Source organism: Rhipicephalus sanguineus, chromosome 1 (assembly GCF_013339695.2).
Source record: "Rhipicephalus sanguineus isolate Rsan-2018 chromosome 1, BIME_Rsan_1.4, whole genome shotgun sequence".
Classification (NCBI taxonomy): Eukaryota; Metazoa; Arthropoda; class Arachnida; order Ixodida; family Ixodidae; genus Rhipicephalus; species Rhipicephalus sanguineus.
The window spans coordinates 287387875-287459963 of record NC_051176.1 but is presented as its reverse complement, the minus strand read 5'-3'; the positions used below and the strand labels follow the sequence as shown (position 1 = coordinate 287459963).

At 46.5% G+C, this 72089-nt stretch overlaps 1 protein-coding gene across 1 annotated transcript; it reads right to left on the bottom strand.

Annotated features, from left to right (window-relative positions):
* Window positions 1-16850: 16850 nt before the first annotated feature.
* On the bottom strand, window positions 16851-56756 carry LOC119379204 (uncharacterized). The gene is made up of 3 exons (XM_037648424.2): window positions 56406-56756; window positions 53778-53889; window positions 16851-17404 (listed from the first exon to the last, which is right to left on the bottom strand). Exons 1-3 carry the CDS (start codon window positions 56512-56514, stop codon window positions 17305-17307), a joined length of 321 nt encoding a protein of 106 aa, XP_037504352.1. The 5' UTR covers window positions 56515-56756; the 3' UTR covers window positions 16851-17304.
* Window positions 56757-72089: the final 15333 nt, after the last annotated feature.

Here is a 72089-nt window from a genome sequence, read left to right as displayed (position 1 = left end):
AATAATAATAATAATAATAATAATAATAATATCTGGGGTTTAACGTCCCAAAACCACGATATGATTATGAGAGACGCCGTATTGAAGGGCTCCGGAAATTTCGACCACCTGGGGTTCTTTGCTAGATTCTGCTAGTATTTCCTGTCATTAAAGCAAGCCAACTATATATTAGGCCTGATTTAGCGTCCCCTAAGACAGCAAAAAAAAAGAAAGAAAAAGAAACAGCACTTAGGTAACTGTCACTGCACGTCTAGAAGACAAGATAGAGTTAACGAAAAGCCGCGACACATTCACCAAGCACAACAGATAAATCGAAGACAAATATGGCATGCGGTATACCATAATACGCAAGTGTAGTACTCACGGATTCAAACGCGACATCAGATTTTTTTAGTTTAACGACTGGTATGCGCAATAGATCGAGATAACCATGCCATATCGCGTCGAATCTGGTCTCTAAAGATAGTGTTGGCTCTGATCTGAGCGTTCAAATCGAAATTACGCCAATATGACCCGAACTGAAGACGCTGTAAACAAAAGTTTGTGTAATATTTAGCCCTAAATTGTCCTGTTTCAATCCGTGAGTACTGTACAGTGTACACATTTGAGACGTGTAATACATGGCGATAAAAAATGTTTTGCTTTAGAGTTCAGCGACAGGCAGAACAGCTAGAAGAGAGAGAGAAAGGTTAAGTGAAAGGCAGGGAGGTTAACCAGAAGTTGTTCGGTTTGCTACCCTGCATTGGGGAAGGGTAAGGGGGATAGAAAGGTAAGGAAGGAAAAAGGAGTAAAAAAAAACGAACAACTGGTCGATAGCCAATTATACTGGGCCACCAGAGGCGCATTGACGTCACGTTTTAATGTTAAAAAGTGATAGTATGTTTTGAAGCATTGAGGGCTTAGTAATGCAGACACACGGCAAGTTATTAGGTCTTGCCGACTTCTCAGAGCATAGGAGTAATGATATCGAAGCTGGTGACGTTATATTTGCCAGTGTTTTGTTTAATGCAGACGAACAAAAATATAGCGCTTACAGCAAAATCCACTCCCACAATAACGTCGTATAAGTTTTTCAGATGTGGAATGCTCCTAATTATCCGGCGAATCATTAAGAGCCCTTATGTCGTTCATGCTCAAGCTGTTTTCCACAGGGAAAATCACAGTTTCCGTTTGTCTTCCTTTCGAAGCGGACAGACACGGCACAGTCCTCGCTACACCAGTCATCGTCGCGCAAACGGTATGCGAACGCCGCACGGAAAAGTTGAAAACTCAATAAGAACAAAACTTTTACAAGTGCACCTGAAAACAACACTTAATTTTCGTCAACAAATCATACAGGCAAACTAAAACGGAGACGGCAACAGAGCACGCCGCGCATGTGAACAGTGTCAGGCAGCCTCGAACGCAGCACAACTCCAATAAGCACTGGAACTTTTATATTATACCTCAAAAATTGTTTTGGTCGCACTGCACAGGTACTAGAGAATTCTCTTCGGCATAAGGGGATGATCGCAAAGGTTGTTTTCTCTTCTTTTCTTCTTTAAAGTTTTAATTTAATATTATTATTTTGTTTTGCAATAGGAACCCACAAGTTTCTCGGCACAAAAACCCCTGAGGCACGACGCGCTTTCTCGCTTTTCAAGCATTTACGCGGTGCAGGTATTCAGAGAACGTTGCTCATCCCGCGATCACGTGAATTTTAGTCATGAAAAGTAAACCTTAATTAAGAATGTGGTGGTTAGTTCACGTACGATTAAAAATAATGTTACAGAAGTCCAAAGGAAAGTGAGCAGAGGACTGTGTCGTTCGGCGAGCGAGCTTGAGAGCTTTGAATGCTAGTGTAAGTACAACCAGAAATAGTGATACGTTGTGTTTTCGTTTTGCAACATGTTTATTCCATATTTTAGTAACAACAGACCTGGCGTGGTTAAGTCATCCCAAATTAGAAAAAGAAATCCTAATACCACGCAGAATCATCGCTGCATGCATCCCCAAAATGAACTACTCTGTGCTTGGTGTTAGTAAGTGATATTTCTCCGGGTCAGTCGTATGTTCCGACGGAAAAAGTCAACAGCTACTGTATCTCATGAAAGAGTGAGAGGGGGTGAGGATGGGCAGGAGGGTGTAGACGGGGCGACGCTAGATCTAATTGTAGAACTTGCCTGCACGTAAACATTTGCTTGCTATTATTATGTTGTGTTACTTTCTTGGCTGCCTTTGCCAATGTTTTGACCCTACTTCAATTATTATTACGCAGCTGCAAAACGTATACTATTCGCAGCTGCGTGTATCTTACATCAAGTATAATAAAACAGCTTAATGTTCGAACTCTGCTCATTTTTTTTTTTGTTTTAAACGGATTGTTGTGGAGGCAACTACTGGAGTCTACATCACAACACATATGCTGGGTTGACTTTGCAGACTATGTAACCTTCGATGAAGCATTCGATTGTTCAATAAACATGGACAGAAAGCCGGAAGATACCATCCAGGCCGATCTTACATTGTAGGAGCACGAATGGAGTCGTCGCATTCACCGGTATACAACACCATCTATCAAACCCTGTGCAGATTTAAGAAGTCTCTTAAATAGGATGTGCCTCTTTTGTTATGTTGGCACGTCGAGGTTGGGAATAGTTTAGATTTAGTAAAGGGAGTTTGTGCAGTACTTCTATAGTTTGCTCACTAATGTTCCTTGCGCGGAGTCTTTCGGGCAATCAAGATTGGCGTGGGAAACGTTCTCCATCATCAGGCTCACTGCAGTACTTAGGAGAAGTAGAGAGACGAATCCTTTAGGGAAACCTATTTGCATATACAGCTTCTAGTCGAAGCTGATGAATGCATGTCCTGATGTGCGGTTGCTACGTGCTGCTATGCTAAGTTTTCTACGTTGGTGAATTTCATACACCAAGAATTCCACCGCCTGCGTTCTTGTAAATTAGCCGCTCACTTAGATGAAAAGCAGTAGTCTAGCATATCTGCTCCGTAATATCCATCATGTGTGCCGTCATAAGGCATAAAGCGAACAGGTTGATACATGGTAATACTGCGATGTAATGTGAGCAATCGCAAAATGTGAAAGTGCCAAGTTTTAAATGTCCTGTTTCATGAACGAATTGTTAAATACTATAGGGTCCGGCGGTCAGCTGCCATCTCGTGGAAAGATCACGTGCTACGTGACGCTGGCTGGCAAAAATAGTGTTCCACACTAGCCGCCATGGCTACGAGTTGCGCTGGCTAACACTCCCAGGAATGCACTCCCAAGAATACCCAATAAACTGGACGGGTGAAGGACCACCGTCGCAGCTCTATTGGTAAAGTATCAAACGTGTTATGCGGACGTTTCAAGCGCGTAACCGTGTTCCTCCGAGAATGAGGGCTTTCCATTAGACAAAACTACGATAGGTTCTGTGGTCCCATGTCACCCCGCTGCCCAACTTCACTTCCTCCGCCTAGCTCTTTCCACCGCCGAACTATATTTCAATATATATGATCTGTAAATATAGTGTATAGGAGTGAGCTAACGAATGATGAACTTTAGTTAAAGCAATTTCAAAGTAATTTCATTACTTTTGAAATGCAATATAAATACAGGGAGTTTCAAGAAGTGTGTCCAGTATTTTTTAAAAATCACAGAAAGGAGGTTTCTGTGTGCTACCTGCGGCGTTACCTTTACTGTGGGAAAGGCATTTTGAGATGCGTAGAAACATTATTTACGGCAGTAATTATAGAAGTTAAGAAAATTAACTTTTTAACCAGGGGAAATAAGTGGTCGAGTCAAATAGGCGAATGGAAGCCCTTCTTGAGAGTAGCCCATAGCCGCTTTGAAAATTTTGAAAGGCGGCCACTGGTAATCACCGCGGAGCGATGAAATCTGACTAATTTTGCTGGCGATACCGAAACCTACGCACCAAAAAGCGCGTCTGCCATTCACTGCGGAAACGCCCTCAGTGACGACAGTTTCCCTTGCACGGGGGGGGGGGGGGGGGGGGGGGGGGGGGTAGGATGAGCAAACGCCGTTATCATCCGTTGATCTAGGTACTTCGTTTCGTTGCTGAGAGAGCCACAAATTCTCCCTCCCCCCCCGTGCGAGGGAAACGGTGTCGTCACGGAGGGCGTTTGCGCAGTGAATGGCAGGCGCGCTTTTTGGTGCGTAGGTTTCGGTATCGCCATTAAAATTAGCCAGATTTCATCGCGCGGCGGTGACTACCAGTGGCCACCTCTCAGAGAGAGAGAGAGATAATAAAATGAGAGAAAGGCGGGGAGGTTAACCAGAATTGTAGCATCCGGTTTGCTACCCTACACTAAGGGGAGGGGGAAAGGGAAAGAAAGATGGAAAGGACAGCGGAGAGAAGAGCAGGCGCACGATAAAAAAAAAGATATAAACAAAAGGAAGCTGTAGAGCGGGAGTACTAAATCCTATTCAATAGGCCACTGGCACGCAAAAAGTTCAGTAAGGCCTTAAATGATTTTCGCTGTGCAGACAGTTCGGGTCGGCATTCCAGCACTGACTGTTCCGACAGGGGTCTGTCGTCAAGGCGGGCCAACACAGTAGCTAGCGACAGTCTGTGCGAGCTGTAGCGAGGGCAGCGACAAAGAACGTGGTCTATCGTTTCTTCGCTGTCACACTGGCTGCAAGTAGCACCCTCTGCCATGCCGATTCGGAAGGCAAAAGATTTGGTGAAAGCAACACCAAGCCACAGTCGACAAAGCACCATTGCCTCGAGTCGAGAGAGTCCGGACGGAGGCCGAAGTCGACGACACGGGTCCAGTCTATGCAGTCGTGTGTGCTGTAAACTTGGTGTGTTCCACAAGGCTTTTATTTCTTCATTGGCAATCTCTCGAATTTTCATCGCAGCATCCGTTCTTGATAACGGGATGGATTCTTCTACGCCGTCTTCGTGTGCAGTTCGAGCAGCAGCGTCGGCATGCTCGTTGCCCAATATGCCGCAGTGACTTGGAAGCCACTGAAAGGTGATGTCGTGTCCTTGCACGAAGAGGTGATGGAACAGCTCTCTAATTTCCAACACGAGTTGTTCGTGAGGTCCACGGCGTAAGGTGTATATCAGGCACTGTAAAGCTGCCTTGGAGTCCGTGAACACGCTCCATTTCTTGGGTGGTTGGTCATAAATTACTCCAAGTGCGCTACACAGAGCAGCAAGTTCCGCAGCTGTCGATGTAGTCTGGTGGGATAGCCTAATCTTCACGGTGGTTGTTCTCGGAAATTTCAAAGCGGTTATGGGCTATTCTCAGGAAGGGCTTCGATTTGCCCATTTGACTCGACCGCTTATTTCCACTGGTTAAAAAGTTAATTTTCTTAATTTCTATAATTACTGCCGTAAATAATGTTTGTACGCATCTCAAAATGCCCTCTCCCACAGTAAAGGTAACGCCGCAGGTAGCACGCAGATACCTTTTTTCTGTGATTTTTAAAAAAATACTGGACACCTTTCATGAAACACCCTGTATAATGTCTTAGCAGAGACTTTGTCTGGGCAAGTTGGTGCCACATTGCAAAAATATAACAGCACGAGGGACGGGACTGAAGACACAAAAACCACAAGACGAGTGCTGTCCTTACTTGTCCTTACTTCCTGCCAGCCGTAATTTGTCATGTAATTTAATTACAATAAAGATTTTAGCAAAATAATAAGTAATGTAGTTGTTGCTTTTTAGAAGTAATTTTGCCGTCTGTGGCACCTATCAAAAAGAGAGCTCCGCGATAGGGCTCCAATAGAAGCTTCAACACCGGAGTGCGCAAGCTTCTCGCCCAGTAGGGGATGATGGACCACGTCAAAGGCTTTGCCGATGTCGCAGTGCACAGCATCGACTTGCTCCCTTTGCGTGACGTGCGCGCAAACCTGTGTCATAAAGCTGACAAGGTTGGTGGTCCTTCCTTGAGCGGCCGGAAATAAATCGCCTGATTTGGAAAGAGAACATCAAGGCGCGTCTTTGTGCCAGAGTTTCGGTCGACATGGTCAAACGAATTTCGGGCACTCCTAAGGCTGCTTCCACAATTTCACTTTTGTTTGCTTCGTGAGCAAAGTTATCGGGCGAGCTGGCACATGTCCAAAAAAGAAATAAAGACGAGCATGTAACGGTACGAACACCAGCAGGACGGATGTCTGCGTGGCTGCCCATGTCTGTATGGCTGTGTGCTGTATCTGTCTGCAATAGCTTCAAGAATAGAAACCATTTGTAAAGCAGCACTGGTTCCGTCGTATTGCTAGTTTCGCTATTTGGTTGCTTGTTTACTTTTTCTTTTTATCGATGTACGTTGTAAACTCTTCTTTTCTTAGAACATAGCCTAAAGAAAAGTGGACAAGATCCCTTTGCTTTATTCATGTATGTAAGCTATTTTGATTTTTCATTCAATTTTTTTTTGGAATGCTGAGGAACTGACCTTTGAGAACTGTAGATCGAGTACTTAAATCTGAAAGGTCGCTCGCAGTGGGGTTCCTACTGGTTAGAAACGTACATCCAAGCAGTTACTCCGTTGCTTTTTGCGCTAACGAGCTCACATCGCATGCGTTCATGGACAGCCACCGTAGAGCGTAGAACATTCGCTCTTTTTCTTCAGAGGAGTTCCGGAGGAAAGTAACATACAGCCCAAATGACTGTAAAGCACTTTCTGTAATCTTTTCACTTCCTTCCGTTCCTGCAGTAGGGACGGAAATTCGGCTAATATTCTGGACAGCAGCGCCTTCTCAGCGCCGAATTGCAATTCGCATAGATATAAAATACTCGGAGATGAAAAATAGCCTCGACTTGCTTTTCATTCATCTACGAAGACCCAAGAAACGCTGCAAAAAATAATAAAAGAACAGCCCTTGCACACACTTAAAAAGTGTTGCAAAGTGAACGTTGCATTCTTAGAAAAGCCCTCTACCATAGTCCGTTCTTGGACAACCGATGGCACAACCTAAGCGCTGTGTCGTACATATAAAAATGAAATCCCAATGCGAAGAACAAGACAGCGCAGCAGAACAGTTGTGAGTCATCGCATCAGTTACGAATTCAGCCCACGCCGGGAGACTTCGCGATGTATGGCTCATTTAACCGATGGCAAGGCGAACGCTTCCCGCATATGAGTAAGCGCTGCGCCTTCAGTGTCCTCTGGGCGCGTGTGTACTTTATGTAGAGGCTGCTTTTTTTTTAGACAATAAATAATTTTCATAAAATGCTATGACAGTCATGCACCTGTCGTCTCCACAGACGAACGCTACGTCGAGGCAGGAACACTTCGCTGCTATCAAAGTTGCATTGAAATGACTAATTAACGAAACTGATTAGTTTTTAATTATCGTTACGAGGGCATTTGTTTTAAGGGAAAGTTGTAGGGCGTCACTATATATGGCATGCTCATTTTATAGAAGTACAAAAAGTCGCACTTAACTTGAGATACGCATCATCGGTTCAAGGCCCCACTATCAAAACCGAGCGCGCCGAGAGAGCAGCGCGTGACCGCTGTGTTACGTCAGACCGGAACTTCCCGTGACAAAGTGACGAACTCTGGATGAAGGCGCGTCGCGGCAGCATCTTGTCACGGAAAGCGTCAAGTCATCGCGTGAGATGATTCGTGCTTATTAGTTTATTTATCGTTGTGCGCAAGAAAACTGCAATTTTATTAATTTATTGCTGCGGTTTTACGTGCCATAACCACGATATGATTATGAGGCACGCCGTAGTGGGGGACTCCAGATAAACGTGCACCTAAGTCTAAGTACACAGGTCTCTCGCGTTTTCACCTCCATCGAAAATGCCACCGCCAAAAACTGCAATTTTCAGACATAAGAACAGTCGGTTATGCACTGAATCAAGCTCACTAAAAGCTTGTTCTAAGGCGTTTACTTGTTCCGGCTCAAATTTGACTCGAAATACGATAATTTTGATTCGCTAGGGCCGCGTATGTTTTGCCCCTCAATCCTCTGGATACATCCGCACAAATAAGGTGGTTGTGGACATTTACGACTCGCGTGGGGGCATGCTGGTTATTATAGGTATATATCACTGTCGCTTGGTGTCCCACAATTTCTTCTTAATAATAGGGTTGTGGAACTGTGTTCCATCAGAATCGTTACCTTTTCTTATATAAGGTTCGCATATTGCACCAGTATTTATAAACCTCATTGGTTTTGAACTCAGGAGTTTTATGTGGAAGCTAGCGCGTTGTGTACATGTGTACACTGAAGGTGACATGCAAGTCGTTCGTGTGCATGTAGATCGATGAAACCCAAAGGCAGAATTTTACGAATGCGCTTTCAGCGCATGTATACGTGTCGATGGCAGGCGGGCATATCGCGTACTGGAGTCATACACGCTGCAGGCACGGCGAGGAGGCGGTCTCTCGAAAGGCGGTCTCTCGAAAGGCGGCGATGGCCGTTCCAGCGATAACACTTCCGTGTATGAAACTTTAAACCATATATACGACAGCGTTGGCATTTCTTTCGTTCTGAGTGATAACGCACGATCTGGGGACGTGTTGGCGTCATATTTTAGCCAAGTGGTTTAACTTATTTCTGGAAGGCCGGCAATTCTGCCGCCTTGGGCGTTGATACCGCGCATCGTTAGTTGCGTATGATCTGCGAAGGTCTGAGACCAACGCTCTTTCGTAAAGGCTGCTGCTGTCGAGACGAACGCAAGGCGTGATCAGTGAATACGCAGCGTTTGGCAAAGTAATTGGACCGGGAGAATCTGCTGTCTACTTTGATTCGGCAGGTTGAAGATGAGGCTACATATAGAGTTAGAAAAATATCAGAGTTGCGTTACTTTTATGATAGAAACTGAAAACTCATAGGGCGAAGACAGAAAAGAGTCTTGAGACACACGAGCGCTGGGTCTCTTCTCTGTCCTCGTCTTACGCGCTTTTAGTTTCTGTCATATCTATACTAACATACCCAAACAGCCACCTTAGTTACTTCCTTGGCTTGACTGCGTACTGGCAATGGTTCGAACTCGGCGAGACGTCCTGTCAGTTGCTCGAACACCTACACCGGTCGGCGGTACCAGTACGGGCCTGTCATGATGGAATGGCTAGTAAGATACCGCAGCAGAAAATAAGGCCTCAAGAAGAAACGACAAAGGAGCACGAGAACTTGTGCCCCTTTGTCGTTTTTTGCGTCGTCATTTCCTGCTGCACGATGCTACAAGCCATTCTATGACCTAGGAAAGCATTCATCGCCGGGGATTTTATACGTCAAAATAGAATTCATATATCGTTTTGATAATTGTTGTATTTTGTGCTAAAATTGAAACTAAAGGCTGACGTTCGATATATTTCACGCATCATAGGACATGGGATCGTAACGTCAACGAAAGCAGCAGTCAGCGTGTCCAAGGTGGAACTCTATTTGGCCTAACTTGTGACCGGGAAACGTAAACTCAAACTACGGCAATATACACTGTACACTGATAGCGGCGAACAGAGCGTCGACCGTCGATAAAGTGAACATCGCTGGGATGCGCCGTGTTTTATACATCACGCATCGAACTTTCCAGCCTTATCATTGGTGGTCGCGCGAGCTCTGGAATAATCTTGACTATTCGCGCCATGTGCGCAAGCTTAACAAAATGATCTACTACAATCTGGAATCTTCCCAGACATTCTGGCGCCCTTTGCGCAAGGCAGCCGCTACACGTGCAATGGGCCGGTAACAGAAAACATAGAAAGAAAGGAGCGTGTGCGGCATTGCCCCCCTCTGAAAAGGCATCGTCCCGATGCTTGTAACTGAACATGGAAGGGGAAAACAAGTGCATACACAAGGGAAGTACAATAATAAAGCAAGAAAGTACAACAAGCAATAAGTATGCAAAATTACAATAATAAAGCAAAAGGTACAGTCCTCAAGTTCGCTAATGCGCATAAAACGGCTTAAGGCGCACGATATAGACTTCAGGTCGTGCACCGCGCCGTTGAGAGTTCGTAATGTCGTCAGGGACAACCTCGTAGTCGAGTGCGCCGAGGCGTCGAACTACCCTGTACGGTCCGAAGTATCGTCGAAGAAGCTTCTCACTAATTCCCCGTCGGCGTATCGGCGTCCAGACCCACACACGGTCACCGTGTTGGTATTCCATGTGGCGTCGTCGAAGATTATAGTGACCGCTGCCGACCCTCTGATGGTTCTTGGTGCACAGGCGGGCGGGCTGTCGAGCTTCTTCGGCGCGTTGCAAATAAGCAGCGATATCGAGATTGTCTTCGTTGGTGGCAGTTGGCAGCATTGCGTCGAGTGTCGTTGCCGGTGTCCTCCCGTAGACCAACTTGTACGGCGACAGCTGCGTCGTTTCTTGTACTGCCGTGTTGTATGCGAAGGCCACGTACGGAAGGATGGCATCCCATGTCTTGTGCTCGACGTCGACGTACATGGCCAGTATGTCGGCGATGGTCTTGTTTAGACGCTCGGTGAGGCCATTGGTCTGTGGGTGGTAGGAGGTGGTCCGGCGGTGGCTTGTCTGGCTGTACCTCAAGATCGCCTGAGTTAGCTCCGCAGTAAAGGCCGTACCTCCGTCGGTGATCGGGACCTCCGGGGCGCCATGACGCAGGACGATATTCTTAACGAAGTACTTGGCTACCTCGGCGGCACTGCCTTTGGGCAGGGCCCGTGTTTCGGCGTAGCGGGTCAGGTAGTCGGTAGCTACGACGATCCACTTATTACCGCAAGCCGACGTTGGGAACGGCCCCAGGAGGTCCATCCTGATCTGCTGGAACGGTCGCCGAAGTGGATCGATCGGCTGAAGAAAGCCTCCTGGTCTTGTTGGCGGTGTCTTGCGTCACTGACAGTCTCTGCATGTCCTTACGTAACGAGTGACGTCGGCGGCAAGGCGCGGCTAGTAGTACTTTTCCCGTATTCTTGCGAGCGTGCGAGAAACACCCAGGTGTCCTGCCATCGGGTCGTCCTGCAGGGCCTGGAGGACCTCTGGTCGCATGCTGAAGGCACCCCGAGAAAGTACTCGGTTCGAAGTGGTGAGAAATTCTTCTTTTGGAGAACGCCGTTGCGTAAGAAAAATGATGCTTGAATACATTCGGAACGACGGTGGTCTCGACCTCAAGGTATTCCATAAGGTCTCTGAGTTCCGGGTCAGATCGCTGTCATTCAGAGAAGTCGTCGGCACTTATATAAGTGCCGACGACTTAGGAACCATATGGTTCCTAAGTCGATGACTGCTTCTTAGTGATGACTGCTTCTTAGGAACCATATGGTTCCTATATGGTTCCTAAGAAGCAGTCATCATCCTGGTCGTCTTGCGGCGGCGGGTCCACGGGGGCACGAGACAGGCAGTCGGTGTCAGAGTGTTTTCTTCCGGACTTGTAAACGACGGTAATGTCGAATTCTTGAAGTCTTAGGCTCCGCCGTGCGAGGCTACCTGAAGGGTCCTTCAAGTTAGCTAGCCAACACAAGGCGTGGTGGTCGCTCACAACATTGAAGGGCCTGCCGTAGAGGAATGGGGCGAAACTTTGATGTAGGCCAGATGATGGCGAGGCACTCCTTTTCTGTTGTGGAATAGTTGGCCTCTGCCTTTGATAGAGACCGGCTAGCATAACTGATGACCCTTTCCTGCCCGTCAGTCTTCTGCACAAGGACGGCGCCGAGTCCTACGCTGCTTGCGTCGGTGTGGATTTCCGTATCGGAGTATTTATCGAAATGCGCTAGTATCGGAGGCATCTGAAGGCGTCGTTTCAGTTCTTCAAATCCTTCGATTTTCGCCATTTTCCACTTGAATAGCACGTCGGTCTTCGTGAGGTGCGTTTCGGCGATTCGTGAAAATTCCATGATGAAGCGTCTGTAGTAGGCGCACAAGCCGAGAAATCGGCGTACGGCCTTCTTGTTGGTGGGTGGCGTGAAGGCAGCGATGGCAGCTGTTTTCCGCGGGTCTGGGCGAACACCATCATTGCTGATCTCGTGACCCAAAAACAAGAGCTCCTCGCACGCGAAGCGGCATTTTTCAGGCTTCAAGGTGAGTCCAGAGGTCTTGATTGCTTGAAGTACAGCTTTAAGGCGCCGAAGGTGGTAATGATGACGCTGGAGAGAGGCGGAACGGTGATGTGTTTTTCTATAACATTCAGTGCGTAGTTCCCTGGCGTCGTGTGGGGCTGCAGAGCTCTTTCTGAGGTTAATGTTATTGACTCGGACCTCAGATTGATGACGGCGCCTTGGGGACTTAAGGAAGTCCATCCCAAGTATCACATCCCTGGAGCAATGTTGTAAGATTACAAAGCTCGCAGGATAAGTCCGGTTGTTGATGGTGACTCTTGCGGTGCAGACTCCAGCCGGCGTTATTAGATGGCCTCCAGCTGTCCGGACTTCGGGGCCTTGCCAGGCAGTCCTAACTTTCTTCAATTTTGTGGCGAACGGTCCACTGACGACGGAATAGTCGGCTCCAGTGTCGACGAGAGCGGTGACGCCGTGGCCGTCGAATAGTACGTCGAGGTCGCTAGTCCGTCGCCTTGCGTTCCGGTTAGGTCGTGGTCTCAGATCACGGCTACGTCGGTTTGCTCCGCTGCTTCCACTTTGCGTCGTCAGGTCTTCCTCGGGCCTCGAAGTTTCGACGTCAGGGCTCCGTTCGGCTTGCGGCGTGTTCTTTAAATTTCGTTGGTCATATATGACCTAGAATAGCATTCATCGCCGGGGATTCTATACGTCAAAATAGAATTCGTATATCGTTTTGATAATTTTTGTATTTGTATTTTGTGCTAAAATTGAAAATAAAGGCTTATGTTCGATATATTTCACGCATCATAGGACACGAATTTTTAAACAAAAACGGCGTGGCATAAACGTATCATGGTGCCCAGAATAAGTAAACATCGTATTCCGTTTGTATTCATTAAATGTATTTATCCCTCACTGCTGGATGCTGGAGGCGTTGCTTTGGCAACCGTGGCATCTGGAATGTTGCTATGATGTGCAAGATTATAGGCGACGGAGCTATTTTAACACGCGCTCAACCATCACAAACTCGCTCACTCAGACCTTTACGCAGGTGTTTTGTGGCCCATGGAAGCAGCTGGACGCGATGCCCAAGGAACGAGGCCTAACGCACGAAATGCAGAGCACCGCACCGATGACAACCTGCTTCTTAGAGAACCAACCAAGCACCGATTTATTCTGATAAGAGTGGGAAAAGACAGACGGTGCAGGGCTGCAAAGGCTTGTGCTTTGCCGATACACCAATAGTGCCCCATGGTGCCGCCTCTGATCAACCACATTAAAAGAGAAACGGAAACACATCACCTAAACCTGAAAAGAGAAGTAAGCATCAAGTTTCATTGGTCCGTCTGGTCTGAGAAAGGTGATATAGACCCCGAAAAACATAAAAGAGACTTATTGTCCCACGAGCCTTTTCTTTCTACTTATTCATGCAGTGCTCGTCCATCTCTCGGGACATTGAATGGTCCATCCGTTTGTTCGTCCATTTATTAGCCAAAGGCCTTGCGGGCTGTGCGTTGCGGGGTTCCACATCCTAACGTTTGGCAATCGAGAAGCGTCGCTTGCGGCCCACCTGCCTACGTTTCGGCTGCCTTCTTATTCTATGGATATATTAGCAAAGTGAAGACCTAAGGAGAAACTAAATCAAGAATGTGTATTTCGCACAAGAGGAAACTCAGGCGTATTTCCTTTCGCGTGGGTGTCATTCATGCAGTGTCATTCGACTGGCTTGCCTCCACATTTTCACACACACAAAAAAAGTCATATTGTAAAACTGAAAGAGAGCCGAGTTCTCAACGCGACGCTAGGAAAATTACGCAAGCCCCCCCTTTGTGTGCCGCTGGAACTTATTCATTTATTTAAAAGCTACGCTACCACGCCTTCTTGCATTTCGCCGCCTGCTTCACGCACATTCTCGCGAATAGGCCGCCCTGCTGAGGTTTCGCCAAAGCACGTTCCAGTTTTCGTCCTAGCCGGCTTTTGCTCAGAGTAGGAGGCAAATCCCGGCCCAGCTGGGCCCGTGCATGTGACGACGCAAAAGAAGGCGTCTTGGAGCGACACTGTGCGCGGAAAGGAAAAAGGAAAAAAGAAAACGAAACCATCTACAGCAAACCACACCAGCTAGTCTTTGCGGAGCGCGAAAAAAGGAACGGGCGAAGTGGCACAGATGGGCTGATCTCGATGAGCGGGAAACATTATGCCGACGCCCCGCGTCTCTCTGACGCGTGGGCGTGTAGTGAAAAAAAGTTTGCTTGCGCCACCGTCTAAAAAACCGGACCGCTTACCGAGAGCGCCAAATACAGAACACGTGCCGGAGAGGAACAGTACAGCTGCGAGAACTCTGGAGACAAGAAGATAAATGATGCGACAGACTGCAGACACAACGGCGTTTTCTTGCGGTTACGCATCTGCACGTTCATCAGCGTAGAAAGACTCGCTCGCGAGCAGCATTTAAAATGCTGCGCGAGTTCCGCTGAACGATGACACATCACGTAGTTGATCGAAGGGATGTTATTGCGAGAGCGACCTTTCCCCCTCTCCGGGACAAAGAACAACCGCACGTGCGTCAATAGATGCCGTGAAGCAAAGTCCAATAATCTTCCAAGGAACAATTGAAAGTAATCCGAAAGGGAAAGCGCACGAATGTGGGAAGTAACAGTCACACGTTTTTACACGCTATTTGTGTTTCTTTCCTACTCATATTTTGCTTGCAAATTCAACATAGGAAATGTGTGATTTTTTGTCATCGTTCTACACGAATATGACATTTCAAAACATCGATAAACTGCTTGATAGTGTCTATTTATTATCGTCAGTCGTAAGTCAACAAAGAGCCGATTAATCAGTTTTCGCTTATTATCATATCCTTAAAAACGCCTCTGTGACACAGACTGCGCCTGACACGCCACGGTGGCTCAGTGTCTACATGACCTTGCGATACTCAGCCTGTCGTTGATGCCCCGGTCTCGACCTATGGCCACAACTGTCACACAATAACCGATGATGGTGACGTATGCCGTTCTCTGGGCGCACATTTAAGAACTACAGGTAGGCCACATTAGTCTGGAGCCCAAGACTACGATGCTTCATAGGCCCTGTGTTGTTTTCACTGCGTACGGGTACTTACCCGTCGCCTTTAGTTTACGGTAAGTTTATTGATAGCATAAAGCCGCACTGCCGTCATTGCGACAAGAGACGTTACCACACATGTTCTGGCAATGCACGGCGCTGCGCGATGGCGCGCCTCTCAGCACAGAGAACACCTGGAGGACGACAATCATCAGCTCGGAAAGGGAGGTCCAAATCTGGGCTGGCCAGAGGGCCTCCAATTTGGCGGAGGTGCTCGCCCTTCCTGTCCCCACGTGGGCGCGGCCCACAGCCGCCCCCTGAGGGGAATCGGCTGCTCAGGACAATTTTTGAATAAAGTTAATTGGCTAACTTACTTTTGGCATTCTACGCCGTATGAATCAATTTCGCTAGAGCCAATAGCTGTTTGTGGATGACTCCTTGTAACCAAGGCTCTCTCAGCGTGCGTAATCAATAATGCTAGTAACTGAATCGATATTGCGCGGAAGTTCATTGATCATACTGAAATGACCTAGATGTAATAAACAGAGGGAAACAGAGGGAAAGAGAAGAGGAGAAGAAAACATGTAGAAAACATGGAGGAAGGAAAACGCAAGACCTTCAGGTCTTTTCATATTGCTCTGTATGTTTCCTCTTCACGTACTAGGTGATATTTCAGGTCTTAACTCTGGGAACAGTTTGCTAGGGGATGCAACAAACGCTCGGCATGAAAGTTCCAGTTCCACAGATCAGTTGTTCTTTCTAATAAGTATTTCTACCCAGCATTCATACGTAACTCAAGGTACTTGTTAAGTACCGTCGCGATCAATATGTGAACTACCAGTGATACCTATTTTAATACAAGTTATTTCATCTCATCTAGACGTGGACGCTCAACCCGTCGCCTCCAGTATACAATCCTATAGCTAAACTGTAACGTTGCAGAAAAACTTCGCTTTAAGGATCTATGGGCGTTGGCGTTACTTAGTAGTCATTACCCCAATTACTTCAAACCTTTAAACACAATTATAAGACAAAGTTCATACGGAAAGTTGGTTGTCGCAGGGTTCGGAAAATCGGCGTTGAAATGCCCCGTTGGAAAGCTCCTTATCGAAGCCTCATTTTTATTCCCCCCCCCCCCCCCCCTCGCACTGTGTTCAGGCAGTCATGAACTCGGTCTCGCTGCAGAAAGCTTTTCGCCGTTGCCGGAGGCTGCTGCGTCGATGAACGCTCGCCCTTGAGATACACTTCACGGGCGAGCGTGGCGTGCCACTGAGGGCCTACCATTCTCTCCGTTGAGCATTGCGTGCGTGCGGTGCAGTTTTCAGCAGTCCTCCTGTGCACGAACCGCGTTCATGCCGAACGTTAGTTCTCCTCACCAACGAGAAAGCACCTCAAAAGCCACAGTTAGATTATCAATAAAGGAAGAAGGAACGAAAGAAAAAGAAAGGCTATATTGGCGATTATATATATATATATAGAAAGATTGGCCGTGAAAGCATGCGCCAGTTCGATGCGGACGCAGCGTTTTGTGCAGCCGATTTTTCGCGGAAGTCAGCGGCGTAAAAACAAAGCTCCATTCCTTTGGGTGCCCGCGGATGCTTAGCTCGGCATCGATCGCGCCCATGGCTGCTGTGGTGAGAGAAAATAAAACGTGATTTTGCGTTCTTACGCTTCTGTGACAGAGAGCAGCCCGCAGGGCGCGATTACAGTACGTAGCTTTTACAACGATGACCACAGGGAGGCGTGGAAGATAAGGTACGTTCTTTGACAGCAGCTTGACACTGCAGTAATTCGCATTGTTAAAAGCAGTTTCTCGGATAAGTTTCTGCTGCATGAAATATTCGGTACGCATCAGGAGAAAAAAAACAATTGTCTTTATTTGATAGTTTTCATTTATTTTCTACCAACAGTGAATAGAGACTTGAGTAAATAAAGGAGGACGTTTTTAATGGGGACAAAAGGATAATTTGGGGCGAGCTTCCGTCATCGTTTGACTTCAGATAGGTTTTCAAGCGATATTGAAATCCGAAAGAGAGAGAGAGAGAGGGAAGGCAGAGAGAGAAAGGAGAGTGATATGGGATATGAGACATCTAGCTATATTCTTAACCCGTTTAATGTGAGAATAGTTGCCGTAGGCACTAGAATATACTACATGGTATGAATTATCTGAGAAGAAGAATGATGCTAACGACATCAGGAATAGCAATGACAACAGGCGTTTGCAATGACCGTCACTAGACATGAATAACGTGCTGGCCCTGTAGCTGCACTGCAGTGATGCCAATGTCGATGATTTTCGCTTAGTAGGCGCTCAGTTCTCGACATAAACAGGCCTCGGGCAGCAGGTCGGGTAGAGGCCTTCCTGGGACTCCATGCGGCAGTTGGCTGACGGGCAGTAATATGTCGTGCACCTAGGAGAGACAGAGAGAGAACGTGGACGTCATGGATGACAATTGGGTATTTTCGTATTGTCTTCATTTAAGGAGTGTGAGCATAAACGCGACGAAACTGTAACGGGGGGCCGTATAACAAACTATTAAATTTTCCGCTAAACCGTATATAAGAAAGAATGTTTATTTTGGATTTCAGTCGTCGAACATGACGCACGTCACAGAGATTTCGCCTTAGACCATTAGCGCAACATTACAAGAAAAATACTCGGAATTCTTCCTTTATGAATAGCCAAAAAGGTGTCCCCCACTGAGACTGAGACCTCAGTATCGACAACCTCACTGCAGATACCGTGGTACTCCAAGCATCTACAGATCACGCTGTGCTAGAAACAGCGCACTGCAAGAGAAACAGTATGACCGCTAACAAGTTTCCTTCCGTTGTTGTTTTTGTTTTTTATGTAGTGCTAACGAAGAGGCCGCTTCCTTTTGATTTGTCGTTGCCTTGCTTACAGCTCTTGCAGTAAACAAATCAGAATAAGCTGTCCCTTGCCTCACCTTGTCCGCTGTTTGCCTCTTAGGGGTTAAAAAGAGATGCCCGGACAGTGGCCTGATATGCTCAGGTCTGTGCTGTTTCAGTCGAAGGTCGCAGGGTCGGTCCCTGCCAGCGGCAAGTTGTCTTTTCGTCCACTTTACTTTCTTCGCATCTATATCACAATTGTTACAATGCACTTAGAAAACAGTACAACTAACGTTCCCTATACCTCCCTTGGCTTCATTATCTGCTCGCTTTCATTAGAGGTTGTGTAAAACAAAAAAGCGAGCCCTCAAAAATCCCCTTCCTTCATTTATTCAGAGCAACATGTATCACCAGAGCATTTAGATCGGTATTATTACAAAAGTACGTAGGATTTTGCAAAATTATTTAACGTGTAGCATTATTTGGCTGGTCTGCCCGAAAAATCCGTATGTCCGTGGCCAAACAAAATGTGGGTCAATCCCAGAGGTATTAAAATACTGGGCCGACTCACTGACCCATTTCCCAATACAGGTGTAGAAGGCGCAGTCTAAATCCACTGGATGTACACTCGACTGTGGCCGGCAGTTGGGGCGCTTTAACGACGCATAATTACGTGTCATACTTGAGCACCTATACACTAGTACTGAGTACACTGGGACCAAACATATAAAAGACGAAATACGCAGATGGGCTATAGCAGACACACGCAAGAGAGAAAGAGAAGATAGTCCGAATATCAGAGCGCTGTGGAATCGGAAACACCACAAAAGGGGTTGCAGACATAATGATATGTTTGATATGTTGCCTTTGATATACCATACGGATGCGCAAGCACCACTTTTCCCCCAACACGTATATAAAACAGCCGCAAGAGCAACAGAAGCGAGGCGAACGAACACAATGCTACGGATATGTTGTATAATTCTCGTTCAAGGAGAAAGAACGGGAAGGGGGACCTATATATATGACTCACCTATATATATGATTGTTCGTGCCTAAGGTTGTATGTGGGCGTCTATTGGCCTCGAGATCTTGGTGTGACGTCAGAGCGGGGACTCCGCTCTCAACTGCGCTGCAGCAGCCGCTGCTCCTGCATGCGGATCGTCTGCTTCAGGCGGGAACGAACAGCCTCGCGACGGTCAACTAACGCCTATAACGAATGTTTTCGAGTGTAATCTTGAACTTGTTTTAGTTGCGGCCCAATCGGCAGGGCCAAGAAATCCCCCGGATGGCTGACGAGTGCGCCGATGCCACCGACCGCATTGCTGGTAAGAAAGTGAAACTATGTGTGAGTGTTCTCGCTCGTTATCTTGTTTCCGCCGTACGATACTAATTAGTTTGGGTGTTTCTTTCGATATTTCAGTAAGCGTGCCGTTCTCCAGCATCTAAAAGTATGTAGATAAAGCTTGTGAAAGGTCACGGTGCCTCATCGAGGGCGAGGCGGTGTACGACGCAGGCCACGTTGTTGAATGCGCGGTCGAGGCAGTCAAAGGAGATCGCATCACCGTCGCAGCTCTCGTCCTGCAAACAAGTGCGCAAGTGCTGCCTTGTTGGTTGCACACCCCCCTGCCGATGCCCATGATCGCAGTTTGTCCCTAATGTTCGTTCAGTGAGAACGATATTACGTCGTAGTACATATTAACACCGCACAGGGCCGTCGCATGGTTAAGGCAGGTAGCGCAAAGAGACACGGACACAAGCGAAGAAAAGTGCACAGGACAAGCGCCAAGTTTGAAGTTGGCGCTTGTCCTGTGCACTTTTCTTCGCTTGTGTCCGTGTCTCTTTGCGCTACCTGCCTTAACATTAGTTCCCACAAACTAGCCCAGTTATCCGTTCTCGTAACCATCGCATGGGTATTAGAATATAACAAATAGTTAATCGCTTATTATACCACGCACAGGGCCACAGAGATTAACGTGACAAAGGCAAGCTGGGTCGAGTTTCACGCCACGCAGCCTAACGAAAAGCTAAAAGAGCTCCGCTTTTAAAAAAGTTTCTGCACTGCCTCAGGTGAAAATTTTAGAGAGTGTGCACTAAACAGCGGCAACAGGTTTCGCTTATGAATTCATGATAAGCAGTCCGCTAGGCGCGCTCTTGCCTTCTTAAGTAAAATACGTATGTACACCATCCAAATGCAGCCGTAGTCTCAGATATCCTGCGCCAATCAGCTGAGCTCACGAGGCGCGCTTTCCTGCGAGGCGATTCGGAGGCCGCGTTGTCGGCTACTTGTCTAGGGGCCTTCGCGGCAGGTTGTGGGGCGGCACTGCACCCGGTGTAAGTCGCCTGTGCTTATAGCCTGCGTACAATAAACTTAACTTAACTTAACTTAAACAAGCTTACCTAAGAGTGGCGCGTACGGTGGGTAGCAGAAGTCACTGTCCGCGAAGTGCTTGCTGCACACTGTCGATGAAGGCGTGGGGCGCTTTCCCATTCTGAGATTGACTATCCAATTCTTCAGCTTCGGGTCCTTAGGACAGTTGTGAAAGCTAACGCCTTTTTCATGAGCGGACGAAGTACACTCAGGCACAGCGCAGTACTTCACCATTGCGCAGCACTCACCGCGGAGACAAGCGGCCGCAGTTCTAAGAAACAAAGAGCTGTACTTCTAAATGAACGTTAAAAGCAGACCCACGGTTGTTCGAACAGCGTCAGTAGCCACCATACACAAGATAACCAAGCGAACTGCTTTTTTGTTGAGATTTACCACAAGTGTGGTTTCAACATGGCGCTGGGCCTACGTAGCAGACGAAAGCGCGCGAATCCCCACTCTGACGTCATACAGGCGCCGTTCGCAGCGCCGCCATCGGTCGCACACCACGCCAATATGCATATCGCATCACAATGCCGTTGGGGAAAGGTCTGAACACTACCCAGAATCTCACGCAACCCCCCACCCCTGGTTAAGTCTATGTCAAGACGGTTAGGGTTAATTTTTTTTAGTTTTTTACTTGAACGACGTACATGTCCGAAAGTGCCTAGAATGACTGCTTGTATTAAGAAGAAGCTGTGGCTCTGGAGCTTCTATTTAGGTTCACGGGAACGGAGAAATAGTTTTTATCGGTAACCACTGCGTGAAATTTTGTGAGGCTCGTTGCATTTAAAAGAACAAATGAAAATACACGAAAGAAGGGGAATTTTAAGGGCTCGTTTTTCTTTGCTAGACACAACATTAATTAGAACTGACAAGAAAGCCAAGGAATGTATAGGGGATGTTATTTTTAGCAATTACGATGTAAATGTGAAGAAAGCAAAGTGGACGAAAAGATACTTTTCTTGGATTTCTTGTCTGTTAGTTCTGTTAAAAGAAAATACAGTGACTACAGCAAGCAGATTGTTTATTGTGATTCTCTATTGAAAGCCGCGTTGAAAGCTATTGAAAGCTTCTCGGCCCGTGGCAAGACAGCTGTTGTGCGATGCGCAGCACAAAAGCACTTTTGGTGTTTTTGAGGACCACTCGACTTAAGGGAACATTATGAATGACTCTTTTGTGTATATATGCGTGCTTGTGAGTGTCCGTATTATTTGTGTGCTTATGTGATCATTGTATATATCATAGTCATCATGCGACACCTGGAGTAGCAAGCCAGGCGATAAACCAGGCTAATACCTCCAGGAATTTCATTAAAGAATCTCTCTCTCTCTCTGTCGAAAAAAGAAAGAAGCAGGATCTTCGACAACTGCAAAATTCCTTTGATCTCGAGTATCAAATGGGAGGAGGAGGGCATTGTTGGCTGCAGGCGGAACTATATATAGCCTCGCAAGACAAGCTGTCAATTTCCCCGCTATGGCACTTATTTCCAGGAAACCTTAGAGAGCTTGGACATGATTGAAAAGCACTACGCGGACGGCGAACCAGACGACATGCAGGGCGTCCCGGAACACTATACGCGACGCTGCAGTCTGCGCCGGGCCTCCAACCCCAGACGCTCTGAAGTGAGTGTGACAATCATTCCCAACTATATAGTGTTATTCATATCACTTAAGAAATTCACAAGTGGTCGAGACACCTCTCTCACGAATTTCCTGTGTCCACGCGGAAACACCACATCATTCACTCTGGCGTGTGGAGGCCATACAGACGAGCTGGACTGCATCGAACAAATATTTGTGCTTTGTAACGAGTGTTCGATACGAACTCTAGAACTATGCGCTAAGCAATAAATAAAAATTAATTGATTCTGTAAATCATACCCAATTATATTAGAAGATAAAAAACGTGATGTGTTGCACAGCGATCTAAAGTATACTACGGACCAGGTAACGTGACTTTTGCAAAATCAACGTAAACATTGCAACAATTAATCTCGCGTAAAAAGTAAATCCATGAAGTATAGCCGCCCATTTTTTTAACCTGAACGCGCGAGCGCCGACCTCCCAGTCGATAATCGCCGTTTAACGGAGCACAGCAGTGAAATGAACGAGAATACGCGCATGCGCATGATGGACAGTCCTGTGCAGCTGTCTTCTGCTAGGCTCTTCCGAGAACCGGACGTCGGGACAGTGGTCGACGCTCGCGTGTTCAGGTTAAAAAAATCGTCGGCTGTACATTTGTGTGCTTGGCATGGTCAGAAACATGCACTTAACAGAAATGTGAAGATCCGTTATTTGGCCCTGGGCTAGGGTTTTAGCAATTTCGCTATTTTATTTTGTTTCTTTCCTTTCCACTGATTTTCGACAACTCTAGCCAACGAATTTCAGGCTTGGGAACATTCTACGCCACTGAACCGGTAGAGCCGGTAGAGTTTTCGCTTAACACAGGATGAAATGCAACCAATTTTATTTAAATCGGTCCAGTGGTTGCCTCCTAGTGGCGTTAACTTTTTGACATCTTAGGTGAATAAAATAAGCTAGAGCTCCTTCTTAATTGACGCCTGAATACCGCAGTCGTGCAGTAGGTTCGCAGTTTCGGTAAGACCAAACAAAACATGGTGCATCTTGTAAAACCACGGCCGCTCGTTAAAAGAAAGAAAAACAAAGAATAAAAAAGGCAAAAAATAAGGCCGTGTTGAAAACATTGACAGGCACTTTACAGCCGTAAGCGGCAGTGGAAAGCACTGAAGCTGCACGTGCACCGAAGCTCGCGAGAAACTTCGTCTTCTTCACTAGGCTGGAGACACCATCAAATCATGTGACTGTACATCTCCATAAAGGCGGGCCTTGACCCATGCCTCAGCGTTCTATGGGGGTGGTCCCTGAGCGCACTATGGAGCGATTGAGCATGCGTTGGCCCTTCCAACAGGCTCTGGCTGTTTCGGTATGGGATCCTACCTTGCTCGCTCCGGGATGAGACCCGTGCTCATCTCTGCCTCCTTTTCCTGCTGCCTGCCTTCTTGTCCCTACCCTTTCCCCTTTTCCTCCTCCTCGCCCCCTCCCTCCCCTAAACGAAATCGAAAATCAGACTAGACCAAGAAACGCGTGTCCGGTCTAATAACGGGATGGCAGTTGCTGGCCTCGGACTCTTTGTGGCTCTAGTGGGGCACATTGTGGTTAGCATCGGACTCGACAAGCAGTCTCGTAGTACACAAAGAGCAATAGCTTATGCACAGAATAAGCACGTGAGTGGCGACGAAGAATGAAAGCCGTCCTCCAGTCAATCACTTTCTCTCGCAAGATTATCGTCATTACATGCGTTAGCGCATGTATGGAAACCTCTTGCGAAGTCCGCCGTGGAGGAGCAGTCCCGAAGGTCGCGGGTTCGATCCCGGCCGCAGCGGTCGCATTTCGATGGAGGCGAAATGCTAGAGGCCCGTGTTCTGTGCGATGTAAGTGCACATTAAAGAACACCAGATGGTGAAAATTTCCGGAGCCCTCCACTATGGCGCCTCTCATAACCATATCGTGGTTTTGGAACATAAAACCCCAGATATTATTATTATTATTATTATTATTATTATTATTATTATTATTATTATTATTATTATTATTATTATTATTATTATTATTATTATTATTATTATTACCACCTTCCGCAGTGATCGGGACTTCTGTGCAACTAAACAAAAAGGTGGTGGTGTATTGATGGCTAGAGACAGTTCTCTAAGATCTGTTAGACGCAAGGACATAGAAACAATTTCTGAATCAATCTGGATCGAAATTAGTCTTGAGCACTGTGAAAAAAAAAAAATCGCCTAGCGTTTCACCAATTGCTTTTAATCAGATCGTCTCTTCTATTGAAAATGTGGTAATTTCAAATAAGAAGCACAAAATTCTTGTACTTGGCGATTTTAACACACCTGGAATTGATTAGACCACACTTAATTTTTCTCATTATCATCATTTCTTAAAGAACAAATGCAGCGTATTGTTAGATTTTTTCGCTTTTAATTCCCTACAGCAGCACAATAGTATTGCCAATTCCTGTGGTAACGTCTTAGAAGTTAGATCTGTGTATTTCTAATAATCAACCTATCGAAGTATCACTCTCTCACATCTCTCTTGTTCGTCCTGACAAATTTCACCCACCACTCAAACTAACACTCTGTATTTCACCAGAAAAAACAAACTTTCCCAGAAAAATCGACAAAACGCCCAGATTTGCCTTTAAGCGAGGTGACTACGTTGGCTTGTACTATGACTTGTCCACCTCAGATTGGTCACTGGTAACTGACAAACCCAATGTTGATGATCAAGTCGATCAGTTTACGGAACTTATCTTGGCCAGCATGCGCAAGTTCATTCCCCAGTATAACCTAATCATCGTAAATATCCCTCCTGGTTCTCATCAGAACTTATAAGTGCACTGAAACATAAAGATCGTGCACACAGGAAGTATAAACGTTCTCCATCAACTCATTTGAAGGAAGAATTCTGTCGTTTTCGTACTCTTTGTAAACGCCTTTATAAACGGGATCACAGTCTATATATTTCATTTTTAGAAAAAAGCGCGCCTGACAGGCCGGCTGAGTTTTGGAAGTATGTGCGCAAACGGTCGAGCAAAAGTGGCGAGTCCTTCAGGATACTGGACCCAAATGGAGTAGAAGTTCAAGCCGTTGCTGACTATTTTGCCATGCATTTTTCATCTGTTTATAAGTCTCCAGCCTCTGTAGCTAGTAACGGTCGACAGGTTAAGGCAGTTGGCACAGCTCATGCTGTGTCACTAGATGAAGATTCCATTTCAGAATGCATTAAGCGCTTGAAACCATCCATTTCAGCTGGCCCAGATGGCATCCCCTCTGCCATACTAAAAGCCTATGGCAGTATACTTGTACCTGCATTGACTACCATATTTAATAAGTGTCTGCATGCTTCAACTTTTCCTAGCATGTGGAAAACTGCTCGTGTTTTCCCAGTATTTAAGTCTGGCTGTAAAAGTGACGTCTCGAACTACCGCCCTATTTCCCTTCTTTGTGCCGCATCCAAAATCTTTGAGCTTGCACTTCACAAAATATTGTCTTTTGATGTAAAAAATTCATTGATTGTGAATCAGCATGGGTTTCTCGCTGGCTGCTCAACTGTCACTAATCTTGCCAGTTTCATGATGCAAGTCTCCACGCCTATTTCGCAGAGAGGACAGGTTGACGCTATTTACTGTGACCTTAGCAAAGTTTTTGATATTGTCAGCCATTCGCTGCTTGTGGATAAACTTGCACACTTTGATGTTGATTTTTCAATTGTGAATCTCCTTCATAGCTATCTTCTTGATAGATCATGTTATGTTGCCGTTAATGGCCAAACGCCCTCTTTGTATAAAGCTACTAGTGGGGTTCCTCAAGGGTCGGTACTGGGCCCACTCCTCTTTTTAATTTATGTTAATGATGTTTCTTCTGTCATTCAGAATTCTTCTTTCCTTTTGTATGCCGATGACAAAGATATTTAAGGAAATTCATTCACTTATCGATTGTCGCTTGCTGCAATCTGATTTGTGTTCTTTTTCTGAATGGTGCAAGAGCAATAACCTCTCCCTAAATATTTCAAAAACCAAGGTAATGAGTTTCACTGGAAAAACATCTAGTGTGCCATTTTTATATTCTGTCAATTCTGTGTCGTTGTGTAAGGTATGTGAGATCAATGATCTAGGTGTTCTTTTTGATAGCACCTTACACTTTTCTGCTCACGCTAAGCATGTTGCTTTGCGGGGTCTTCGCACCCTAGGCTGTGTTTGCAGAATGTATAGAGAATTCCGTTCTCCTGTTCCCTTCCAAAAATTGTACATCGCGCTATGTCTTCCTCAACTTGAGTATGCATCTGTGATCTGGAATGGCATTCCTAATTCCAGCAGCAACGCCATTGAGCGAGTCCAGAAAAAATTCCTAAGCCTTTACAACCATCGTTTCGCTAGAAATGACTCTGGATCTCGTTCTAACGCTGCTGGATTATTATCATTGCCATCACTATGCTGCCGATGAAATCGCGCTGATCTGTTATTTCGTTACAAGCTTGTGCATGGTATCATATCCTGCCCTGTACTGCTCAACTGTCTTAATTTCCGAATTCCACGTAAGCTGACCAGAGAGAATAGACCTTTTCATGTAACCGCCTGCATCTGTGAACATTCGACCATTGGCAGGATACAACGTCTTTACAATGCTTACTTTTTGGAGCTCGATGTTTTTCACAGCTCCCAGTCGTTGTTCTGCTCCGAGCTTTGCACTGTACTTACATAGCCTCGTACACTGCCGACATTTTTTTTTCTGCTTGCGCATAGTTGTATATGTGCAATTTTAAAACGTTTTTTATCCCTGATATTTTATTATGAATGTTTGCCTTTGTTTCTGTTTTTTTTCCGTGCGCCAGTACAAAGACCTCACAGTTGTTCCTGGGCACATTAAATAAACGTTTGATTATTATTATTATTATTATTATTATTATTATTATTATTATTATTATTATTATTATTATTATTATTATTATTATTATTATTATTATTATTATTGATTGATTGATTGATTGATTGATTGATTATAAGCCTCTTGCGAAGTGCCGAACATAGGCAGACATTGTACTATAAGCTCCGCCCACGAGGTCGCACTTCGCTTTTTCCGCATGCCTCCGCGCTGCAAAGCAAGTAGTGGTAAACACTCCGAGCACCTTCCGCTTCGGTACACTTCAAAAGCGGCACAATCACACGCTTCTACAGCACCGAATGACGATCGGCTAGAGTGATGCTGAGGTACGTTCGAATAACAGTACGAAAGACCTTCTTTTAAAAGAAACAAACAAGACTACAAAATCCGGATGGCTGCTGCCAGTGCAGCGGTGCCTGGCCTCTTGTCTAAGCAAACGACTCGTTGTTGCATTTTTGATGGGTTCTTCCTAACCTTCACCTCACAGAAGAGAGCGACCGCGATTGGAAGCGCATTTTACGCACGGACAGTGGTATACTTTACCTCTAACTCTTAGGCTGTCACCGACTATAAATAAACTAAATTCACATCACATCACTGACTGATAACTAGCAGCGAGCGCTGCTAGTTATCAGTCAGACTTCTCACAGCTCCCGGATTCTAACCGTTTTTCAAGGTTTGTGCGGCCTTGTCTTCTTGTGAAAGTGCATTAGGACTTCAAACCAGTTCTGGTGCCCACTGAGAAGTGGAAGGGTCATTCACGGCAAGCCGCGGCTTCATCGGACTTATCATTCCCCGACCGCTGGCAAGTAGGCCTAACTCGTCTTAGGCACCACAATCAGCAGTGTACCAGCCAGACCGCTGCAATACGGAACGCTGCGCAGCGCCTGTGGGCCCAAGTGCCAATGCCCCTCTCCGCAGCACTACCGGCAACGCTGACGGCGTCTGATGTCGCTTTACTGCCGGTCTCCATGGATACAGGAGCTTCGGCCCAAGACGCTGCTGGATTGAAAGCCTTGGTAAGCTTCTGCCTTCCCTTCACAAACTGCCATGGACTTGAACAATGAACAAGAGTCGGCCCCGAATGCAAAGCGTGTGTGTACGACCCCTTCCCTCCGGTTGACATGCAGACGCCGACACCGCGCAAAGCCACCATCAAAGCGCTTGCCTGCGTCGCCCTTTCGGCTGTACCATCGAAGTGCGTCCAAACCGCTGCAGGTAAATGTCTCCAAACGAGGGGATTTAGAGAATTCAGCATCCATCGACAGACAAGTACAGTGTCAGCGTGGATACCATCACTCGACTCCGGAAGCTTCGGCATATTGTTCCTCCAGACGGCGATCCTATACCTGTCCAGACCTATCTGGAGTTGGGCGTCGGCTTCCGACGGTATGTGGCTGCTGGCGTCGACCCAAGGGAAGCCCATGCTACCCTGCGCAGAGAGCTTTTCTGTCCACAACATACCATTGTTGCCGCACGCCCCATGAGAAAGAGCGGTACTTGTCTCGTCACTGTCCAAGGTCCCTTGACCCCACCGGAGAAGATGTACTAGTATGGCTGCGTACTCCGCCCGCGACCTTGCAAGCCTGCTGTCATATTTTGCTATGGATGCTATAAAAAAGGACACATGAAGGCATCCTGCCCTAACACACAACCGGATGCTGACATGGACGCATCATCCAGCTCCGAATTTCGCTGTGGTCCTTGCAAGTGCGATGACCACAACATAATGCCACCTCAATGCCCGACTAAACGAAACGCCACGCGAGAGCTTCGGCATATGTGTCAATAATCAAGCCCTCAAGGCCACGCTGGCGTTTTGCAACTGAACAATCGCTTTGAGATCTTGGCGGACTTACAAACGGACGACTCCCACATTGCCCAGGCTACACCTTCCAGCGAAAAGAAAAGTTATTATTGTACCGTGGTGAAAGAGCTGCGCAGGAGGCCCTCCCCGACAAACTCTGCGGCTCCTACTTCGCAATTGGAAACACCAGACGACCTAGTATTATTGGATATGAGATTGGCCCGACTTCAGCAGGAGATAGATCACATTCGGCGCCATCGAGGACTTCCAACAAAACGAACGGCGTTGTCATGCACACCGCAGCGTGACACAAACGTCCAGCCTATCGAACAGCCCCGTACTTCGTCGGCGGACCTGATACCTATAGAACTCTTGCAATTCGTGGCTCAACAGCTGATGTCACTGTCGCAAGTTCTGGCCTCAAATCTTCCTAATAATGTTGTCGCAATCTTACCGACCACAAAACGTCCTGCAATGGAACTTTCGTGGCCTGCCGGGCAAGTTAAGTGAACTTCGCAAAAAGGCTCGCCTCGGACGTCATGCTTGTTGGGCAGTACTGCTACGGGACAAATGCCAGTTAAGAATCCCATCATTCACTTTATATGCTAACCCGAGTATGCCAGATCGATGTTGTGTCTCACGCAATCTCCTGCCAGGTAAAGCCACGATATATCTGCTCACAAGTCTGCCTCAAAGTGTCATCGATTTGTCAAAATCGTGCTCGCAATCACAGGAAGTCGTCGCGGTTAAAGTTCGCCTTCAGAAAACTGACGTGGTATCGTATTATGCCAAGCCGCACATTGGCTCTTCTAATCGAATAAGACTGAGATGGATTACTTTTCTTTGAACTCAGCCCGCAGGGTGCCCTATATTAGCTGCGGAGAAATTTAATGCTCCGCACATGGCATGGGGGTATACGACATTATGAGCTCGTGGGAATCATGTCTGGGACACATTTGTGGACACAAACTTCCAGCTTCTGAACGACGTTACAATCCCAGCACGCCGTGCTGACCACCCACACGATTCATCGTACTCGCCCGATTTGTCATGGTGGTTAGGGTCCGGTGAAATTGGATGGCAACGTGAACTAGACTGTTGAGGCAATGACCATTACCCCATTTTTTTCGTTTCCCACCCAAGGGCACAACCGACTTCGTCAGTGTTGTCGAGTTGTTCCCTGGGACGCATTTCGAGAGGCAGCGCTCATACAACAGGATCTGTCACCGCAAGACCTTCAAGAATTTCTTGCAAAGGCACTCGATTCAGCAACAAAAACGTCCTGGGTCGATCAAAGTTGTCCCGCCCCAGATCTGCAGCTGTTGCGCCTTTGGGTGGCCCGGCGCCAGGCTGAGTTTGCGATTGTGCGAGATCCCACGTCAATAGAAGAGAAAATTCAAATGCGCAGTATAACGGCACAAGCCCGTCGGCACGAACGAAGACTGGACAGCGGACGATGGCTAGATTGGTGCGCTCCTCTCGGACGCTCGTCAGGCACAGCCTCTGCCTGGCGTACGTTTCATGCAATGGAGAAGGGCCAACGTCAGCCCTACTCCATGGCTTCCATGCTCCTAGCATCTGCGGATACGCCGTTGAATGCTGCACAAAAAATCGCTCAGACATTGTTCGCACAATATGACGCGCTTCCTGCCCCTATAAATCACCATGTGGCCCTGCCTTCGACGTTAGGTCAACACCCAAATCCAGAGGCATCGCTGGAATCCTAGCACCGTTCACCACAGCCGAGTTCATAGCAGCTATCGACGCGTTGAAACCACGCACGGAACTAGACCAGACGGATTACCTTACGAAAGGTTCAAAAATCTCAATGAGACATCATTGGCGTCGCTCCTGGGTAACATCAATCACGTGTTGGCTGAATGTGTATCCCAGCTTTTTGGACGCACGCCGAAATTATACTGATACCAAAGCCAGGAAAAGACTACTAATCTCCGCAAACTTCGTCCTATTGCCTTAACAGCGACTGTCTGCAAATTGACTGAGAAAATGCTTGCTACGCGAATAACCTGGTGGCTTGAACAATTCCTATGATATCACCCTGCACAAATTGGGTTTCGCACGCACTTGGGAACAGAAGAGGAACTTGGAGGGCTTAACGGTATGGTCTTGGCAGGCGATAGGACGCGCAGGGTGCGAATAATATTAGCCATGAATGAGCACAAGGCATATAATGAAGTTAGCCGGACTGTAATACTGGACATTATGCGTTGCACGGGACGACTACCTGAGCGCGTCTGTAGCTTCGTAAACGGGTTCTTGACTCAACGAACGTTTGCAATCCGCAGGCAACCGGCAACTTCAACTCAAATCGGGGACTGCCACAGGGATCGGTGCTTGCCCCGTTGCTCTTAACCTGGCAATGCTACCCCCTTGGATGGGCCCTTGCAGCGATCTCGGACGTCTACTACATCGCATACGCCGACGATATACAGTATGAAGTGTTCGCAACGGCATTCAACGACAGGAATCGGCCTTACAAGAGCACTCAACATGACCGATGAGTGGTGTAGATCCATAGGTCTGACTCTTTCAATGGACAAGACATTAAATGTCTGTTGCGAACAGATGGGGCCGCTTCTAAACACGCCTACTTAGCTGCAATTATCTGTATGTTCCCTTACGCCATCTCCCCAGCTACGTATACTAGGCGTCGTCATCAAGGCAAATGGCTCTGCAAAAGCTTGGATCCGCGAAATTAAGCAACAAGCGCACCCGGTGCTTCACCTGATCTGTAGCCTATATATGTGTGCGTTTTTGTAATAAAAATCAGTTGGAAGTATGCGCTTGGGTCCTCGTCGTTTGTATGTGTGCCGTGTTTAATTTTTGCGCTGAGCAGTTTAATAATGGAATACCAACTAGCCCAATCCCACACTACACTTTGCTTCACCTGATACGACGAATCAGCCCCAAGGCTGGAGGTGCCCCGACGAAGCTCGATCAGTGCAGCAGCCTCGTCTTTTTATTTCGCGCAATTCCAGCACCTCACAGTTACAGATTGGGCCCGTTTTGAGTGCATCAGCAGGAAAGCGATGCGCATCGTTACCGGGCTTCCACGACGCACAACAACCCCGACACATGAGGAAGAAGCGCAACTAAACACCATTGACGAGTTGATTTATCAACGCCGGTAAGCAAGGGACATCAAGCAATCCTTTCTGCAACGTGCTGCTGACTTATCAGCATACATGGGCAGTCCGTTGCCTGTTTCGCCACCTTCAGCAGACAGCCTGATGGGGTGATCCTTGGTGAGTGCGGCTTCCGCGTCATCGACATCGCTTACAATAACAAGCACCGACTCCACCTCGCCAATAAGGGAGGTCCGCAAGGCATACAACGCCCTCCCTTTCGCAGACGAAATACACCGCATAACAGCACAGATGCCTGGTCAGTTACGGATACAGTGGATTCCACGGGACATTATTTCTGCTCCCATATACGCTGACACTACCACACACAGTGAGCTGCCACCCACCCAGGAAGCACCTTTCCCAAGTTATCCCCGGGGTGATTTCCTCGCCGGCACCACACAAGATTTTTAATTCCATCGTGTGGTTTAAACCTCCCAGGCGGCCTTACCCATCAGGAGGAGGTGGTGTTGCGGAGACTTCGTGTGGGGGCGGCACTTACTCCATCGGTCACATATGCCGGTCACAATATCTACACGGACCCTTTTGGGAATACTTACCCATATTGCACAGCTGAAGCGTCCGCGGCTACCCTCAATCACTTATTATGGACATGCCCTGGCCTGAACCTGATAGGGCGGCGCTGCCTGAAAACATTGAGCCTTCATTTAACGAGACCACTGGACTATGGTTCGTGACCCTATGGGCCCAACCTTAGCCTCCATTTATATATTGAACTGTGTATGCCGTTGGGCAAACTTTCGAAAAAAAGAAAACACGGCCGCTCGATAAAAAAAAGGCCGCGTTGAAAACATTCACAGGCAACCTGCCGTTGTAAGCGGCAGCGACAAGCATTTTCCTCGCTCAAAGATCAGCGGCTGCACTGCACGTGCGCTGAAGCCCGCGACGGAGAGCTCGCGAGAAGCTTCGTCTTCTTCACTTGGCTGGAGACACCATCAAATCATGTGGCTGTACATCTCCATAAAGGCGGATCTTGACCCATACCTCAGCGTTCTATGGGCGTGCTCCCTGAGCGCACTATGGGGCGATTGAGCATGCGTTGGCCCTACCAACAGGCTCTGGCTGTTTCGGTATGGGATCCTACCTTACTTCCTCCGGCATGAGACCTTTGCTCATCTCTGCCTCCTTTTCTTCTTCTTGCTGCCCACTTTCCTGCTCTTGCCCTTTTCCTCCTAACAGACCAAGAAACACGGGTCGGGTTTAATAACGGGATGGCAGTTGCTGGCCTCGGACTTTATGGCTCTAGTGGGACATATTGTGGTTAGTAATCGCCGCTACCATCTCCCAGCAAGGGGGTTGAAAATAGGAGACGAGCGCATCATATATTAAGACTCCAGACCAATACGAGGCTATGTCCTGCAATAATAAAGAAATGGCGAAGCTTGAACTAAGCCGCGCAAGGCTTGAAACAGCGAAACTGGACGATTCTGAACACTAATCTGTCTGCTTTCAGGTTGTTTCTAGGCCTTAGCTAGGTCATGCAGGTTGTTTCTAGGTTGCTTCTAGGCCGTTGCTAGGCTTTTGCTAGGTGATGCTAGGTTGTTTCTACGTTGATTCTCAGCGCAGAGAGGTTCGAGTTAAACCACAGAGTCCCAGACACGACACGGATGTCCAAACTCCAGAGAGAGAAACTTGCGCTGAAACCAAGCGTTCGCAACTCACAGATCTACGGGCACGTCGTTGTTGGTGGCTTTGGGGTCTACTCGCAGCCGCCGTTGCCTTTCCCGTTACCTAGCATTCTCTCATTGTACGTACACTCGGGGTCTTTGGCTCGCCGCCGTCGCTTCGCAGCCATTTGTTGTTGGGCTAACTGGTGCCTTCTTCATTTTTAGTGGACCAGTGGCGAGTAGTGGGATTTACCCAATTTCTGTGGCACATACCCGTTTATGATGATGATAGTTTTTGCCTTTTTCATTTTTAGCGGACCAGTGGTGAGTAGTGGCCCAATTTCTGTGGCACATACCCGTTTATGAATGGTGATATGGCGCACAACTTGCGGCTAGCTTAAACAGTTTCGCTGTTAAAACATTTCGACCCTACGGTCAGAGGACATTGCCAGCCCTGTGGGGAGGTGGCCGACACATACCATATGGTGTGGGCCTGTCAGAACAATACAGCCCATACTCTTTACTCAAAGCCTACACGAGAGGACTGAGAGGCACCCTGATTGGCTGCTCGAACCTTCAGGCCCAGCAGGCCTTGGTACAGAGAGCCAGGGCGGCGGCTTCAACCAATGGGGTAACCCGGAATAGGAAATCCACCTAGTCTGCAGGGACATTTAAAGAGATGCCATTTATCTCTTTTGTTATATAAATGCCTTTCACCACCACCAACCTACAATAAAACTCTACGCTTACGTATCACTTAGGCAACCCCCAAAGGAGATTGTGCGTGGATTTTATTCTTCTCTCAATAGCAGGGTTCTCAAACACGCGGCCCGCGGACCGCGCTTTGTAACAGTCCAGCACATTCCGAAATATAGTGTTCATTACGAACTCCAGAACTACCGCAAAATCCCGAGGAATTTTATTTTGTTTCCTTTGCTTTCGCTGATTTTCGACAACTCCAGTGAAAGAAAAGCAAAATAATAAAGGCGTTAACCGTTTTAAAGCTTAGGTGAATAGAAAAATTAAGGCAGCTTCGCACTTGTGGTGCCAAGACTGAAGGAGCTGGGTGGCCTTCTTTGTTTCTATTTATTGTTCTCTTTCTTTCTTTTTCGCTGTCTATTTTTTTCTTTATCTCTATATATATTTATTTCTCTCTCTCACTCTTTCTATCTTTCTTTCTCGCTCCATTTCTCTCTTTCTCTTTCTTTCCATGGTATGCTTTACTCTCTCCCCTCCTCCTCACCCTCACTGCACCCTCAGTGCAATCGGTTCGCACTTTCGGTAAGACCAAACAAAACATGGCGCATCTTGAAAAGCACGGCCGCTCGATAAAAAAAAATAAAAAAGAAGGCCGTGTTGTAAACATTCATTGGCACATTACCGCCGTAAGCGGCAGTGGCGAGCATTTTCCTCGCTCAGCGATCAGCGGCTGCACTGCACGCGCACTGAAACTCGCGACGGGGAGCTCGCGAGAAACCTCGTCTTCTTCACTTGGCTGGAGACACCATCAAATTATGTGGCTGTACATCTCCATAAAGGCGGGCCTTGACCTTGCCTCAGTGTTCTATGGGCGTACTCCCTGAGCGCACTATAGGGCGATTGAGCATGCGTTGGCCCTACCAACAGGCTCTGGCTGTTTCGGTATGGGATCCTACCTTGCTTGCTCCGGGATGAGACCTGTGCTCATCTCTGCCTCCTTTTCCTCTTCCTGCTGCCTGCCTTCTTGTCCCTACCCTCTCCCCCTTTCCTCCTCCCCGTCCCCTCCCTCCCCTAAACGAAATCGAAAAGCAGACTAACGTAGCAGACCAAGAGACACCTGTCTCCGGTCTAATAACGAGATGGCAGTTGCAGGCCACGGGCTCTTTGAGTCTCTAGTGGGACACACTGCGGTTAGTATCGGAGTGAGTGAAAACTTTTATTGATTATAACGTTTCTCCGCAGGTAGGTGGGGTCTTCAATCCAGGGCTCCAATGACTTTTGCGGCTCGCTGGGCTTGGTCAAGCAAAGCCTGTCCCGATACACGCTAGCAAGCCAAATCTCACACTGACTTATTCGAGATGTCCCCAAAAGGTCAGAATTGATGTTCTGGTGCTGCGATTCGCAGTCCCACGTAACGTGCGCGAGAGATGGTTGTTCCGCACACCACGGACATGTATCTGTGTGCGTATATTACAGCGAAAGCTGTTATGAGATCATTTCACCGGCCGTTTTCGGCGCCGTAGTTGTCCGCCGCCGCCGCCGCCGCCGCCGCCGGTGTCCGTAACCAGTATCGCTCGAAATAAGTAAAAAAAAACGAAATAAGAAAAAAATTCCAGGATAGAACGAGGTTCGAACCTGGGCCCTCTGCGTGGGAGCCCAGTATTCAACCTCTGAGCCATGCCGGTGCTTGAAACTGCGTTGCAAAAAGGTCCTATACAGGCTTCATGTCGGGAAGGAACCACATTAGCATATGCAATATAGCGTGGTAGAAGAGTAAAATAAGCACCAAGCGTCGCACAACGCGAATTCTGTAACCAGGCGTCACACAATGTGAATTGCGCAACGAGTAGCTTGTTGAATGCTTTCAACCCATTACAAAGGGATCTGCCATAATTCTTCATCGTCATCAGGCACAGCATCAACAAAGTGCGCATAATGCCTTACACGCGTTTAGCAGGTACCACGACTCTCCGTAGAATGGCGAAAAATGGCACAGTGCCTGCTGCCCTACTTCTCAAAAATTACAATGATTTATAGCGTAGTGGGTACCTCGCAAGTGCACTTGTATTGGTTGTCAAGGACGCCCATAAGCGCATGATCCATTTCCTCGAGGTCTCAGTAAAATTACAATGATTTAAAGCGTAGTGAGTTCCTCGCAAGTGCACCTGTATTGGTTGCCAAGGAAGCCCATAAGCGCATGATCCACTTCCTCGGGGTCTCAGTAAAATTACAATGATTTATAGCGTAGTGGGTTCCTCGCAAGTGCACTTGTATTGGTTGCCAAGGAAGCCCATTAGCGCATGATCCATTTCCTCGGGGTCTCAGTAAAGTTCTTCGCCTCCCGCCCCCACCCCCCCTCTCTCCCACGTCAACCTATGTTATACAGCATGACGGGAGAGGGAAATAGCGACCGGGCGTCACCCAATGCAAATTACATACCTGGTGGGCCGTTTAAAGTTTCCAACCCATTACATAGGGCTGAGCCATAATTCTTCATCGTCATCAGTCGTCGCGTCTACAAAGTGCACATAATGCCTTACAGACGTGTAGCTGGTGCCTCGCTTCCCCGCAGAATGACGAATAATGGCTTAGTAGGTGCTTCCCAACTTCACAAAAATTGCGATTTATGGCATAGTGGGTACCTTTCTAGTGTACTTGTATTGTAGCCCAAAGAGAGCTTACAACGGGCTCTAGAAACGCCGCTCGTCCAGCTTTCGCTGTGACTGTGCTGCGGTTTCAGCGCAGGCCTGGCCTTTTTTGTGGGATTTATGTGGTGTTTTCTTTGTAGGCGAGACTACGTGTTGGTTTGTACTCGACGGCAATCTCGCACCTGTTCTTCGGTAAGATCCGGATGTGGATGGCTGTATGTCAAGGCGAAAGTTTTAGGTGCCTCATCAAACGCGAAAATTGACCAGCGTCCCGCATTGGTGGCGTCAACACGAGTGATGCAAAAGATCATCATCACGTGATGACGTCTTAGCTTGGTCAAAGGTAGGCCGATCACGGAGGCAGTGCAAAACAATTTGAGGTGCCTCCGATCCTGGAGACAGTAGAAAACTTCGTGAGGCGCAGAAAGCTTTCATAAGGTGGCGGGGTAGGATCAACACATCGACTGAGAAGAAAAAGAAGATGGCTTTCGCCTTCCAGTCGTCTTAGGTGAGTGCATAAGGGACCCTGTGATTTTCGACGTCACAGATCGCTAAAATTTGTGACGTCACTATGACTTCACACAGCATGACGTCACCTGATGACATCGCATGACATCGTCGCTTGGTCAAAGTTGGGCCGATCCCGGAGCCACTGGAAAGCCTCGTGAGGCGCAGAAATCTTCCAACTCCTCCGATTCTGGAGGCAGTGCGAAACCACGTTAGGTGCAGAAAGCTTTCGGGCGAGTTGGGGATCAGTGCAATCAACTGGAAAGAAAAAGTAGAAGACGGCTTTCGCCTTCGAGTCGTCTTAGGCGAATTTATAAGGGACCGTGTGACTTTTTGTCCTTCTCCTCCTTGGTTTTCGAGAATGTCGCGTGGAGTTGTGGGGGTTCCTCGAGGGTTGAGACGGGTGCTGGGACGTTCATTGCGTGAGCACGCCGGTCGGCCCTTTCGTTGTCCTTAAGTACCGGCTGCGCGGGGCACCAAAGTACTGAATTCGGATGTAGGAGTTCTTTCCCTAGGATTCTCATTGCCGTCCTTGGAATCGCCCCAGCCTGAAACATACGGCAAGCGGATTGAGAGTCGGTGATCAAAAGGGCCGAGTCTCCCTTTTGTTCTGCGCATCTTATCGCCATAGCAACCGCCGCCCTTTCGGCCGTACTGACCGATGGGATTTTTATCGATGCCGATAAGGTTGTAGCTCCGCTTGCTGCAGCAATTGCCGTGCAGTCTGCAGGCGTCAGTGTAGAAGACGGTTGGGCTATAACTAGAGGCCGGATTTTTAGGCATTAAAAAAGCTCGTTTTAGGCGCGAAAAATAGGCAGGCAAAACAACGTTTTAGGCTTCCAGAATCGTAAATAGGCACAATAAATTTTCAGATAAATGCAAATAATTTCAAACGAAGAAGTGCGCGACCTCTATCTGCAACAGGAAAACAATAATGTCATTGCTTAAAATGGCACAAAGGCGTCCACAGTTGAACATAGCCGTGCAATTGTGCTTTGTCCCGCACGGTTCGTACGGTCTCTCCCGTGTGCTGCACGGTGAGTCAAGTGTCCACTGTCGAATCAACACACTCCTGGGTGTCTTTTCGACATGACTGAGAAGGGCAGAGCGGGTGCGGAGAGCCAGGTCACTAAAAGACCAGAAGGGAGGAATTCCTCTTATTGGCCCGGTCAAATCGCGTAGAGCCAATTTCTCCTGTCGGTGAACCACTAGCGAACACCGCACAAGTAAATTACAAAGAAAACATAAGCTGCGTGCGCATGACATTTTCTTTCTTTATTTGCTCTTCACTCTACTTTCCGCTCAATGCGGCGGCGAATGCTCGCCGGCGTGTCCCACTTCACTGCTGCTAGCGGTTGTTTCCGGGAATTGGTTGAACTAGAGGACTAGGTTGAACCCGACAGAGTTCCCATCAGTCAGTGTTGCGCGGTAACATGAATATAACCGGCTGAAACTCCACCCGGGAGCGAAACTCGAGGCTAAACAGGGTTCATATAAGCGTCAATCTTGAAAATAGGCATTTATAGGCATTTGTAAGCATTTAGGCATACACGTCAGAAATATGCATTCATAGGCACTATAAAAACGCTATAAAAGCCCTTCTTAACCTCTAATTCATGCTCATATATCAAAGTGACGCGATAGGAGCGCACAGAACAAAATAGGCATTTGCCTAAAATCTGGTCTCTAGTCATTGCCGTAACGCTTCTGTAGTGTTCGGGCTCTGGCTTGCCGTCTGCCTGGGTGATGCTTCGCGTCCATACTCTTTGGGATGGGGGATGCCATGATTTAGGCCCTAGTGGTGTTAGGTAATAAGTATGTTTCCTCTCCGGCGTGTTGAGGTCTTAAGGGATAGCCAACCTACTCGACAAACAATCTCGTGGTGCACAAAGAGCATAAGTTTACGCTTACATTAAGCACGTGCATCATGAATGACGGCGAAGAATGAAAGCTGTCCGTCCATTAAACACTCTCTCCCGCGAAATCATCTTCCGTGCAAGTGCTAGCATGTGTATTCAAATCTCCTGCGAAGTGCCAAAAATATGCAGTGTTTATATAGCCCTCAGGACTGTTGCAGGGCGTAAGTTTCATGTGGCATCTATTTTAAAGCGTTAGCGGCCCCTTTCATCTCGCTTCATGGCGCACTCAATCGCTTAATAAGAAAACGTTCAAGTTTACTCGGAGTATTATGTGACGCATATATATGCACTGTACAGTGGAGCTTTCCGCGGACGACGGCAGCGCCAGAACGCACAGCCTAGCGATTGGAAGAAGCGCAACTGAGCTCTAGCCGGACAAGAGGCGAACGCTAACACATATTAAATAAATAAATAAATAAATAAATAAATAAATAAATAAATAAATAAATAAGTTAGACGTTCTTCATTGGGAAAGTAAATCGGAATGTTTAAGCACAATGCCGAGTATCGATAGCACGCCATCCATACCAGGCGAATCGTATCCCGAGACACGCATGCGCGCCGTCGAGTTGACGGCGCCTATGCGTCCGTGCAGGAATAAAAAACGCGTGAAGAGCCTCAAGGCACTAGCTTCCACGTAGGAAGTTTTTAAGGATTCGCACTATCGACACATGCGTCTACAGCGTCATTCGATAAACAAACAAAAAGATTTGCAAGGCGTAAACATTATTATATTGGGATTTGCGTATTGAAACCCTTCTATGATTGATGTTTTTTTTTTGCTGTTTTATCTTTATCTGTCTGACATTTATTTATTTATTTATTTATTTATTTATTTATTTATTTATTTATTTATTTATTTGTTTGTTTGTTTGTTTGTTTGTTTGTTTGTTCAATTACTTATTTATTTTGCGAGGCTGGGCCCTGATATTGCGAACGGACAACTCACGCAAGATCTTCGCTAATATCGATGCTTCTAAGGCTAAGAACTCTTTCGGGTCCAGACAGCTTTGACGGCGAAAGCCTTTACGCGTTGACCTCATTTCTCTCACGATTGTTTTCTCCACTTCACGTTTTCTTTGCTGCTGCTGCTGCTGCTGCTGCTGCTGATGATGATGATGATTTGCCTCACTAGTGTTGTCGAAGCCGCCGGATGGCCACATTCCGCGTCTCATGTAAACGTAGTACATTTCAAGAGCTTGCCTAGTCACCTTATCACCGTAAGCGCAAGCGGCAAGCATTTTCCTCGCTCAACGATCAGCGGCTGCACTGCACGTGCACTGAAGCTCGCGACGGAGAGTTCGCGAGAAGCTTCGTCTTCTTCACTTGGCTGGAGACACCATCAAATCATGTGGCTGTACATCTCCATAAAGGCGGGCCTTGACCCTTGCCTCAGCGTTCTATGGGCGTGCTGCCTGAGCGCACTATGGAGCGACTGAGCGTGCGTTGGCCCTACCAACAGGCTCTGGCTGTTTCGGTATGGGATCCTACCTTGCTTGCTCCGGGATGAGACCTGTGCTCATCTCTGCCTCCTTTTCCTCTTCCTGCTGCCTGCCTTCTTTCCCCCACCCTCTCCCCCCTTTTCCTCCTCCCCGTCCCCTCCCTCCCCTGAACGAAATCAAAAAGCAGTCTAACATAGCTGACCAAAAATTTGGCAGATCCCACGTACCGTGGGAATTGATGTTATGCGAAGCATGCGCAGGATGGTGACTGTGGCGTAATTTTTCGCATCGGCGAAACGTATCGGAATGACGCTAGAGAAATGTGGAAGTGGTATACGCGCACTCATATGTTGAAGAGTCGCATATCTATTATATAACCGGTTCTTTACAGTTGCGTAACAATGGCAACAGCAACATGGGTGTTACCTACACCAGACGCGGTAAGCTGATATGCAGTGCTTATATTTTTCAATACTGGATAGCGCGAATATAAACAGGACAAAGTAGGAACACAGATGCATAGGGCAGGCGTTACTCGCAACTAAGCTTCATTAAGGAAAGTTTCCCTAGATATATACACAGCCGAGTGGCACGCGCAGGCGCACTGCATGTACGTTACAGTCAACAGTTACAGTTGTTATGCTTACACTTGTCCGTTAATACGCAGAACGCACGCACGTTTCACGAACTCGTGTGTATGTGTAGAAGGGGTTCTTGACAGTTCTTGAGCAAGGCCATCATCACCGTCATCAGTGAGCACCAGCAGCTGTACCGGACTTGTTAATCGGATCCGTTCCTGATCGCGGCTATGAGGAGTCTAAGTGTAGTGAAGTGCGAGGTATAGTACAGCTGGTGGAAATCCTGGATGCCTCTAACGATGAAATGATCTATGATGCCTCCTGTCGTGGACGTAGCAGCGAGGACTTTTGATGCCGTCTCCACATTCAATCCGTCTTTCTCGCAGTATAAGGACCAATCGTTGTTGGGTCTTAATAAATCAATGAAGTCACCGGTAATGATTAGAGGCCTGGTTCTCTCAGCAGATTTATTGTAGGAAGCATTGACGCCGGTTATTATCAAGGGTATTATCAAGGGTACTCTACTTTCCGCTCAATGCGGCGGCGAATGCTCGCCGGCGTGGCCCACTTCACTGCTGCTAGCGGTTGTTTCCGGGAATTGGTTGAACTAGAGGACTAGGTTGAACCCGTTCCCATCAGTCAGTGTTGCGCGGTAACATGAATATAACCGGCTGAAACTCCACCCGGGAGCGAAACTCGAGGCTAAACAGGGTTCATATAAGCGTCAATCTTGAAAATAGGCATTTATAGGCATTTGTAAGCATTTAGGCATACACGTCAGAAATATGCATTCATAGGCACTATAAAAACGCTATAAAAGCCCTTCTTAACCTCTAATTCATGCTCATATATCAAAGTGACGCGATAGGAGCGCAAAGAACAAAATAGGCATTTGCCTAAAATCTGGTCTCTAGTCATTGCCGTAACGCTTCTGTAGTGTTCGGGCTCTGGCTTGCCGTCTGCCTGGGTGATGCTTCGCGTCCATACTCTTTGGGATGGGGGATGCCATGATTTAGGCCCTAGTGGTGTTAGGTAATAAGTATGTTTCCTCTCCGGCGTGTTGAGGTCTTAAGGGATAGCCAACCTACTCGACAAACAATCTCGTGGTGCACAAAGAGCATAAGTTTACGCTTACATTAAGCACGTGCATCATGAATGACGGCGAAGAATGAAAGCTGTCCGTCCATTAAACACTCTCTCCCGCGAAATCATCTTCCGTGCAAGTGCTAGCATGTGTATTCAAATCTCCTGCGAAGTGCCAAAAATCTGCAGTGTTTATATAGCCCTCAGGACTGTTGCAGGGCGTAAGTTTCATGTGGCATCTATTTTAAAGCGTTAGCGGCCCCTTTTATCTCGCTTCATGGCGCACTCAATCGCTTAATAAGAAAACGTTCAAGTTTACTCGGAGTATTATGTGACGCATATATATGCACTGTACAGTGGAGCTTTCCGCGGACGACGGCAGCGCCAGAACGCACAGCCTAGCGATTGGAAGAAGCGCAACTGAGCTTTAGCCGGACAAGAGGCGAACGCTAACACATATTAAATAAATAAATAAATAAATAAATAAATAAATAAATAAATAAATAAATAAATAAATAAATAAATAAGTTAGACGTTCTTCATTGGGAAAGTAAATCGGAATGTTTAAGCACAATGCCGAGTATCGATAGCACGCCATCCATACCAGGCGAATCGTATCCCGAGACACGCATGCGCGCCGTCGAGTTGACGGCGCCTATGCGTCCGTGCAGGAATAAAAAACGCGTGAAGAGCCTCAAGGCACTAGCTTCCACGTAGGAAGTTTTTAAGGATTCGCACTATCGACACATGCGTCTACAGCGTCATTCGATAAACAAACAAAAAGAATTGCAAGGCGAAAACATTATTATATTGGGATTTGCGTATTGAAACCCTTCTATGATTGATGTTTTTTTTTGCTGTTTTATCTTTATCTGTCTGACATTTATTTATTTATTTATTTATTTATTTATTTGTTTGTTTGTTTGTTTGTTTGTTTGTTTGTTTGTTTGTTTGTTCAATTACTTATTTATTTTGCGAGGCTGGGCCCTGATATTGCGAACGGACAACTCACGCAAGATCTTCGCTAATATCGATGCTTCTAAGGCTAAGAACTCTTTCGGGTCCAGACAGCTTTGACGGCGAAAGCCTTTACGCGTTGACCTCATTTCTCTCACGATTGTTTTCTCCACTTCACGTTTTCTTTGCTGCTGCTGCTGCTGCTGCTGCTGATGATGATGATGATTTGCCTCACTAGTGTTGTCGAAGCCGCCGGATGGCCACATTCCGCGTCTCATGTAAACGTAGTACATTTCAAGAGCTTGCCTAGTCACCTTATCACCGTAAGCGCAAGCGGCAAGCATTTTCCTCGCTCAACGATCAGCGGCTGCACTGCACGTGCACTGAAGCTCGCGACGGAGAGTTCGCGAGAAGCTTCGTCTTCTTCACTTGGCTGGAGACACCATCAAATCATGTGGCTGTACATCTCCATAAAGGCGGGCCTTGACCCTTGCCTCAGCGTTCTATGGGCGTGCTGCCTGAGCGCACTATGGAGCGACTGAGCGTGCGTTGGCCCTACCAACAGGCTCTGGCTGTTTCGGTATGGGATCCTACCTTGCTTGCTCCGGGATGAGACCTGTGCTCATCTCTGCCTCCTTTTCCTCTTCCTGCTGCCTGCCTTCTTTCCCCCACCCTCTCCCCCCTTTTCCTCCTCCCCGTCCCCTCCCTCCCCTGAACGAAATCAAAAAGCAGTCTAACATAGCTGACCAAAAATTTGGCAGATCCCACGTACCGTGGGAATTGATGTTATGCGAAGCATGCGCAGGATGGTGACTGTGGCGTAATTTTTCGCATCGGCGAAACGTATCGGAATGACGCTAGAGAAATGTGGAAGTGGTATACGCGCACTCATATGTTGAAGAGTCGCATATCTATTATATAACCGGTTCTTTACAGTTGCGTAACAATGGCAACAGCAACATGGGTGTTACCTACACCAGACGCGGTAAGCTGATATGCAGTGCTTATATTTTTCAATACTGGATAGCGCGAATATAAACAGGACAAAGTAGGAACACAGATGCATAGGGCAGGCGTTACTCGCAACTAAGCTTCATTAAGGAAAGTTTCCCTAGATATATACACAGCCGAGTGGCACGCGCAGGCGCACTGCATGTACGTTACAGTCAACAGTTACAGTTGTTATGCTTACACTTGTCCGTTAATACGCAGAACGCACGCACGTTTCACGAACTCGTGTGTATGTGTAGAAGGGGTTCTTGACAGTTCTTGAGCAAGGCCATCATCACCGTCATCAGTGAGCACCAGCAGCTGTACCGGACTTGTTAATCGGATCCGTTCCTGATCGCGGCTATGAGGAGTCTAAGTGTAGTGAAGTGCGAGGTATAGTACAGCTGGTGGAAATCCTGGATGCCTCTAACGATGAAATGATCTATGATGCCTCCTGTCGTGGACGTAGCAGCGAGGACTTTTGATGCCGTCTCCACATTCAATCCGTCTTTCTCGCAGTATAAGGACCAATCGTTGTTGGGTCTTAATAAATCAATGAAGTCACCGGTAATGATTAGAGGCCTGGTTCTCTCAGCAGATTTATTGTAGGAAGCATTGACGCCGGTTATTGCGTAATCCACGTGGTCCCCGTGTCGGACCACGTGGAGTGGACGGTAGGCGAGCGTCTTCCAGGGGTGTTCTTTCTTCATTTTCCTCACTTTCCTTGCGTCCGCCGCGGTGGTGTAGCGGTTAAAGTGCTCGGCTGCTGACGCGAAGGTCGCGGGTTCGATCCCGGCCGCGGCAGTGGCGTTTCGATGGCGGCAAAATGCTAGATGCCCGTGTTCTGTGCGATCTCTGTACACGTTAAACATTACCCGATGGTCAAAATTTCCGGAGCCTTTTGTTACGGCGTCTCTAATATCATATCGTGGTTTTCGGAGATAAAACCCCAACAATTATTATTATTATCACTTTCCTTGCGTCTCAATGTGTGTGTTCGCGGTAAGTGCATTGGTTGAGACTCTGTATCACCTGTGGCACATACCCGCATAACATCGGGTATGTGCCACACGTGACTGAGAGAGGGTTTGATGACCTACGCGATAGGTATTTTGCGTTATTCATGTCATGACCGGTGAATCGTGTTCGTCATACACTGATCCCCTGCTATGCCAATTTTGGTATATTACAAGTAACGGAGACGGCCAGGAGAGCGCCCAGACGTAGGCGGCTAGATAGATAGATAGATAGATAGATAGATACGTAGATAGAAACGGCCAAAGTGCCTGAGGTTCGCTAAAAAATGCTTCGCATATAAAAACACGTCTCCGGTCTAATAACGGGATGACAGTTGCTCTCCTCGGACCCTTTGTGACTCTAGCGGGCCACACAGTGGTTAGCATCGGACTCGACAAGCAATTCTGGGCACACAAATAGCAATAGTTTATGCTTAGATTAAGCGCATTGATGGCGATGAAGAATGCCCGTTGAACACTTCCTCTCTCGCGAGAGGGAGTGTTCAACGGGCGGACTTCTCGCAAAGTGGTGAACGTATGCATCATTCAGAACATTGTTGCAGGGCATAACTTTCACATCGCGCTTTTCGTCAACCGTTCGCGGCCCAGCGCTAACGACGGCTGCGTTCCCGACTAGTCGACGAGGTATAAAGCTGTGTTAGGAAGGAGGGTAACAGCCAATTGGCCGCAGATGCCTTGATGCAAAGTACGTCGCTTAAATTATGGTGCGAATGGCTTGATAATGCTATAGAGTAAACGCTAACGCAATTAAAAAACAAAGAACGTTTCAGGAACCTTGGAACAAGCATTAGTTTACGATATTATTAACAAACACGAGAAATAACAGGAGTCCCTGAACAGAGCCTTAGAGCACCCCAGAATCAACCTTTTCATGTTAGGAGAAAGAATTGCAAAAAATGAATGCCGAAATGCCATGATTTCAAAAAGATAGCGAATAAGGACCTCGGTCCGCTTTTGCAAGAAATAAATGCTGCTAAATCAGAAGAATGATATGGGATATCTTACATAGCCACGACCCCGTGAAAACATGGTAGGTGACTGATAGCGTATGTTGGAATAAAGGACAGCGAGGGGCCGTGAGGCCTCGCAACTGCGTTAATTTCGGTGCCCTGTCCAGGCCGTCCCCGAAGGACAAAGCGAAACCGACGTCATACAAGCGCGAGGTATGACAATGCACGTATATTTAGGCTCTGGATAAATGGTCCACGTGGTGAAAGTGAGGAGATGCTTATGGTAATTACAGAGCTTCATAATAAGTCTTCTTCGTTCATGGCTTTTGCAATAGTTAATTATGTCATACATTTCTTCATACAACGTGTGCTGCTATGCTCAACCCATAAATTTAAAGGTTTCCTTGTAGCTTTATTAGGATGCGAGATTCGCTTTAAAATGTTGTATTCTCTTATTAATAGGTTCAGCTTTGCAAAATTCATTCGTGACCATCAAAGTTTTCAACTTCACTCAATACTTTATGACGTAAATGTCATGTTCGTCGTCAAATAATCTCTGTTGAAGTATCGCTGTCGAAAGCATCCCACTAATCGTTAAAACCTAGTAGATGCACGAAAAACTGCTATGGCAGACTGAGAAAACAAATAGTAAAGAAAAGTAATCTTCCGCTGATCGTAAACAAGAAGCCTTAATGCCTTCAGATTATCACTCATGAGCGTATAGCTTCCTATATTAATGTTCGCTGCTATCCTCGTAGGTTTCTCCTGCCACGCGCGCATCAAAGCACCGCCATACAATAAAGTCCGGGAGAAGCCGGCACCTGCCTTGACCTTAACGATGCTATCTCCATGGAGGCGCGGTCGCCTTGCGATTACTTAGGCTTCGTTTTTCTCTTTTGGCAGCGTCTCTTCATTGCGACACGCAATGCCCGACGTCGACCAGCTCCAACTGTTAACGATTTTCTCGGGTGTGGGTCGAATCCGGGCGCGAAGAGCCTTTTGTGGCCGAGGCACCATATGATAGCGCATAGTTAATAAGTCTAGCGAAACTTTTCCTGCGAGAGGGCTTTCCATTTCAATCCGCAAGGACGTCCGTCGCGAGCAGTTTGTTCTTCGCTCATTCGGAAAGCGAAATTCACGCATTTTTTTTTTCTCTATCAGACCGGGCCAGGGAACATGTGTACTTTTTGTGGTCAAGAGTTTGATGGAAAACCGTCTGGCCAGGCTGGTTAATTGTAAAGTACATATAAATGTTGCCACTGATCGAAAGAACGATAACGCTGGCGTTTCGATGCCCGTACGGGACCTTCGTTAACGGAACACCCATGTGGGAACCTAGTTCTGGGACCAAATGCAGGCCGTTGTGAAAAGCACGATACCAAAGACAGGCCGTTGTGAGAAGCACGTCACTGCTTCATTTTCATCTTTGCAATTATCGCGAGGCTTATTTTCTGTCTGACTCGACCAATCGGGAGGCCGGGATTGAACCTTTCCTGCTCCTCCCCCCCCTGCGATGAACCTTTGCCCCCCTTAACGAAGAATCCTGTGCACACCTATGCTGATAAGATGTCCAGTAGTTTTCAACGGATCCAACATTAAGGGCGAAAAGCAAAGGCGACTGATAGCAGAAAAGCAAAGAAGCAAACCTTTACGAAGGACCAGTTGAAAGCGCGGCAGAGTAGAGCATTTAACTATGCTACCGTTTCGTGGCATCAAGCAGTTCTGCGCGATGCCTGTCGCGTCTCTCTCGTCAAAATAACAAATACCTGTTTCGTGCAACGATCTTCGTTGCTGTAATAGCACGTACTTGATGTTGTACGTGCGCTGATACCCTCTATTATTAATAAATGGCCGAAACATTATATATTTGATCAGTGGTGTGATCCCTGTTTGCTTTCCTGCGTAGAAACCCCGCCACGGTGGCCTAGTGGTTATGGTGCTCGACCACTGACTTGAAAGTCGCGGGATCGAATCCCGGCCATGGCGGCCGCATTTCGATGGAGGCTAGAGGCCCGTGTAATTAGATTTAGGCGCACCTTAAAGAACACCACATGGTCAAAATTTCCGGAGCCCTCCTCTACGGCGTACATCATAATCATATCGTGGTTTTGGGACGTAGAATCCCAACAACTATTATTGTTTCGTTGTAGAAAAGTTGGGGTAGAATCACTAAACCCTGCAGATTTCACGCCCTGTTGCAGTGCGATCGCTAGAAAAGGAAAGAAAAGAAAAGCGTCCTGGCTTTCACGCCGAGTCATATGTAGTATGTTTTAACGAGAAAGCGTTGAGGGCTGCGAATGACCTTTCTGTAGACGACCTTGTGCAGGCAGATACCCTGCACACGAAACCCGAGCCAGCCCCACCGTCATCCGAGACAGAAAAGTAGGAGATTCGGTTACACCACATGCTTGAGCTCGGAAAGCGCGCTCCAGGACCGCAGCCGTGGATTGCGCCAGTATGCCCCATCTCTTCAAGAGAAGGGTTTCGAAACGGAAGCTTCGTTCGGGGTAGTGCAGAGATTCAGTGAGTACATATATATTTAAACAATGACGCTTAAGCCACGAATTCCGAACAATTGGAGCATAAACCAACTCGAGCCACGCGACGTAAGCATGTGAGCCTGCATTACATCACACGACAAGAGATATTTCTTGGAGTACAAAAGTGAGCAGTCAAATGTCCCATATAATTACAGTGCAGCCCAACATTAAAAAAAAAGAAAAATGGAAAGCGCGGCGTTGTATCAGCATTCCAAATGCGGCATACAAGTATGGTACGAGGTCGTATGGCGATTTTGTATGCTTGATGGCTGCAAACACCGCAGAATTTTCCTCGTGTTTTCAGGTTTCAAATGTCTTTCTTCAGTATGATTTCGAACGAATGCTAGTTGATATGACTTAATGCTCAGCAATCAATTTTGTTCACGAACTTAATCTTGACACAATAACAGTGGAGAGAAACTCGTTGTACTTAATCTGATTTTGGCTGACTACAGTATAAAATATGTTAGCGATAGAAGTGCCAACATATTGTTTTTCGCCAGACAGCGCGGGTCTGAAACAGACAGGAAAAATCTCGTACCGAGCACACAGTGCTTGTCAAACGAATTGGGCTGGAAGTTCATTATTTCCATTGCTGCTGGCAAACAGGACAACTGACCCGTTTCTAACGTTACTGCACGTGTTTATTTCGAGCTGACAATTACGCTGAAGCCTTTTCACACCCGTTCTTTCCCTCCTGGGCTTTCCGATTTGTCCCGAGTTACTCCAGCTGTCGAACTTTTTTTAGTTTACTTCGTCCATGCATGCTCCATGCACACTCTGAATGTGTGCGACAATGCGTGCCTCATATCTTTTGCCCCATGACACAAAGTGCAGAACGCGCGTGAGTTATGCTGCCGCGAGACCCACAGTCTCGTTCTCCCGTTAAACCGACCCACATTACCGGGATGCACGCTTACGCTAATATCAAATGACGCGTGTCGAAAGACGGCCGATCCTTATTGCGGCTCTGCTGCCGGCCGAACTCGGAGCTGGTTCGCTTCAGCGGTGACGCAAATCGACAGCTTTAGTGCCACATGCACGCTACGCCGCGCACGAAACCACAGGTTTCTTTCGCATCGCACCGAGGCTGCGGACCTTTATTATACCCTGGCTTCCTTTCGCGCCCGGTCCCGTCTGCCTATTCGCCTGAAACAATGTCGTGGGCCTGCAGAGGCTGCCGTGCGCCCTCGCTTTATGCGCTTATTCAACTTATTTTTATTTTTACGCGTAGAAAAGATAACGCTTACGCAAACACCCAGCTTTGAGTAGAAATAAAAAAAGATGAAATATTTTTAGGCGCGACGCGTCATACGCAAAAAGCAATTTCGTTCCATGCTTGCAGGATATATAGAACTGACTTACGAAAAAAATGAGTTGTTGGAAGTTTTAGTCCTTAAATTATAGTAAACATGGCACTAAAATAAATAAATTAATAAATAAATTTTCAATGATATACGTAACAATAAGCGGCTGTACGCCATAGACGAATAAACATTACTTATACTTTCTTCTTATATGTGGCAACATACAGTAATACGAAATGAAAACTAAAGTATTGGATAGATTGCATAGACTTCTATGATAATTCTCATATCCGTAACGCAATTTTTATCGCCGGCAAAGGGGCGTGGTAAACCAAGCCTAGATACCATGAGGTCCCGCTCAAGGCATTCATCTATTCATTGCTCTAAACTTCAATATGCTGCATCATTGCGACTCATCAAATATGAATGACTCACTTGAAATGGTTAAACAAAATAACTTTCTTCGTTTTATTATCTCTAATTATAGCCACAGTGAAATCATAACTACAACGATATTCATTCAAAGTTACCGGTTCTCACAACTCGCATTAAAGGGGCCCTGCTACACTATTTTGAGCATGGTCAGAAGACGCTGCCGATCGGTAGTCGAGGCTCCAGAGAACATATGAGCCAAACATTATAGCCCAGCACGCGGCCTGGAATTTACAATTAATTTTCAAAGTAACCTAGAAATCGCTCACCCTTCTCTCGACAAATGATGCCATAATCCGAAATGACCGTGTCATAAACCCAAAGTCGACGACTATTGGCTGATTTCAGCATCCTGAGCTGTACAGTTACTGCATCCGCCACTGTTTCGATACGCCGTAGTATTTCTTTGAGAAACGAGAAGAAAAGCTCCTTCCAGGCTTTGCTGCACCGTGGTTTACGCGGGGGCGAGCAACAAACATTGATAAGCAAATGGCCCTGCTACGAGACTCCAGCGCGTCTGGCTCAGGGACCGAATTGATAACGTTTCAGATCGCTAGTGTTTTTTGCCATTGGCCAGCTGACTCTGCTAATGACATGCCGAATATCAGCATTGGCTGAAAGTTTGTCATTTAGCGTAAGATGTTTTTGTGAACACGGATCCTGAGGCCGTATTTACAAAAGCCCTTGGTTCGTAAGTGCTCACTGCCATTGGCTAGCAGGCTTTGCTAGTGATATGCCCAGCATTACGATTGGCTGAAAGCTTCTCTTACGAACAACTCTAGCGTAAGTAGATTTTGTGAATGCGGGCCCAGATTTCATAGCCAATCTTTTTTTCTACAAGGTTGCAGGTGCATTTTGCCGTCATTCGTTACCGGGATTAAGGTATTTATCTGAAACCCGTTACGGAGGTCGGTACAGATGGGCACACGAATCACACTCCCTTTCATATTTATGAAATCTGGTGCGACATTGGCACCGTGTGTGATTTGTAATACTTCTACTTCTTCTCTCTTAGGCTAACAGTGCATATCTAAGGTAGTTTGCACCGGGTCTATATATATATATATATATATATATATATATATATATATATATATATATATATATATATATATATATATATATATATATATGTGTGTGTGTGTGTGTGTGTGTGTGTGTGTGTGTGTGTGTGTGTGTGTGTGTGTGTGTGTGTGTGTGTGTGTGTGTGTGTGTGTTCAGAGCTCCAATTGCTCTATTCTCCCCGCCCCCCTTCGTGGCCATATCGCCTTTTTTTCACCATTTGTCTCCATGCGAAGGTGATTCTTATGTATACCTTGGAGCGCCACGTACTCAGGCGAATACGATGATACGCTCTGTATAGCAACACACGGGGAATGTATGCCGGACCACTGGTTACTTTCATGACGGCGATAAAGTGCCTGTGAGGAAGGCAGACTTACAACTTGGGATGTTAGGTGGAAATATCAGAAGGAATGCGCTTTTGCATTCCATGGCACACTTTCGGAAATTCAAGTCACCACGTGAACACAAACACAATAAAAACTGCATAATTATTCAGCAAATAAGGTGCTCCAATACTTCGAATTATTGATCAATCGCGACCACCAACCCTAGATCATAAAAACGTTGTTCATAGCAACAAACACTTTGTATTGAAGCCTTAAACGAAACCCTGGTCTGAGGATAGTGCTAAGGAGCAACGGGTGAATGCCAAATATTCATAGTACATCACGTAGGTTGTTTGTAAGCTGGACACAGAGTCTATAGTCTATAGTCGGTTACAACCTAAGAATAAGTTCAAGCTCCGCCCATAGAACCGCGGCACGCTTGTCAATCAACTATTCAAGAGAGCCGCGCAAACTGGTTTCCTTTCGAACCGTAAGTATTTTTTTTATGTGCTAAAGTAAATACCACGCACGTCGAAAACTAAAGGTTCGTCGTTCCTACTTAAAAAAATTCGGCAGATCCCACGCGTTGTGGGAATCGGTTTCACGCGAAGCAGTCAGCGAGTACTTCTATGCTGTATTTTATGGCTTTGAGCCAAACGTTACGAGGTGGATCGACGTGTTTTTGTAAGTATAGTAGCTGTGTGTACATCGTGGGCTCGCAGGGCCCGTCGATAAAATTGGCGTTTAAAGGGTAACTTATGGTGCGACGTAATGTCAGCCGTCACGTTAGAGTACACATGTCAGTATTATCGAAACTAAGTGCACTTTATGGTGTAGTCAGGTGAATATCGTACGCAACTTTCGTTAATGTATTGCTCCGGGGTCTAGCAATGCTTCAATATAGCTTGCTGAATCGTAGGAATACAGATGTAATGTTTATTAGACTGTTATAAAAACGTAGCCAATACTGGAAGCACAGACGTTCATCTAATATGACGCCTGCATCGTAGGAGTACATTTGTAGTGTTTATTGCTTTCTCGTGAAATTAGATAGCCAGCATCACAACCACAAGTGACGTTGCACCGACATTACGCCTGCATAGTCTGCTTTTCGAAACCAGTTTATAGACCTGGCGTGGCTCTATGGTAGAATACCTGATTGCCACGCCGAATGCTTGGGGTCGATTCCTTCTGGGTTCCTATTTTTATTCTTTCCATTCGTCGTGTCAACGCTTCCGACGGAAGTTTTTCTTAACGCTATCGCATTTACATTACTAATGTCTGTTCTCCCCGTCCGTTCCTGGGTAGACATAAACTGCCAATCACCTGTGGTGCATACCCGTACACCGCGACCCGTGGTAAACGGGTATGTGCCACACATGCCTGGAGGAAATGGTTTGACGACGTACGCGACAGGATTTTCACGTTATTCATGTCATCCCCCGACAGTCATATTCGTCAAATCCTCTTACCTTCCCATGCCAATTTTGGTCTACACCAAGTTAAGGAGGCGATCATGAGAGCACCCAGACGTAGGCGGCTAGATAGATAGGTAGATAGATAGATAGAAACGCGCAAAGTGCCAAAGGTTGGCTAAGAAATGCTTCGCATTTAATATGATTTTTGGTGAAACAGTGATGTCAGGATCTCTGATAAAATTGCCAGGACGTTCGAGTTCTCGAATTAAAACCAGCGACGCAAGCATGTGTCTGTATAGGAACACCAACTATCTCAAACACGCGAGAAGCGCTTGACAGTCACGGAAATGAGCAAGTGTGATTGAATGGAACGTCTATGCGAATTGTCTCTGGGTGGCACAGTGATGGCTGTTTGTGGAAGTTGTATTCATTCTTAAGTTGTAACCGACTATAATAACACGTCTTCTGCCTCCTTCCGCTTGTATGGCTGAGAACATATTTTTTGCAGCTTAGAAATAAAACCCTTCATAAACGGCCATCATCAAAGGGATGTCTCATTAAAGGGTGAGCGGGAAGGCGCAGCCTCGAATGCTCCAACTTGTTCTCGCTTACTCTTGAATGAAGACCGCTTTGTGGTGCTCGATACAGGTGACCCTCCGGCAGGGAGATTCCTGGCGTAGGCTCTCGCCGGCTGGAATGGTGATGTTCTCGAAAAGGCACGAACCTGTTCGCGTCGCGGGCGTGGGAAGACGGAATCAATGAGTAGTTGGAGGGAAACCATTTCAGCTTAAAACCTGAGTGCCGTCTGTTCGACGTGGCGTAAGAGCGAGGTAAGTGCTTCTGTATAAGGCGCGGAAAATAGTGCCGTACGGTGTTTGCACTACACAGCCTTTCAAATTGCTTCGGCACTCCCAAAACGTGCTCGGCACACATTGAAAGAGTCCCGCAAAACTCTAGGCAATATTGAAAAGAGAGAAGGCAATGTTGCGCCATTAACGAAAACAAAAATGCGTATAAACGTGTGCAGGTTTCCTTAACTACGTTGAAATAGAACGTATAGCCCTGCATAAAGCACTGTAAATGATTCTATTAACATTGCAGCGTCTGCAATGCGGCCGTGCCCAAACAGCGTAAATAAAAAAGGTTCGCGAAGTAAGCGCTACCGTTGGTATTGCAATTCGCTATAGCCTGTACATAGCTGACGCCGACGGCACTACGTTGCTGCTTAGAGATGCAGCTTCACAGGAAACTTCAAAAATAAAAGGTACTAAAACTTCTGCCTTCTCAGTTTCGAAGAGAACACATTGGCTGCGTGCGGATAACATTAAATGGCCCTTTCGCGAGCTAGCCCGTGAACTGCGGCTAAACAAATATATATATCCACCTAATCAAAGCTCAGGAAAACTGAAAGCGGAATGTCGCAGTACGACCGCGGTTATCTACATCACTGAACAGACCTGAAATCCGCTGATACCCGCACTCTTGGATTGTTACGCTACGATCCAAGAGTGCGTCATAACAGAAGATTGGAATCCTAACCTGACGATAATAGCATAACGGGGTTGCCTAGAAGATAACTCGGAAGCAATATTATATAGTGCTCGCGCCTGCGTACACATGTGAGGGTGGGGGCAGCATTTTCTGTTACTTTTGCATTGAGCTTTACATGAGAAGAGCAGGTGCGCAAATTTTAGTCGAAGTGACACGACCCCAGAAAGTGTAATGAAGAATTGGACTGGAAAAGCACTTTTTAACATGAGGGGGCTGCTTATGACACGGTTATAAAGAATAACGGTTTACAACTAGAAGCCACATCGCAGAAGGTTTTTTTTTTTGTAATACTGCAGAAACTGGCCAATTACACCTGTGTATTTAAGTTCGAACTTGTCCAATTGCACAGAAAGTCAGCGCGAATTGCTTTTAGTTTGCGCTACAAATGTTAAACTAATTTAAAAATTTTCGAAAGCAGGAACAGTGCGGAATACACGTCATGCATTCTGCCGGCTTTAAATTTGTTATTTGAACCGTTCTCAATAACCATTCAAGAGAAATACATTGAAGAGCAGCGTTTATACGTTTGTATTTCTTTTGGCGGCATACGAAACTAAGCAAGCGCAATTCCAAACAAGGCAGAAGTTCAGGGGAAGATGGAAGCTCGTTTAGACGAAAAATCCTTGAACCGGGGGCGTCGCTAGAGCGAACGTTTCGACATCTAGACTTGTCTTTGTCAAGGCAGCCACTGCCAAGGAAAGCAGTTGCTGCCTTGACTAAGACAAGTCTACATGTCGAAACGTTGCCTCCAGCGACACCACCGGTTCAAGGATTTTTCGTCTAAACAAGCAGAATGTAAGACATGGTGAACGTAACACACGTTGCAGTCTTCAATAAAAACTGCTGCCACAGTTCTCCGCCTTCATAACTAAAAAAATTAAAAAGTTCTTTCAGTGGCTGTTCTTCATCTTGGTTAAATAACGCCCAGCTATACTAATTAGAAAAAAAAACTGAATAATTTTTTTTTCATCATATATAATTTTACGAAATATAATTCGTCGTTACCCCGAGAAGAGGAGCCAAAACGACATCCATGGGCGGCGATATTGTTCCTGCATTTCACGTACGACTTGCGATCACCTCTGAAGCTCGTTAACTGCATAATCGAGCGTGTCTGTATCGAGAGAATGGCAAGAAGGATGTAAAAACGAGTGAATGAATCCTAATGAAGGAACTGATTGCATCGAGAAATGCTAAAAAGGCGAACAAATGCCATTCGGAGCATTCAGTCACGCAAAATAAATTTTTAATACGAAAAAGAATTCTCTGTTCACTTCTTAAGTAAAGGCAAATTTTGTTCTACGGATTTTATATATATATATATATATTAACGGCAGATCAAGCGTTCCAAGATATCTGCACATCAATATAGCATAACAACGATCTGAGCCCCCAAAGGTTAACACAAGGCAGCACCACTTAGGCAAATGCATATTCCCGTGTTGTGAAAGAGAAAGACCACTGAGACAAGAGAAAAAAGAATGTAAAAAAGAAAGCTGCACACGCATAAATCAAGGTGTCTTCGTTTCGCTTATCGTTATCAGTTTGGTCACCGGGCCAACAATACCGCCGGCGAAAGGCTCGCTACTACTCTGATTCAAGGACTCGAGACGGCGTGGTGTGGCGCGCGTATTGGAGAAGTGTCGGCCGCGCACGCCGGCCGGCCGGCGTGCGCGGCCGATTTCTTACCGTTGACAAGCTGCATCCCCATATCGGCGCGATAGCCGGTCCCCACTGTCCAGCAGTGGCCCACGGCCAACATCGCGGCCAGAGCGAGGGCTGGCACTGACTTTGGCATCGCGCGCGCGGACACTCACTGTGCACGCCGCCAGCAACCGTGGCGGATCACAACTCCGCGCCGAAGGTGCCCGAGCGGAGCGCCGTCGAGTAGAGCGAGGGCGCGGCCTTATCGCCAGGGCTCCTCTCAGAGTGGCGTCAAGGGGCTGCCTTCCGCTCTCCTCAAGGCCGCCTGTGTCATCCAGCTGAAGACGCGCTCCGGGTGGCTCCGTTCCAGCGCCCGAGACACGCGCGTGCGTCTACATTATTTGTATCGCGCGCTCGAAGTCGCATGCGACAGCTCATCGCGCGACTGTCAGCTCATTGCCATGCATCTGGTGCGCCACGCCGGACGTGTCGTGCCATCGTCGTTAGCGCATGTGCGCCGGAATAGCCGGCCAATTAACATTTTTTTTCCGGATGGCACTGTTTTCGACGCCCCGCTTAGGGTGCACTTTCTCCATTGTGCCGGCATTAGAAAGGAGGCGGCGGTAGAAAGGGAAAACGCGCGGATGCTTGAATGCACGCATGGCGCAAACTTGACTCGGATGCACGAGGGCACGAGACGGCGCGGTAGGAATACCAATGCGTATTGCCTTGCAGCATGTATATGCGCCTTATTCCGGTCTATATACAAGCGTGCACGAAGTGAAATGAGTCACGTCCCTGTCCTTTCTCCATGTTTAAAATGCTTGGCTAGAAAAGAACGTTTTCCTGAGTTTGTTCAGGTTCTTTTAACAAAACAAGCTTGGCGTATCAGTCGTGACATTTATTAGTCTTTGGAGTCACAAACGCTTTGTGCTGTGGTAGGAAAATATTTTCCATGTAAACTGGATCACATAAGAGAGCACTAAAGAAGCGTACATTCGCGACAAGACGAAGAAAAGGACATCAGACTGAAAAACCACTCAATTCTTGGCCAATCCCCCACAGTGGGTGTGAGCGAAAGTTGAAGGTGAACAAGAACAAGATTTGACCCAGTATACAAGGCAAGTGTATATTGTGGAGCATGTCATCGACATATCACTTTCGGGCAACAGTCCGGGTAATAAGATCTTCCTTGCTTTAGTTCGCATCCCGGTCGAAGTTCAGGCAGTGGCCCACACCTAAGAAAAGACAAGAAAATGGCATGAATCTATTTCCGTTCAGGAGTATAAACATTGGACTGTAATGCTGCCACGAAGCTTTCTCAGTATTTTCTTCTCATGAGAACCTGCAATAACATTAAGCAGGCCACTCGTTAGCAACGGTGAAAATTGGAGGTGCACGTTTTAAACATGCGCTTTTGTTCTGTTTTACATTTATTGGACACGGGAATGTTTTTCAAAAGTAGCATACACATTTCGCGGTAAATAAGTTGCTGTTTTGCAGTAATAGCTTATGGGCATTGTCTTGTTTCATTAGGAGGACATCCCTGTCACAGCGCGAGATTAATTAATGATTACGGTAAGGTGACCCCACCACGGTGGCTCAGTGCACGTGGCGTCGCGCGTACTGAGCGCGAGGTCGAGGGTTCGACATCTGTCAGCAGCAGCCACCGTTCTGATGGGTGTAGATTGGAAAAACTCTTGTGTACTAGTCTGACTGCACCATAAAAAGCTCCATGTAATAAAGTTGATCCAGCGATCTCCATTATTAATCTTGAACGAAATATACAGCGCGAAAGACAAGGACGAGCAAGGAATGACAAACACGGGCGCTGTGTCGTTCCTTGCTCCTCCTCGTCTTTTGCGCAGCTTATTTCGTTCAAGATGGAAGCACACCAATTCGCCCAACTATCCGTTCTGATGCTCCATTATTCAATGCCTGATGACAAATACAGTGCAGTTTCGGAGCGTTAAACGTGTCTATTTAGTATTTTATTTTATTAATATTTTTATAGGAGTATCCTAAGGACCCGTTAGGGATCTGCAGAGGGGGGATGCAAGAACAAGTGTGCGCACAATATCTGCTGCATAGCTAGAGGTAGGAAGCAATAAAGAAACGACGTGAAAACATAATAAAAACTGTATAAAGTTTTATTCAATCTCTTGTAGTGTGAGAACGACGCAAGTGCAGTTCACGTCGCTCAGGACACGGGGAAGGCAATTTACATCACAAAAGCCTCAGAAGATGTTGAAAAAAGAAAAAGACGGGCACAATATAATTTGAAAAGATACAATACAATCGATAAAAATTAGGGAGTCTGAGAAACTACACATCAGGCGAAACATAATTGTAATGCGAAGACAGTGTACAGCACCATAAGGAGACCAGAATACTTTTTAAGGTAAATATACAAATGCATGTAGTTTACGGCACGTTACGCTCTAAGAAAGTTGGCAGGGCTGCTTGAAATGACGATGATTCTAGGCGAGACAATAGTTCAAGGTAAAGAATTCCATTCGGCGACAGATAAAGCTGGCGTTGAGCTGGAGTGGCACTTTGAGAAGTGTAAGTCTACCAAAATGATATCGTCGGGTCAAAAGTGTAGTACTTTCAAGCCAAAGAAAAATAAGTCAAGTGAGAGAGTGGTCACCAATGCGAGGCCTGAGTCGGTTTTCGACATGAAACATGAACTGATGTTCCGACCAATTGTACCAACCGAACACTAAGAAGGTGTCCACCTCTAAATCTAGCCCTGTCGCACAAAGCAGACACTGTAACAAGCAAAGGGGTACAAGAAAGACGTAACTGATATCTAATTCTGGGAAGTTAAATGGTGCTGAAGGTGCAGCGTAAAAACGCAAACAAAGAAATAGAAAGGGATCGTCAGCGTGTACTGTACACGCGTGTAACTACGTGAAAGTGAACGACAAGAAGGGAATAGCTACCGAGAAGTATGACGCGGTATCTTGCAGTTTTTTTTTTGTTCCGTGCATTTCGCAAATTAACACCAGCGCGGGATGATGCGGGAACGCTCATTTAATACGCACTCATTGTCTGTGCACCACCTAAGCTGCTAGTAGTAGTAAGTGCAACCATGCGAGTTTTACTGGTTGGTTGGTTGATAGGGTTTAACGTCACGCTCAGGCTACGAGAGGCGCGTGCGAGTTTGACTATACGCGTGCTATTTGCTAGATTTATCGCGGTCTCCGCTTCGGAATTTCGAGACTATAATTGTTTTCCTGCCCCCTGCGCAGGATATTTTCAAATAACCGTCAAACAACCATGTCTTGACGATTATTTCAAGCCCTTATTCGTTGCCTTTCTAATATTGTAAATGGAAACATGACGCAATGCGAACTAAAGAAACGAGGTGTGAACGGTTGCCTAAATTTTTCTGGAAGCTTCCACAAGTGAGAAAATAAAACACTAAAAGCTCTCCAATAAACAAAAAAAGAACGAAACCACGTTCCATTTCGCTTTGAAATATTCCAGACAGTGTTTCATATTAATATTATACACGAAAGAAAATGAAGCAGGCGTAAGCAGACTAATATCTAAAACAACTGATCCTTTTAAAAAGGCAAAGATGGTTATTGAGAAAGGAAAGCGTACGTTAATCTGGCGCTATTAATTCTAAGCAGCAAAATGGTTCCATCCATGACTTCTGTAGTGAAATGATGCAGAGTATGCGCATGCAACTGAGTTAGGAACGTGCGCTTGCCCTTCAATGGTCACTTCACGCTTCCGGATGTCGCAGGAGATCTGCTGGCACGGCGATCGTCTTCTCACGCGTCCATGGAAGATCTCACGTCCGGCGTACACGCACCGTCCTGTACGAAATCGAAACTGTTAGGCCTTGCTTACGTAGGCAATGCTCTTCAAATGCTTTCTCGTCGGTAAAGTGTGATTGAACTCTAGTAAGTTGCATAAATTTAAAGGCTGTTAGAAGGATTACGCATGAAAAAGCCCGCATGTGCATAGAGAGATTGGAAAAGAAACGAAAAAGAATTTCCTAGAATTGATAAACGGAACTGGTAGTACAGTTCACACAACATTGTAGAAGTTATCACAAAACGTCAGGAAAATGTGACCCATGCACATATATTATCCATACATGCAACACATGTACATTATGCTGTGTTGTAATGCTCTACTTGTGATAAACTGGGCTAACATTGTATAATTAGCAAATAATGTGCGTATACCCGTATTCGGACCATAAAATGGGAGACCATATTAAGTAAAATTGCATTTTATAGTAAAAAGTTCCTCGTCGACCGAACTGTGAGTATACTACATTTTTTTTAAAGTAGGTGCCGACAAAATTGTTACATCGATTATCGGTCACGTAGGGTAAAGAAAAATTGTCGTGTGGCAGTTGGTGCTGAGGGTTTCACTGTTTACTAACACAGGCCCTGGACCGCTTCCGGTTTCCTGCGCTGGCGTAGGCTAGCAGGATTGACGGGGAACAAAAGCCTTGGCGAGTAGCCCGTAGAGTTTCAACACTTTTCTCCCTGTGTCTAGCAAAATATTTAAATTAAATATTCTTCTAAGCTACACACAACACTAAAAGAGTTAGTCTTTAACTATAAGCGCCTTTCTTTTATGTGAAACTGGAAAAAGAGTATTCCCTTACTCTGACAAATCTTAAAAAAAACGCTTTACGCTTCGGTGTTGCAGAACAATAAATGAGGTGACCGGAAGTTTCTTGGGGTACACCACGTGCTCTTGCTATCGCAATCTTGAAACAGCAGTGGCCCTCATGATACAGCCTAATTAATTGTGTTGCGTGAGACGGCTTCAAGCTGTTGATAGACGGCCGAGTATTGGGTGCTTCTTCTCTCTAAGTGGTCAAAAAGTCGTGTGCGCAACATGGCGATGTTGCCGCGAAGCTAGGTAGTTACTTTGCGTTTAAAGGCGCAAGAGCAAAAGAAAGAGCAAGAGTGCCAACAGAGCTCCAATTTCCGCAGCTATAATCACAGATGTCACTGTTTATAGTAATTTTTCATTAATGCAAATTTTGCATTAACGATTTACAATGAAGATAGTTTTCCTTGGCATGTAGGGTCATGCATTTTTGTCCATGTGTCCGATCACATGACTAGTTAATTCAGGTTACAGTTAATCAAGGTGGTAGTGGTGGTGGTGGGGATGATAACAATGTCTCTGCAGGCGGGGTTAGCCTGGGAAACATGGCCGGAAATTGCTCTGCCTGAGCGTCTCTTTCCACGTAGCATGCTTCACCATATGTACCTGGAAAGTTATATGAAGGTCAGGCACTTTCTTGCGAACCATCCACGGGCCTTCCGGAAACACGTTCTGTTCAGTGCCATCACGGCGACAGCCTATTTTTTTATGTTGTCCGGAAGCCTCCTCCTTTCAGGGCAAAATCGCTTGCACTACCAGATGCAGTGGTCTATATCGGCCACTTCAATGCACTCAGCGTACGATGGTGAAGCAGCTTCCCTTAATTTGAAAGCCCATGTAGGAGTGCAGGCCGATCTTGTTCTGACTCTATAGAGCAATGTTAACTCGGTTCGATGTCCTTTTGTAACAAAGAGCTGGTGCGCCGATTTCCATAAACAGCGAAAATGGCCTTGAATGGTATCTCTTGCCAGCTACTGATTCACAGGAGCTCTTACTCTTGGTTGTCTTGAATGGGCTTCGTTGACTAGTTATTGATATAAGGCATAATTCAAAACATACGAATTCATTAATACATGGTTTCATGCTATTCACTTTGCTATCTTAATTACTGTTATGCACTAAATACACACGAAAAACAAAGCCGCCCATTGGTCCCGTGTACCTGGCGTTATTGGCGGTATAGGTTGATGGGCCCAAGGTCATGGGTCGCCACCGCAATTTTCGCATTTTAATAGCGGCGCGGGCATTGAGTGCACCCGCGGTAATCAGCATTTATCCGGAGTATACCAATAGCCCCATCCTAACCCCCTCCCCCCCCCCCCCCTCTCTTGCTCATGACCCTTGCATCCATTATTTTTGGATGTTTAGCAAATCTATCAGTCAATCATAAACAGTCTAGCACTCTTTACTGGCCCCACTTAACGACCAATAATATTTCTCCATACTGGAGAGAGTGAGAGAAAAAATTTATTAAACTAAAGAAAAACCACAAGCTCCTTCAACGGGTCCTGGGCGTGGGTAGAGTCATCAGGCCAAGACCCTTCGAAGCGTGAACTACGTGCCCTGATCGTCACATGAATAAAACTGCCTATAACAGCTGCGGTTACACTGTCATAAACCAGCATTCCAGGTTCGTATGCATGCCAGATTATCGAAAACTTGTCGCCCAGAGGGGGATAGTAACCAGTCTAGTGACGGGGCGTCGGCGCTATGTAACCGGAAACGGATGGCGTTTCAATGCTTTAGCCTCGGCATTATGCAGCCGAGGTCCCGGGATCAACGCCCCACCAACGCGTTTCGACGCTTTTTCAAAATACAAACAGTCTTCGTTGTGCGTTTTGGGGATGCATATAACGTGCCGAATGCAGCGCAGTTGTCGCTCGTAACCGCAACTCTGCTGTACTAAAGTGAAGGCTTCACGCGATACTCACCCGGCAAGTGTGTGTGTAAGATATTCGAACTCTATTCATTCAAAGCAAGATGGCTTGAACAGGATGTTCGGCAAGCAAGGCAAGAGCCAAGAACATTACTGAGGGAACGAATACATCGAGGGATGCGAGCAGAAGTATCGAGTAAGGCTAAAATCTTGGTTAAGGGAGAAAATTAGAGCGCCTATTTACAAGGTATGAGGCTAAAGAGGATGAGGAACAGGCGGATAATGTATGGAGAGGCCTTCGTTCATTGCAAATATGGAGTGTGCAGCTGGTTGCTAAGTCTGGCAAGGTATAATTGTGACTAACAAGTAAGAAATGTTTAACCACACCGTATAAGAAACGCCGTTCGTGTAAATACTTCATACAGAAGGGACTTGGTGCAGTGAACGCAAGTCAATATTTATTTCCAACATCGAATTGGAGCCTTTAAGACAGTCGACACAGGGTGCTTCAAGAAAAGTCCGAAAATACACAAAAGTAAGGGAAAGGTGAGATTTGCTCGCCGCCTTCATATTTTTTTCTGTGGCGCCAGGTAGTAATTAAGAAAATTAAATTAATCAACTGTGTAATTAGTGGAGACAGGCGGTCGGGCCAAATGGGACAATTGAAGTCCTTCATGCGAAGAACCCATTGCAGCTTCGAGATTAAAAAAAAATCGACCTCTAGTAGTTATTACGAAGTAATAAAATTCTACGAAATTAACCGGCAAAACCGAAACCGAAGCGAAGATGAGAGCAACTAGCAGACGACCAGGAGCTGTATTTTGAGACAATTGCAAAATGCGACAGTCGCAACAGTAACGCCTTTGGTGCGCGCTGAATGGCTATTGAGCAAAACCGGAAAAGTGAGGACGCCTTCTAGTATTTCCGTCGACGTGACGGTGCTCCTAACATGTATGGAATAAACGAACACACCTTTATCACCGTCGGTAGGTGGTGAAGTCTAGCATTTCAGTGACATAGACGGTAGCTTCTAGTATTCAATCTTCGGGGGATGCGAGCAGCATTTTTTACGCTGAAGTTTTCAGCGAGCATTACCTTGGGTTTTTTTTTTCAGTACTGTTCTTTGCCAGCGTGTTCTTTTTCGTGGTTTGAACGTTTCAGGAACACGAACCGTGCGTTGCTCGCGTGGTTTACCGCGCGCCGGCAACGTGTTGAGATATTGAGACGATGTCGCTGTGGCGGTACACACAGCCTAACTCTCTGAGTACACCGTAACTCTCAACGAAAATACAATTCATACAAAGTTGCACTCTTTAAATATTATACTGTACTTTAAACAATTGCACAAAAAACGTTGAAAGCACTTTCAACACGTCTTATACTTCAAGTAGCCACAGCCAAGCCTGCCCACTGCGTAGAAGCCAGCATACGCTCGAAAACGCCACACTCGCGTCGCTCTGCGCTCGTACAGTGTGCTCACTCCTGTGTTGTGAGACATTCGTTACACCAACGGCCAGTGCAACAATGACGTCACGGGCAAGTGTTGATTCAGTTATTGGAACAGATCAAATTCTACGTCACGAAAGGCGATACTATCGCCTTCCGCGATCGTTTCAGAATACGGGCCCTGAATGACGCCACTGTTAACGGCAACAATTGCAGTGGTGTAAGTTCTTCTGCATTCATTAACGTATATGCTCCATGCGTTGCTATAGACTATTTTACGGATGGGTTTCGGTGCTGACATATTGGTCTGTTAAGCTTGCCACATTGTATCTTTAACAACTAAACGAACAGAGCTACGGTGGACTCATGCGCATGAAAACGGTTGTGTTGGCACATTCGACGTTTCGTTACCATATTCATTTATGTCGCGATATACAAAAACAAGAAAACGTTCGCTTAACAGCCCAAGGTGGCGGCGCCTATGTCTCTTACGTAAAATCGTCTATAGTCGCAAGCGCAGCCCGCACACCCACTAAACGAAATTGGTCAATGGCTGATATAACAACGCTCTCTCGTTCTGGGCGTCTCGGAAGATTATGGCAGTTGCGCCCTTCCGCGTTTCGTCTTTGGTTTCGCCGGTGAACTTTGTCCAATTTCATTACTCCTGAATAATTACTAGAGGCCGCTTTTTTTTCGAATTCTCAAAACGGCATTGGGCTCTTCGCATGAAGGACTTCAATTATCTCATTTGACCAGACCGCCTGTCCCCACTATTTGAAAAAGTTAATTTAATGTCTTTAATTAATGTGGTAAATAATGTCTTTACCCATCTTAAGATGCCTGCCGCTACAGAAAAAGTAATTATGAAGGCAGCGAGCAAATATCGCATTTCTCGTATGTTTATGGAATTTCGGACACATTTCTTGAAACATCCTGTATAAACCAGTACAAGCACCAGCAGCTCCTATATCGAGCTCGAAGACGGTAAAAATGGTTTCGAGTTAATAGAAATTAATATATAGTTCAAAATAGTGCAATGATGAATTAAACAACAAGATGAAACGAGAAATCAAAACGTGCGCGATATGCATAATGAAGTGCGAAATACATGTAATCTGGGAGTTACAGACACTTGCGTGCATGCGCGCGTGCGACCAAACCTAATAAAGCATAAAAAGAGTCTATGACACAATAGACCTAGTAGATACTAAACAAAAAAAAAGAAAGCCTTCTAATTCATATGCCGACGTGCCCGGGGTGGTTAACTCAGACCAGACCCAAATGTTCGTTCCTTGAATTGATACTTATGGCAACGTTGGGGTCGTATTCTTCATGGACCTTGTATAGGGTTACTTTTACATATACGTGATGACAAGTCCAGCGCGAAGCTTCACTTGGGTGGCCGGCATCTGCTCAAGTGGCTCAGGGCAACTTGCGTTGAGAGTAACATCTTCGACAATGATCGATCGAGAATGCGCATTATGTTCGTGCACGTTCGCGTGGAACGAGAAGCTGGAGAGCAGGAAACGTGCTTATCTCATCGCCGCCCGACCAGCGCTCTTGAGCTTCCCCCGACTCACCATTCTTGAGGTGCGCTCTCTTTCGCGACACTTCCACGGCCACGGTAAGCGTAAGCAGCAGCGCAAGCACGAAGATACCAAAAGACCCGGACCGCATGTTCTCGGCTGCCGAGGCGTCGGGCTGTGGCAGTGCCGGATGCTGGGCGCTTCTTTATCGAGAACCTGCCGGGGCCCTTCCTTCGGGACCACGTGAGAGCTCCTTGAACCTGTCATTGGACGTCGGCGGCGGGCCCAACAGACTGTCAATGACCCTCCGTGGCATGACGGAGAGTCTCGCGGTGGGTGTGCGGACGCATCTCCACGCTCGACTTTTCAAGGCCACGGGGAAAGTGGACAACCAAAAGAGCAATGGTTTCTCGTTCACCACGCGCCCCGATACTGCGTACGCAGTGAACTCGCCCGACGGGCAAGCCCGCATGTAACCCGCTGCGATGAGCGAGCGGTCTCACTGGTCCTACCGGGTTCCAGCGACTCGGGCTCCTGTCACGGTTTTTATTTCTCTCAGGTACTCGTAATACGCTTGACCCTTTGTAGACGCAGTGTTTCTGCCCCGCACTGCGAGCACAGGGCCCTGGTGTTTCGGGTTGCTCCTCAGGACTCGATAAATGACGATGGCCGGCCCGAGTGAAATATATATATAGAAGAAATCTCGGACTTCCCGGACAGTACTCCCGGCACGGACAGCCTAGTTATTAGCCGGCTCTATTCTCCAAGAGGAGTGTTTCCTGGAAAGAGAATGATTGGTTCCTCGGGAAGCTACGATCGTTTGCGCGCGAGTGCAAGGAGCCCTCTCCCTCGGTCACACACCCGTCGAATTGCTTCGAAGTTTATCTGCTGTCTGGAAGCCTTTGTTCTATATAGCTTTTAAAAAAAAAAGAAAAAACTTGGATTCTGGTAGGAGGCAGTGATTGAAATAAAGGCGTGTAGAGTATCTTCTAGTCAGGCTGGGCGATGACGCGGTTACGCTTACTTTTAACGAATTAATGCTTTAATCGCGAATTATTTTTTTCTGATAGTGATTATTCGGTTGATGTCACAGTGAAATGACACTACATCATTAAGCAGTTCTATATAACAAGTTTACGAAGAAAAGTGTCGTAGCAGCGCATTCACCAGTATGCAGACAATGTTGCTATGTCTCAACATCAAATTAACATTTAGTAAGCGAAGTAGCACGCTGCAAGAGTCCTCTCGGTAATCATAGATGAAACTAACTTTTCAAGATTTTCTATTTTTAGGGACGACAAAATCAATCTTTAAACACTGATAATAATAATAATATCTGGGGTTTAACGTCCCAAAACCACCATATGATTGTGAGAGACGCCGTAGTGGAGGGCTCCGGAAATTTCGACCACCTGGGGTTCTTTAACGTGCACCTAAATCTAAGTACACGGGCCTCAAACATTTTCGCCTCCATCGAAAATGCAGCCGCCGCGGCCGGGATTCGATCCCGCGACCTTCGGGTCAGCAGTCGAGCGCCATAACCACTAGACCACCGTGGCGGGGCTCTTTAAACACTGCGTTGAATGCAAACGTAACCATCTGCTACAAAAAACGGAAAGTTTTAGGGTATGATTCAAAATTATCGCATTTTCAAGGGGTGCACTATCAGGTTTGAAGTTCGACTTACTGTTTTTGATTGCTGCTGTCACTCAGCGTTTTCATAAAACGGGGACGGTTCAACCGTGTGGAATTGAAAAAAAAATGACCTTGCCGTTATCCACTCGGTTTGGCCAATATTGTGCGTAGCACCCTCTTAGAGCTTAACGGAGCGGAGATTGAGAAGCACCGTTCTTCCCCCAAGAAAATAATACTCATGACACTCTAGGAGTCAGGATGAGAAAAGATATGCGCCTTGTGAAACTGTACTAACCGACGCGACATTTGTCAAATGGTGGCGCGGCGGAGGCTCGCAGCGGCTGTAGCGGTACGAGCGGCAGGGCATGCGCAGCCGCAAAGTTGGGTTTCCTGCAGGAATGGATGCTTTCTACGCACATGACCAGATTTGTAGAATAGTAGCGCGAGCGGCTCGTTCAGTCAAAGGCTCCACTTTTCTCCCCAAGGGGAACATATACAGTAGCCATACTTTATGCGGGGCCCCGTCCCGGCTCGAGCCGGAAATGCCACGCACTAGCTCTCCCTCCTTTCTCTCACACTCTCTCTTTATTCAACCGCCCCCACTCTTACTTGTTCTACATGACCCTAGCCAAAAAGAAAAAAAAAAGAGATGCAGGCCATGCCCGGTTCAATTTCACCCATTACCCTTTGCACCTAAACGAAGTATAGTCGAGTTATCAGTTTTGTAAAGGCGCCAGCCACACATAATTTCGCAAAGAGCAATTTGCTAAAGGAAGATTTTACTAGATTTAGATTTCCGCAAAGGCTTCCACTCAAGAAAAAAAAAAGAAGAAAACGGGCAGAAAACAAAGAAAAAAATACGTTCTAGCTCTGTTCACGGTGCCCGTGCAATAAAGTGTGAGATGAATTTCGCTGTTATACTTTCCAAGTAGTCGTGCGACAAACATTGCGAAGATTACCGTGAACGCTCCTGCACTCGCGGCTATAGCTGTTGGAGCTAGCTTTTCAATCTGAAATAGCCATCGCAGCGTACAATGATAGAAATTGAGCCGACAAACTTGGAGGCAAATGAAAACTTAGGTGCGTTCGCTTATTGGCTTTCAGAATACCACAGTATACGGGGTGTTTTTTTTTTAGACAATACAGATTTTTAATAAAAATTCTATGGCAGCCACACTCCTGTCGTTTTCGCACACGTACTCTATGTCGAGGCGGAAATACTTTGCCGCAACTAAAATGACATCGACGAGACCAATGAACAAAAACTCGTTAATTAACTTTTTAATTATTGACTTCAGGGAAGTTGTTTATATTGGAAAGTTGTAGTGCGTGCCAATTTATAGCACACACCCTTTTCATGAATCGCGAAAGTTGTACGTAATTCGAGATATTCGTCAACGCACTTTAAGGGCGAAATCGAAACTCATCGCGCCCGGCGCGCGGGAAACGCGGCCTCTCTGTTATGTAACACCGGAACTACACGTGACAAGGAAGTGAAGAAATTTGAATCGAGGCGCGCCGAAGCAGAATATGGTCAGGAAATCAGCCACAATATTGAAGTATACAAGTACACAGCTTATTCGTTGGGTGCGATCTGTGGTGCTTATCTCTTTCTTAATCTGTAAACAGGAGCGCAAGACGCAGACGCGCTAAAGTGGCTGCCCCTGAATTTTGTGCGTCACAGAGAGAGAAAAGGTTGATATTGCGGTTTTCTTGCGCACAGCTAGAAAAATACAGATAAACACCAAACACTACACGCGAAGGTAAGGCGATCTGCTGGCGCAAGTGAGATGACTTACCGCTTTTCACGAAAAAATACGACCACGACGCGCCTTCATTCAAATTTCGTTCCTTCTTTGTCACGGGTAGTTCCGCTCTGACGTAACAGAAAGGCCACGTTTTCTGCGCTCCGGGCGCGATCAGTTTCGATTTCGCCTTTAAAGTTCGATTATGAATATTTTGAATTACGTGCAACTTTCGTGATTTCTAAAAAATGGGTATGCCATAAATTAGCGCGCACTAAAACTTTCTAATATAAACAACTGCCCTTCAGTCAATAATTAAAAAAAGGTAATTAACGAGTTTTTGTTCATTAGTATCGTCAATGCCATTTTAGTTGCGGGAAGGTATTTATGCCTCGACATAGAATACGTGTGCGAAAACGACTGGAGCGTGACTGTCATGGAATTTTGTAAAGAATCTGTACTATCTAGAAAAAAAAAACACCCTGTATATACTGCCGATAGAAGTGTTTTTACCTTCGTTAAATAGAAATTAGTGTGAACGGACGGTAATGCTCCAGTGGAATCACAGTGCCACAGGAAATGATTTTTTTATGGGACTCTGTGAATGGTCTCTGTCAAGTGAAATATTTTTGTGGCTTTATGTGGCTTCATTTTAATGGCGCAACATTTTCAGTCGACAGTTTAGAATTCGTGTTTCGTAACATGAGTAACTTTAGACTTTCTCTGCGTTTTTTTTTCTTTCAGCATGCAGCACGACTAGTGCATGCGTACATTCATTGACGAACGCAGTCCCTGTATTTTTTTTTTTTTTTCGTCAGGTTTTCGAGACATGAAGCAACTCGCGTAAGGCTTTAGTAAAATATTCGTGTACACGGGGTGTTGCTGGAGCCGACGTTTCGACACGCGGGCTTGTCTTCTTCAAGGCTGCCTTGAGGAAGACAAGCCTGTTTGTCGAAACGTCGGCTCCAGCGACACCCCGTGTTCCAAGGACTTTTCATCTCTTCAAGCTTCCATCTTCTTCTGATCTCCTATCGCGTAGGGATAGAAACAGCTTCTTAGGAGGAGTTCCACTGCTTCTGTAGAAGGCTGATCCTAAGCAACGGACCATTCCATCGGGCAGCGTTCCTGATATGCGGAGCCTACTCCCGGCTAAATATAAAAGGCCTTCGACGCAACTGTCATGGAAAATTCCCTCGTGAACAATGGTCACGTTAGTGGTGGGGTTTGAGAACAAGAATCCCGCACATAATTTACACTTGGGCATATTAATGCTATGTATACCTGCAGAGCTACCTATCATATTTACAGTAACGGTCATGTTAATTGCTCCTACATCCTCCGCCATCGGTCTGTGGATTCAGCCGTCAAATGTCGCCAAATCTGCCACCTTCAGTTACCATACTGTAGCTACACCCACGGAGGTAGGTATACACTGCGGGCAGCTTTTGCTTGCGTTATCTGGGTCTTAGCAATTTGGTCACATTTACCGACTCACATGCAGGAATGGTTTATGTAAGCCACATGCAATGGCAATAGCGTTTTTTGGTACCATATACAGCAGTCGAGGCAGACAGATGTACGTCCGAAGACGAACGCGGTATCGCCCCATCCGTTTATAACTCCGGCTGCCTTTAAAAAACAAAGCAGCGGGCAAAGGAAGACAGCATTCAAGTAGAAAAATAAAAGAAACTTCCAAGAATCATCCTAGGAATGCAAAAAGCACAGCTAAAGTGGGAAAACCCGACTTCCGGTTATTGTTTTCTCCTCACTGCAGATGATCTCAGGATATAGAAAAGGTTTTCCATCGTCGAGGCATGACGTTGGCATGAGCCTCCCGGGAGCGCAGTGGGTTGAGGTGAGATTATCTGGCAGAGCGATAGAAGGAAGTGAACTATAAGGCACCATAGTGTGGGGAAACAATGAAGCGGCACGGCATAACAAAAGAAAAAAAAAAACCTTGCCCGGAAGATGCAATCCGCGGGGCTGTGCCTGAATGAGGGTGCTTATTCGATCGCCGCCTGAGGCGCCTGTATACATAGCGAGCAGTCAAGGGCCCAGTGATTGATGTTGCCCCGAGCGGCTTGAAAGCTGCAGAGATGCAGCAGCGATACCTGCCGGGCTTCTCTGCCTGTTTCGCGCACCAGAGCTCGGCGAGTAAACGTGTACCGTTATCATAAGTCTACAAAAGACACGGAGCGTGATTACATTGCGCATGCCGAGTAGCGACTGTGAGCCAGTACACGCGTGCAGTGGAGCGACCCATTTTCTTCATACTCCCTTGCAAAGCGTTCTCCCGCCCGCCCCACTTCTAATCTTTAATGCGAAGCGTTCTTTGGGCACCTCTACACGAGGTCTTGCATGGTCTCTCCAAGTACAGCCCGCTTTTCGGTTCACCATAAAGAACCTAAAGATATAAAACGCGAATCGTTCTTTACGTATGTAGCCCTAAGTACCTGCCGAGTTGTTCTGGCTGTTCTCTGCACAACTACACGGTGTAAAGCAGAACGCCGTATACCTGAATTTCCTCCGCGCAACCAATATGCCCGATGAAGAGCACAACTGCTTTAACAAGGCGTACCTCTATATTCCCGTGATTGCAGTTCAATACGTGGTAGTTCGCACACTAGTCAAGTTCACTTTCGTATAGCGCTATATCCATGATCAGCCAACTCTTGCAGGCCCCTCAAATAGTCGACCTTATAGAGGTCTGTGCGCATATGCGACTGAGCATCGTCTGATGCTACAAGTTTCACTCCGTAACCCAGTGATCGATTTCGCCGCGGATGCATGCGCCCCACATGCCTGATACGCGTGGGTGTCTCGTGCTACAACGGATTGCTTCGCACCCCTACAC

Coding starts and splice junctions, on each gene's coding strand:
- LOC119379204 (XM_037648424.2), bottom strand. CDS start 56,514: ATGCCAAAGTCAGTGCCAGCCCTCGCTCTGGCCGCGATGTTGGCCGTG. Junction 53,890..56,405: donor GGGGATGCAGCTTGTCAACG/GTAAGAAATCGG, acceptor CGACGCGAACAG/GTTCGTGCCTTTTCGAGAAC. Junction 17,405..53,777: donor AAAGCGGTCTTCATTCAAGA/GTAAGCGAGAAC, acceptor TGTCTCTCCTAG/GTGCACGACATATTACTGCC.